Source organism: Chenopodium quinoa, unplaced genomic scaffold, assembly GCF_001683475.1.
Source record: "Chenopodium quinoa cultivar QQ74 unplaced genomic scaffold, ASM168347v1, whole genome shotgun sequence".
Classification (NCBI taxonomy): domain Eukaryota; kingdom Viridiplantae; phylum Streptophyta; class Magnoliopsida; order Caryophyllales; family Amaranthaceae; genus Chenopodium; species Chenopodium quinoa.
This window is the reverse complement of record NW_018744284.1, coordinates 430413-487160: the sequence shown is the minus strand read 5'-3', so window position 1 is coordinate 487160 and position 56748 is coordinate 430413. Positions and strand designations below refer to the sequence as shown.

At 35.9% G+C, this 56748-nt stretch overlaps 1 protein-coding gene across 1 annotated transcript; it reads left to right on the top strand.

Moving 5' to 3' along the window:
- Positions 1-14522: 14522 nt before the first annotated feature.
- LOC110694944 (piezo-type mechanosensitive ion channel homolog) lies at positions 14523-49195 on the top strand. The gene is made up of 22 exons (XM_021872136.1): positions 14523-14698; positions 14874-14973; positions 16061-16141; positions 16253-16412; positions 16514-16671; positions 20653-20809; positions 20941-21127; positions 23721-23836; positions 26238-26322; positions 26682-26897; positions 26969-27146; positions 27849-27977; positions 28144-28317; positions 28448-28675; positions 29312-30847; positions 32635-35180; positions 36938-37333; positions 39472-39630; positions 45804-46316; positions 46791-46929; positions 47059-47203; positions 48616-49195. The coding sequence occupies exons 2-22, from the start codon at positions 14925-14927 to the stop codon at positions 48749-48751; spliced, it is 7488 nt and encodes a 2495-aa protein (XP_021727828.1). The 5' UTR covers positions 14523-14698; positions 14874-14924; the 3' UTR covers positions 48752-49195.
- The last annotated feature ends 7553 nt before the right edge of the window (positions 49196-56748 follow it).

The following is a 56748-nucleotide window of genomic DNA, read 5'->3' as shown; positions in this document are numbered from 1 at the left end:
TAATAAAAATAGTTCCATAGAGCCAAAAATACTCCTAAACATGACCAAGGGCGGGGGAAAATCACTATATAAAATGGACATATCAAACTCCCTCAAGCCAAACCTTTGCTTGTCCCAAAGCAAAGATCTCATCAATGAAAAAATAAAACATACTTCACCCCAAAAACAACTAAAACCAAACACAATCAATTCAAGGCAAATCCAACAAATATGCATCAAAGTCAACAAAATAAATCCATCCAACTACTAATTCTCCCTAACAATCATCAAACAAAGCGAACCACAAGTGTATATGGAATTCATGACTAGTGCTCACACACTCTTCACTCTTTTATGTGGCGGATATAAAATGTATTCGGTCGCTCTCCATCCAACCCCTTTATTGTGAACAATGCCCTCCCAAAATCACAACACTCGTGTGTTTAAAAAGATAAGCACTCAACCTAGTAGTCGACTCGAAATATGTAAAATAATTATTCGCATTGGTAAACAACTACTTTCACATTCACATAACTCTATGCACAAAGGTTGGAAGGTCTTCAAAGCTTGTAATGTAAGGTGATCCGGAATTAATCCATGATCCGGAACTCATACAAGCCAATCAACCTAACAATCCAAAAGGGCCAAACACACGTTCAAGGGTCCAAAAAGATCAAGTTCCTATTGTCCATGGGTTGTTCGTTCATGGGTCCAAGTTAGACAAAGTGCAACGCTTGGGCTTTGATGTTGCTTCGTCATTATACAAGTCATGCTTGACTTGGATAAATGACTAGGCGTAGAAGGTGTTTACTTGGAGGCCTTGGATTCTTTCTTTGCTTTGGGGAAAGGATCTTCTTGGATACTTGCTGTTTAGGAGGCAGCCAAAGCAAGGGAATAAAGAGGAGGTTACGCTCGGTTTTGATGGGGCATTAAAGAGGGATGTTACACACCCTTTTGGATGTCACTCTTGGAGCTTAAAACTCCTTAGTTTTATTGCTTGTTATTACTAGTTAATTATATGTTTAATTTTCAGTTGCTAGGAGTAATTAGCTAAATTTATAGTTGCTGTAATAAGGCTGTAACAGTCAGCCGTTACAAGGAAGAAGCTGGACGCAGCTGCAGCGAGTTCCTTCAGGAACTCACCTAAAGGAACTTTGGTAGTTACTAGTCTTTATTATGTAACGATTTTCCAAGGGAAACGTTACACAGGAGGGCTGAGTATCCCTGGTGACTTTTGAGTTCTTTGTTGGAGACTTTTAAAGTTTTTTTTAATTATGTTAGTTAATGGTTAATCAATGTAACTAGCTACTTTCTTAGCCTATAAAAGGAAGTTTTATTCTAGGTTGTAATTCATTCAACTATCAAACTTTTAATGAAATACAACAACTCAAGATATTTTTATGTCTTATTTGTTTTAAACTTGTGGATTCAAGTTTAGCTTGAACTCGTGGATTCGAGTTTGTGAGCTTAATCCGGAGTGTTCGGGATTAGCTTGTTTATGGTTAGTAGAGTGAGTGTTCAACTCTAACCATACTTATCCTTGAATAGTATTGCGAGTGTTCCTTGCTAATCAAACCTCGAGTTCCTCGTTGTCAGGAACTTCGTTCTTTCCTGTTCCCACAGGAGCACCTAGCCTAAACACATAACCCATCACTCAAACACCTTAACCCATATCCGTTTCCGCATCAGTTGGTATCAGAGCTACGGTTTCAGCCACGGTCTAGGCCAAGGTGTGACCATGACAGGTTCCAACCAAAACCAGAGTGAGTTCCTACGTGAGATGGAACAACGACTTATGAGTGCAATGCAAACCATGCAGGAGGGGCTGCGTGAGGAGATACGTGATGTACGCACTCAAATAAGTGTGATAATTGACGCCACCAATCAGCACAATCGTAGATTTTCTGTCTTGGAAAAAGAGCCAAAGAAAAGAAGTACGGGAAGAGTGGATCATAATACAAGACATGTAACATTGCCTGAGGTTGGTCCAACGATCCTTACCTTCCCACATAAAGCTTATTCTGAAGTTAGTTTCCAGAAAGAAAAGGAAAAATTTGATGTTTTTCTGGAAATCCCAAATCAATTTTTTGAAGAAACGGAACTTGAAAATGCATCATCTAGTGTTCTTGAGAAGATTAGTGACAACACTTGTAATGGTGAAAGTGAAACCTTCGAGATTGATATTTTGTCTCCATAATTTGATGACAAAAGTTTGAGGACAAACTTTTTTCGAGAAGGGGAGAATGATGTGGAAATTGTTCCTAAAATGTATCATGTGAAGGAACATAGTCCGAACCACATTACGGTGCAATATCAAGGTGTGGTTCCATCTATATCTAATCAAGAAGGGTGAAATTTGTGTTATTCAAGTGCCTTAATGTGTGTTTCATATGAGAGTTCCAAGGTTGTAATATTTATCATGAAATGGCAAGGATTCAAATGTTGGCATATCGCTTGGTCAATGATGTTCATAAGTTCTACAAGTCCAACAGTCCATGTTGATGAAAGCTTGAGGGCAAGCTTTTTTGAGGAAGGAGGGAATGATCCGGAATTAATCCATGATCCGGAACTCATACAAGCCAATCAACCTAACAATCCAAAAGGGCCAAACACACGTTCAAGGGTCCAAAAAGATCAAGTTCCTTTTGTCCATGGGTTGTTCGTTCATGGGTCCAAGTTAGACAAAGTTCAACGCTTGGGCTTTGATGTTGCTTCGTCATTATACAAGTCATGCTTGACTTGGATAAATGACTAGGCGTAGAAGGTGTTTACTTGGAGGCCTTGGATTCTTTCTTTGCTTTGGGGAAAGGATCTTCTTGGATACTTTCTGTTTAGGAGGCAGCCAAAGCAAGGGAATAAAGAGGAGGTTACGCTCGGTTTTGATGGGGCATTAAAGAGGGATGTTACACACCCTTTTGGATGTCACTCTTGGAGCTTAAAACTCCTTAGTTTTATTGCTTGTTATTACTAGTTAATTATATGTTTAATTTTCAGTTGCTAGGAGTAATTAGCTAAATTTATAGTTGCTGTAATAAGGCTGTAACAGTCAGCCGTTACAAGGAAGAAGCTGGACGCAGCTGCAGCGAGTTCCTTCAGGAACTCACCTAAAGGAACTTCGGTAGTTACTAGTATTTATTATGTAACGATTTTCCAAGGGAAACGTTACACAGGAGGGCTGAGTATCCCTGGTGACTTTTGAGTTCTTTGTTGGAGACTTTTAAAGTTTTTTTTAATTATGTTAGCTAATGGTTAATCAATGTAACTAGCTACTTTCTTAGCCTATAAAAGGAAGTTTTATTCTAGGTTGTAATTCATTCAACTATCAAACTTTTAATGAAATACAACAACTCAAGATATTTTTATGTCTTATTTGTTTTAAACTTGTGGATTCAAGTTTAGCTTGAACTCGTGGATTCGAGTTTGTGAGCTTAATCCGGAGTGTTCGGGATTAGCTTGTTTATGGTTAGTAGAGTGAGTGTTCAACTCTAACCATACTTATCCTTGATTAGTATTGCGAGTGTTCCTTGCTAATCAAACCCCGAGTTCCTCGTTGTCAGGAACTTCGTTCTTTCCTGTTCCCACAGGAGCACCTAGTCTAAACACATAACCCATCACTCAAACACCTTAACCCATATCCGTTTCCGCATCATAAGGCTAGGGTAAAAGGTAGGACAAATTTGGGAAAAATTGTGAGAGTAAAACCATGCTTAAGGGAGCCAAATCCTAACAAATGAAACCAAGGACAATAATAAATAATTAATGACCAATCATCTCCAACATAACACAACTCAACTCTATAAAAATTCACCAAACAACCAATCCCATCATATCACAAATTTTCCACACTTACAATAAATCACTCATATAAATATAATAAAGTAGAATTTGAGTGATTAAACAAACTTTGAACTATTTTTCTTTTGAACTTGATTTTTTTTCTTCTTTTTTTCTATCTTTGTTGAAACGATTTTTTTTTTCTTGAGCAACCTTCAATTAGAACACTTGAACATTGGAACAATTTTTTTCTTTGGTTCTTTTTTTTTTCTTTTTATCTCACATTGGAATTTTTTCACTTTTGAACACTTTTCTCAATTTTTTTCCAATCGTAATATCAAAAGAACAAATTAATCTTCTTATTCACCCACATTGTGAAAAATGTGTGCACACTACAACTCCTTCACCTCACTAACTATTAGCTCCCCCAAGCCAAGCTTGGTACTAGTAATCACTGGGGCTTAAATCGGCTTGTAATGTGGCTAAATAAACGATAATAGGGCACAAGCAACAACATGGGTAGCAAGAAGGGAACAAATGTATCTACTTTCATCTGAAGGCCATCTAAAAGAATAAACGCCTTCGTCCTCCTCATTGTGCATAATAGTGAGTCATACAAACATTACTTATAGTTAAAGACCAATACTCACCTTCAATGACATACCAGGAACTAACACACAATTCCTCACCAAATCAACTAGTCAAGCACTATATTCACAAGTAGTTGGGAAAAATTGACGCATGTTAAGATTTCAAGGCAATCAAACATCAAATCGTGACCAACTAATCCACAATGTTCATAATCAATAACCAAGAGTCACAACAATTTTCCAAACAATTTCCATCAAGGAGCACTAGGAAGCATGATTTATCTTTTGCAATTTTTTTGTAAGGCAATAAAATCTAATCCTAAGAAAGCAATAAAAGAGAGAAGAGAGAAAGAATATCATATATATAAAACCATCTTCCCCCAAGCCAAATCAAGCAATGCCCTCATTGACTTGGGAGTGTAGCTATGAGAAGCTACTCATCATCCGCATCCATCCTAGCATAGCCACCACCACCTCCATAGAACCGGCACTCCATGACACCATGGACGGAAGAATAGTCCACATAAGAACCATAAACACTAGGGGCGGTGTATCCTCCGTGGGGAGGTTGAAACCAATTGGGAAGCATAGCTTCGGGGGGAATAGCACCTCGGCGTGCATAATCATCATACATGGGATATAAACCCCTCCATAGGTTTCGCTCAACATACCCAACCCTCATATCAGGTGACCCCATCCTTGTATCAAAGGATCGAACCATTCCCTCTACCCTTCCTTTCCCTCTCTCGATCCTATCAAGTTGGCCCCTAAAAGCCGAAAAGTCATATGGTGCATTAGGATCAATGTTATAGTCATGAGAAGAGGAGGGGATATCTTGCATATAAGGTTGGGGTTGGGGTTCAAATTGAGGTGGAGGTTGAGGTTGGAATTGTGGTGGAGGTTGGGGGGTTTCTTGAGCTTCTCCTTCATTGCCAATAACATAGGTGTAAGATGTCCTACCCCTATCAAACTTAGTCATAGCAGGGTTGGGCAATTTAAAAGCTCGGTCCCTCCTACTCGGGTCTCTATGGACTATCCACCATAACTCATTAGGATGACTCATACCATGGGTAGGTTGAACCTAATTAAGCCCTCCTAAGTAGCTAAGGTCCATCAAGGTGCTTCCATCAACCTTCCTATCGTTATTAGGCTCAAATCACAACAATTTAACTGCAATGTGGGTAACTAACCCACCATAGTAAATAAGGGTTCTCGCCCCTCGAGGTTTCGGATGCCTTAGCACTACGTTGAAAATGTTGGGCCATTTTTAACGGGATGTTAAGCTTCCCACACTCAGAATACAAATAGGAGGCTAGGAGTTCTAGTTCATCCCCCCTAACATTAGCCAGCTCATGCCTCCCAAAAATTGTGAGGCCTATAAATCTTTGCCAAAACTTTGGCACGGGGTGGCCTGGTGGATAATAGTGGCTTTGGCATGTTGGAGGTTTTCTAAAACTTCCCCCGTAAGGGCCATGTAAACCTCACCATTAAAGTCCCTAGGTGGAGTGGGCGGTCTATCGGCTTTTAACTCAAACAACTTACCAAAATCCCTTAAAGACAATCTCACATCATTATTTAGCAAGAGAAATTGAACATGATAAGCATTTGATTTCGATTTTATCAAACTAAAAGTAGAAATAAACTCTACCGTTAGATAATCATAGGTATCATAATGCATATCAAAGAAACTAGTTATGCCAATTCCCTTTAACTATTTCTCTACTTGTTTATCTATTCCTATAGTAGTCAAAGTAGGATGATGCACAAAATGGGTAGCAATTACCTGCCTAGTGATGAGATTGAGCATCTTTTGCTTTTGCTCATAGCTAGTAACCACTACCTTCTCCCATCCTTTGATTTGAAGCTCCGGGTTAACCATGGGTGCCGTTGGTTGCCTTGTTTGCTCTCCTCTTTGTCCTCTTGATCTCTTTGAAGCCATTTAAAAGTCGATTTTTTTATGAACTTGAGATTTTCTCTCTCTCGAGTTTTCTAAGAGATTGAGAAAACAAAGAGATATTAGGGGGGAAATGTCAAGGAAGGTGAGAGGATTCTAAATATGGAAATTTTTTTGAGGTTTGATGAGAAAATTGGAAGAGATCTTGATTGGAAGATGAACTTAAAGGTTTGAAAATGGAGTTTAGAGAGAGAGAGTAAAGGTGAAAGAGATGAAAGAAAGAAGAAAGTGAAAGAAAGAAGGAGAAAAAGAATTAAGTGTAGCCCGGGTAAAAACACGCCCCGGTCGGGCGCATATTCGCCCCTCTCTCCCATCCGTACAGCGCTCCCTCCTTAGTGGCGCGTGGGTTTTCGTGGTGGTTGTTCGTGGTTAGTTCGTTCCTCTCCTCTCCGTAGAAGGTTGATTGAAAGGGTTCGATCACGACTAACTAGCATTAGTAGAGATATAATTTGTGCCCGTGGACTAAGTAGAGGAATCACATTTGGGGTTCTAGTTCTCCTATTGTTCTTGCTCGATCACAAGTGGAATCACGCTTCAAAGGATATAATCATATGCTCTTTATGTGTTGTGCATAGATCTTGGTTATTAGATGCTTATGAATATGATTCATGAAATTCCGCTTAGAGTATCTAAAGTCCTACATTTCATCCACCACTCCAACGGTAGTTCCTTCATGCTACACCTTTAATCGTTGACCATTGACCTTGAATTCCTCACTTTTGTCATTTAATAGCTCAATCGAACCAAATTTATTCACCTTAGTGACAGTACAAGGACCCGACCACCTAGACCTTAGCTTCCCTGGGAAAAGCTTGAGTCTAGAGTTAAAGAGTAGAACCTTATCTCCCGGTGCAAACTCTCTTAGTAGGATCTTCTTATCGTGCCACTTCTTGGTTTTCTCCTTGTAAATTCGCGCACTGTCATAAGTGGACAATCTAAACTCATCCAACTCATTGAGTTGGAGAAGTATTTTCTCACCCGCAACCTTAGAATCCATATTAAGCTCCTTGATTGCCCAAAAAGCTTTGTACTCCAATTCCACGAGAAGATGACATGCTTTACCGTACACTAGTCTATAGGGAGAGGTGCCAATTGGTGATTTGAATGTGGTCCTATACGCCCAAAGTGTGTCATCTAGCTTCATGCTCCAATCCTTCCTTGACTTAGCTACCACTTTTTCTAAAATCGACTTGATTTCTCGATTAGAGACCTCAACTTGACCACTTGTTTGAGGATGGTAACTAAGCCTAATCCTGTGGTAGACTTCATACTTCTTTAGAAGGTTGTCCAATTGTCTTTCATGGAGGTGAGAACCTTAATCACTAATGATAGCTCATGGGACACCAAATCTTGGAAATATGGTCTTCTTGAATAGTTTCATGACCACCTTGGCATCATTTGTTCATGAAGCACTAGCCTTGACTCATTTGGACACACAATCAACGGCAACAAATATGTAACAATTCCCATTGGAAGATGGAAACGATTCCATATAGTCAATACCCCAAACATCAAAAATTTCAACTTCAAGTATCCCAGTTTGGGGCATCTCGTGCCTCCTCAAAATATTGTCGGTCCTCTGGCAAGAATCACAAGCTTGAACAAAAGAGTGAGCATCTTTGAAAATTGTAGGCCAAAAGAAACCCGACTCATTGATATTTGCTACTATCTTAGTGGGGCCATGATGTCCACCATAGGGTTAGTTGTGGCATCTAGTAAGAACACCGTGAACTTCCCATTCGGGAACTGATGAGTGCCATTTATGGCACTAATTTGATGAAATTTTAGGTTGTTTTTACCTTCCTTTTATAGCTTTCTTTCTTAATAAATGCTTAGTTTTATTCATTTTCTCTTTAGTTTCCTTATTCTCTTTTATTTTGTGTTTTTGTGGATTTTCTATTGTTTCTCCTTATTTTGTTCTCTTTTCGTGGTTTTAGCTATTGTATAAGGTTCGGGTCTTGATATGTGGCTTACTAAGTTGGAAGAGGCCTTTGAAGCAAGCTCATAGCATTAGGAAAGCTCAAGAAGTAAGAAAGTGGCATGCTCCAAGTTCTAGCTCTTGCGCTCTCATGAAACCATGGTGTTGAACCCACCGTCAAGTCCATTTGAATATGCCATGCTTAGTGACTATCATAAAGATATTGCATGCGCACACGAGGAACCATTTGCGAGCGCACGAAGCTACGAAGAACTCGAAGAAAGCCGGAAGAGTGCGGGCGCGCATCATAGTCGCGCAGGCGCGCCACCCTGCTCAGCGCGGGTGCATCTCCCTGTTTTTCGGATTTTTTCGACTTCATTTTTCCCGCCTCTTATAAATACTTATTTTAACCGATTTTTGTAAGAGTTTTGGGGAGACATTATTTCTTCATGATTTTAGCTTAGTTGAGAGTTTCTCTCTCTAGTTTTAGGTTTAGTTTTAGGAGTAGATTTAGAAGGAGAAAGTGAGAGATTTCAATGGTAATTTGAGAGATTGATGATGCAAGGGTGACAAATTGTATTGAAGATCTTCTCAATTATCAATGAGCATTTATAACTCTATCTCATCTTATTGCTTTGTTTGATTTCATGTTTGTTTGATATGGTTTTGATGATTGAATCTTGATTAGTGTAGTTGTTCTTCATATTTGTTGATTCTTGATTTCATTTACTTGCTTGTTGACTAGATGATGATTCTTTAGTAGTTGTTTTGCTAGGGTTTGGGTGAAACTTGTATTAGTGATTGTTTGTGATGGATTTGGGAAAAAATGTTGATTGATTGTTGAGTAAAAGTGATTAATGTAAGTTTGTATATGTGTAGTTTGATTAGGCCTTGAGAATTGATTTAGGATTTGCAATTGTTGAATGGTTTGGATTGTGATTCTCTTAGTTTTTTATTCATAGAGGAAACCTAACTTAACGATTAGGAGATAGCTCTTTGATTTCAAGTGATAGCTCTTATCATTAGACTTCACAACCATTGATTGGCATGACCTTCCCAAGTTATCGCAATTATCATGATTACTTGTTGATCCCCATTCCCTAGTGTTTCATTTGTTTGCTTCATTGTTTTGGTAGTTGATTAGTATTGGTTACTCTATTCTTCACCCTTGACTTTGATCTAGCTTAGACGCATATTGGAAACACTTAAGTATAACCGTTCCTAATGGTTCGACCCTTGACTTACCTCTATACTTGTATTTAGGTTTGTTAAGTGATTATAAATTTTGTTTGGCTCTAGGGAGGATTAGTTAACGACCTAGTTCACCCTACGCCAAGAACACACCTGCGAAAAAGTCCATCTGCACACTCACGAAACAAAAAGGGGTCATCCCAAAAATAATGTTTAACATCATAAATGAACCTCTTTTTCTGTTGGTTTGACAAATCAGGAGGTAGAGTGCCGCCTACCAAATAATTGGCATAATCGGCATACCAAGGGTGTTGCTTTACAACTACAAACAAGTGGTCATCAGGGAAAGAATCATCTATAGGAAGAGAATCCTTACCTTCATCATACCTGATCCTTGACAAGTGATCTGCAACTACATTTTCCGCTCCCTTTTTGTCTCTAATTTCAATGTCAAAATCTTGGAGCGAAAGCACCCAACGGAGAAGACTAAGCTTGGTCTCTGCCTTGGCAATGAGATATTTTAACGCTGCATGGTCAGTAAAAACAATAATTTTAGAACCAACCAAGTATGATCTAAATTTCTCTAAGGCATAAATCATAGTAAGAAACTCCTTCTCTGTGGTGGCATAGTTGACTTGAGTTTCATCTAAAGTTTTACTTGCATAATAAATAGCATGCAAAACTTTGTTCTTCCTTTGGCCTACCACGACGCCTACTACATAATCACTAGCGTCACACATGATCTCGTATGGAAGGTTCCAATCCGGAGCACATATGATAGGAGCCGATATCAAAGCCTGCTTAATCCTGTTGAAAGACTTAAGACAGTCGTCAGTAAAATCAAATGGGGAATCCTTGAGTATAAGCTGAGTTAGTGGTTTAGCAATCTTAGAAAACACCTTGATGAAGCGACGACATAACCCTAAATGACCAAGGAAACTCCTTACCCTTTTAACATTCACTGGTGGAGGTAATTTCTCAATCACTTCTACCTTTGCTTTGTCCACTTGTATACCCTAATCAGAAACAACGTGACCTAGGACTACACCTTGTGTCACCATAAAGTGACACTTTTCCCAATTTAAAACCAAATTGCATTCTTCACACCTTTTCAAATTTTAGTGAGGTTAGCTAGACAAACATCAAACGAAGATCCATACACACTAAAATCATCCATTAAAACTTCCATAATAGATTCTATGAATTCTGAAAAGATGCTCATCATACAACGTTGAAAAGTAGCAGGTGCATTACATAATCCAAAGGATATCCTACGATAAGCAAAAGTACCATAGGTCTTCAGGGTGAATTGGGATTTGAAAGAATCCCGAATACATATCCAAATAACAGAAAAATTTACGGTTAGCTAACATTTCCAACATTTAGTCAATAAAGGGAAGGGGGAAATGATCCTTCTTAGTAGCGGTATTTAATCTACGATAATCAATGCACATACGCCACCCTGTTACAGTTCTAGTGGGAATCAATTCATTTTTATCATTTTTAATCACTGTCATCCCACCCTTTTGGGAACTACCTACACAAGACTTACCCACTTTGAGTCAGAGATATGATAGATAATACCTGCATCAAGTAGCTTCATGACCTCCATTTTGACAACTTCTCGTTTTAGGATTCAACCTCCTCTGTGGTTGTATACATGACTTGTGATTGTCTTCTAGGTGTATTATGCACATACAAAATCAGGGCTAATACCCTTCAGATCATTAATATTGTACCCGATTGCCCTTTTATGGGTTCTTAGAACCTTTAGGAGTTGGGAAATCTGGGAATCATCGAGTACATTAATAATGATCACATGGTGTAGTTCCTGCTCATCAAGAACTACATAATTTAAATGCGAAGGAAGGGGTTTAAGTTTAGTTTCTTTACCTCCGCAGAGTACGATTCCTGAATTAAATTTTCTACCTTATCATTCTCATCAGGGCTAAGTTGCTCATTTTGCTACAGCTTGCTTAATTGCATCCACCTCTCTACTCCATATGTCAACATCCCCTGCAGTAAGATCATAACATAGTATTCCTCCAAAAGATCTCGGGTGAAAACCTGTGGTAAGCTATCATGGCATATAATATCAATGACATCAATGCTGCAACATTTTTCCTTTAGCATAGGTCCTTTCATGACTCTCCCTAAATTAAAGGTGATGTTATCATTTTTAACATCAATTATAGCCCCTGCAGTGTGAAGGAAATGTCTACCTAGTATAATAGGAATTTGTGTATCTTCCTCCATGTCAAGAACAACAAAGTCAACAGGAATAAAAAATTTACCAACTCTGACGGGGATATTCTCTAAAACACCTTAGGGGTATTTAACAAAACGATGGCTATTTGTAGAGTTATATTGGTAACTTTTAAATCTCCCATATTAAGCTTGGAGCACACAGATGAGCTGAAGTGTTTCTTGTCAAAGTCATACATGAGCTTATTCAATGTGATACCAATTCCTATACTTTGTTTCTCTATATATGTAATTCTTTCAATGTAGTAAGTTTTGCTAAATAGACAAGCTGTATCTATTTCATAAATCTGTAGAAGTGCTTGCATGGCTGAGTTTTCTGCTTCGTTTACTGTTCGTTATGATATTGAACAACAGGGAAAGCTGGTATGAGAAAATATGTTTCTTGATTTTTTTTTATGGTTGTAAGAAATATTTGTGTTTTAAGTCTTAAATATATGTTATTGTTTTTGTTTTGTTTTGGTATTACTATGCTTAATATCTTTTCTGTTTTTTCTTTTGTGAAATTGTGTATGCATATGCAACACATTCCTGATGTTTTTAGAGAGGTATTAGACGATGGTTTTTTTTAGTGTTGAATTATCAGTGCATGGTAGTTCTAAAATCTGGGAGGTAACTATGGTACATGAAGAGGATGGAGATGGTTGGAAGACTATCTTGGATGCTGGTTGGTTTGAGTTTGTGGATGATAATGGCTTAAGTTCAAGTGATGGTTTAAATTTCACTTATTCAGGGCACAGTTCATTCATAGTTAAGATTTTGAGGTTCACAGGAAGTAAGAAAGCACAGGGATTAGAACATGACAAGGATAATGACAGTTCTAGTAAAAGGCGTGGGCGTAAACCTACTTATGAAGGCTGTTTTGAGAAAATGATTGAGACAAATGCCTGGATTGATGAGCTTGTAGTTGGTTGTTGTGAGACAAATTTTAAATTTATTTTAACTGCAACTTATCTTCAGCAGGGGATTATTGTTTGTATTGATAGTAAGCACTTGTTAAGTTAATATATTGATTGTGGTAGAAGCATTTTGTAGCTAAGTAATGTTGTTTTCTTTGAATCTTTTTTTTTTCTTTTTTTTTTTTTTGCAGAATATCCCTGTCTCTTTTGCTAATGAATTTTTAGTTGGATTTGGTGAGTCCACTGATGTAATCCTTCGGAATTTTGATACACAATTCGAGGTGAAACTGAAGATTGTGAAGAAGAAGAAGGCAATTACTCAGTGCTTCTTAAAAAAAGGTGTTAAGGATATCATTGATCGATATAATGTTCAAGAGGATGAAGGATCCCTTATTAAGTATAGGAAAGGAAATCCTCCAATCTTTGATGTAGAGCTAGTGCTAGTTTAATTTATTGCAGTAATTTTCTTGTTAGGCCATGTATAAGGTCCTAATTACGTCTTTGAGAAGGAGTTAATAGTTGTAGTGCAATATGTGGAAGGATAGTTATGTTGTATGGATTATTAATGTTGATGAAGTTATGAAATTATATTAGACTCATAATTTGCTATTTCAATAACATATTCTAGTAAAATGGTTCTCTTAATAATGGGATCAATACTGAGTAGTTGTTGCCGCTTTATAAAGTATATAATCCCAATAATAGACAATAAAAAAAAGATAGTCCACACTGTAGAACATATTGAACACTATCTTTGGTTCATCTTACATTAACTTCATCAAATGGAAGTAAAAAGCATGTTAAGTTAGATAAACAAGCATTAGGTAATTAAATAAGTTATGTACGAGGAATAACCTTGTAAGCACTCCTGTTTTGTTTAGTGTTTTAGTTGTGCCAAATTAAATGTGCATTGGTTATTTACATTATTTGATAAGCATATGATGTAGATGAATGAGCTGTATGCTATATATGTATGAGCTGTGTTATGCTATGAGTGAAAGTCTAATCACATTTAAATTTATATGGTGCATGCTGTTCTCCATTAGATTCGGTTAAGAATCAACCAATGAAGTGGCACATGGGATAGTTATTTTGTGATAGCTTTACTATTCTACAGGGATTGCATTTAACCTTTAGGTATTACATGGTTAGTCATCTAGGCATATATAAAAGGAGGTTAGGGTGCTTAAATCTTCACAAGTTTTATTTACATCTTCATAGTCATACTACTATCTTTGTTGTCTTAAAAGTAGTTCAATCACTATGGCAAGCAAGGACAAAGATAAGGTGGATAGCAGTGGTCAATGTGGGACACCTAATCAGTCTAGTTTAGAAGGGGTGGAGGAACGTGTTGGTTCTCGTGAGAAAAGGGTGGAGGAGCTAGAGGCAGTTGTGTCTGCTCTTTGCTTTGGTTCACCTGAAGAAAAACAACCTAGCCCAAACACAGGTTGTTGCATGCACTTTACTGGAGCTCAAGCAAAAGAAGAACACCAAGGCTGACGTGGCAAGGTGAAGACGAGCACACATGATCAATTGGCAGCCCAAAAAAGACACGTTGCATGCATGACCTACAACAAAGGACGAATTGGTAAATGGTCTCTTTTGACAGCCAAAATGAAGGGCAAAGCCGGAACACTACTGGTCATAAGCAACTCTCTAAAAGAAAAGAACCAACTTGAGTAATTTGGTTTTCAAGGGTTATAGATAAATGAACATAATAACTTAAAACAACATTAAAATACTACAAGATTAAATTACAATTCTTAATAGGAGAACAATAACTTAATACAACATTAAATTAATAAATCTTAATTAATCGTGGCAAGTGCCACGATTATTAAGCTTTGCAAAGTACACATAATACATAAACTTTGTTTGGCACACTTTTTAATATATATGCTATAATTATAGACCCACTAAGTAAACATCCATTTAATGCTATTAATGTTACGAGTAGATTACGGGATCCGATAATGGAGAAGGGAGTATAATAAAAATTGCGCCTCTTTCCCCGCAAGTGAGATATCAAGTGATTAAAGTCGTTGTATACGACGAGTAGTTGAGCATTGGCGGATTCAATCAAATCTAAAAAATCTCTCCCTCTCTTTTGTCTGCACTCAAATTCAGCAAGGTAATCTTATGATCAGGTGACATCAACTCATATATAATTACCCAATTTTGTAAACTAGACTTGGCAAAACCAACCAAAATTCCATCGTTGTATTTCCCAGATCCCCTAAATCACCCTTAAATGTTGCCAAAAATTCTGGGGATTAACTGGGTTTTCTTCAATTTGATGTTTTCAGTTGTGAAGTGGGCGAATTTGAGGCAATTTCATCGATGATAACAACTGGGAAATGGAGAATTTTTTCTGCCAATTTTTGCTGCCATTGCTTCTTATAGCAGGTACTTAATCTTTTTATTAGGATTTTGGGTTATTAAACTGCTTGTATTGTTGTTTCTTGAACATTATAGAATCTGGGTCATGTGAATTCTTTAGAAATGTATCTTAGTTTTGGAGTATAATTGACAAATTCAAATGTTTCAACTAAGCTGACCTTCAATTTTGGGGCTTATAATGAAGTAGATAAACTTTCTTGATGTGGGTGTATGCTATTTTGCATAGGCAGCATAATGTTGAGTACGGAAAGGATGTACATGCTTCTGAGTGTTGAGCGCGGTGACAATGCTTTTGAATCGAAAAGTTGTGTGTTCGATTTTGAATGCAAAATTGCTATTCAATTTTCCTATATTAGAATCTTTGGGTTAGTATTCTGACCTCTATATAAAGAGGGTTTTGGGGTCATTGATTATGTGCATCATTGAGGGAGTTTACAAACATTGTTAGGAAACTGTTAGTAGTTTAGAGAGAAGAGGTTCTACTGTCAGTAATCCAACCATGTGACTGTTTATATGGGCTGAGAAAGTGGTAGAGTCCCCATTAGAGTGATACGGTTATTCCTGTGAAGCATACATTCTGTGCTTAGGAAGCAAGAGTGTGGTCTTAAAACATATATGTCTCGTGATAATATGATGTGTTGCCAATGGCATGAACTGATTCGATATAATACAATCAACTTGGTAGTTGATTTTCCCTATTTGGTTAAATTAGGGGTGTTTTTCAATAGTATGATGTATTCATTAACTCAATATTGTTTACCTTGTTGTAGCGTTATTCGCTCCATTGGTTGTTGATTAGCGCATCTTGATTTTTATTCCGTTGCGTTTGTGGTTTTTCCCTGATTCTCTTTGTTTCTTGGTAGTTGACTGTCCAACTTTTGAAACAGGCATGATTATTTAGTTTGAGACTTTGAGTAAACATACTGTTTTAGTTGGGCTACACATGTCTGCTTGTCAAATTATATTAGTTCCTTGTTCATTTAGTGGTTGTACTTCCTATCATACATACTGTTTTCTGCTCATTCTTTGATTCTCCTTGCCATCAGGCTTGGCAATTTGCTGGCCTCCTTATGGGCTTATTTTGTTATTGCAGCTGCTTTGGTTAATTGGAGTTTAATATCGCTTGTTGATCTAGTAGCATTTCTTGTCATTCAGTTCAATCTGCCTAGAAGAGGTGAGTTCTATGTTGCTTGGGCTGGTTGCTAATTATTCTCTGTCACATAATATTTAAAAGCAGTAATTCACATGCTTAGTTAACGTGCAAATTCTGACTGGTTTTCTACAGATTTTCATTTTCGTAGGCTGATTCTATTTTTGTGGGGTATTAGTATATATTCCCTACTTGTTGCCTTAGTACAAACAATTTTCACTATAACATGGGAAATCAAGGAGGACAAATGGAGTCTGGAAGATACATCGTGGGTGGAGCTAATCGGGCTCATGAGGTAAGTGAATGACTGCAAATTGCTTGAGCTGTTGAAAACCTTTGTGCCCATGTTCTTTTATTAACTTGGCATCACCTTAATATATTGGCTGCCTGCTGCAGGTTCCACTCCTGGAGATCTCCAACTGCAATATTTTATGTGATTATACAAGTAATAGTGGGTTTTGTTTGTTTAGTTTGGTTATATCAGCACAAACTCGGTATGGTTCCTTGGCGAGGTTCTTGCTGGGGGAACTTCTCATCCATTTTGGAGTCATTAGGTATGATTGGAATCTTTGATTATTTTAATAATTTGCTTTGATCCCATGCATTTTCAGCAACAAAATTCCCTGTCCTTTATAATATGTTTTATTGACTAAATTTTATGCACAAATGCATGTTTTTTAGCTCTCTTGTGGGAGTTAACTATAGATTAATTTCCAATGAAAAGGATAGACATGCTAGTGTGAAAATTTCAAAATGCAGCTGTAGGCAACAGGTGTGTATAACAGTTTTCCTGACCCTGTTCCTAGCTCACAATATTAGGCTCTAAATTGTGAAACCATTGCAAGTTGAAAGGAGATTGGGTTGTGAGAAGAGACACAATAAAATGACAAAACTTGTTCAAATTTTAGGATAAGACACCTGTATTTAACAAGATGGTCAGAATCCCGTGGTTTAAAGGTCATCCTTTTCTTACTATTTCCTATCTTAGACTAGAACACCAATAAAACTTGCACTTTATTACTCTTAACAATAATCTTCATGTAGGCATCTAGATCTGGTTTTATTGTCATTCCTTTCTTATTTTCTTATGTGGCTGCTTTGCGCAGTCGCATACCCACAAAACACACACTTAGATACACTAAAAAAAAAGTGTATGCATGGCTTTAATACTTTGCTGATTTCCTCAAAAAATTAAAAGTTTGCCAATGGTGATAGATACTTAAACTAAGTTGAGAATAACGAAAGAGAGAGCCACTCACTTCTCCCTTGCCTGGTGAAAAAGAATTCATTGGAGAATAAATGCTGGGTTTTGCCCTTCCAAGGCTTCTAAAAGCTTGTTTTCTTCTTATAATCAACTTTTCAATTAGGGAAAGAAAAGCAGTTCTTGGATCTTGTTGGTGTGTTATTGAGGGGGGGGGGGAGGGAGTTTCTTGTAAAGAATCTAAGTGACTTTGCCAAAATCTTTAGATAACCATCGAAGGAAACAACTTTATGCACTTACCTTAGCCCCTTTCTTAGGTCAACAAATCAAGTTTTGACCACTAACATTATACGTGTCTTCTTTTGCAAACCAAAAAAAAACATTCTTCATTTCTTTTTAGTTTATGCACAATACATAGAAACAAAAAAGTAGATGAGGGCTATGTATACCCCACTTACTAAGGAACAATGACCTTTTTTTCAAGGTCTATTTGTTAGAGATTACGAATGTGCTTACAAGTATGAGATAATTAACAATTAACAACAATGAAGAACGAATTACAAGTAAGCAACAGGATCGTGGGAACCCGAGTGCCGGGAGAAAACCCACCAATTCACTATAGAATAATCTTTGATGAAGAGCAATGTATTTTACAACCTTTCGAGGTACCATGAAGGCTCCACCCTCAATAACACCCTTTCCCACACTCAAACCCTAAGTATTGGGGCTTATACATTGGAGGCTTTCTCTCTCTACATCTTTCCCATTTATCTTACCCTAATACATTGCTAACTAGAGTACATATAGTGCAAGGCATAATAACCAATCAAATGGACAAGAAGCTTCCACGTCGCACAACAAATTTCAACACATAAAACAGGGGTAAGAGGTTTGGGCGAATTACTCTTGGGTTTGGCCGAACCTCACCTGTGTTAGGGCAAACCAAATTTGGGTTTGGGCGAAACCTTCTTGGGCAGACCCCAAAACATACTTCGAAAAGTTCAGGTGAACCTTTAACCTTTTTTCGCGCAAACTCCGTTTCTACACCTTAATCTTGCTTTGAACCGGTCTCCACACTTCTCAAACCCCACACTAATCTCTTCGTTTTTTTTCTAAATCATAATAGACAGCTTCTTGGGAGTTAATGCTGTGTATAGTTCAACTTATCTTGGCCTTTTTCATACAGAAATTTCAGATTAGATAAGCTCTTTTTCTTATCAGGTTAAATAAGTTTTGATAAGTTAAGTTTAAGGCCATCTTAAACAATTTAGAGGCTGTGCTACACTGCTACCTATAAAATATAGGCCCCCCAATTATAAAGAAGATTTACAATTTTAGTATTTGTCATTCGCTAGTCAGGTGACATGTAGAGTTTACTATTGTCTGATCTTCATTACTACTTTAGTTATAAAAACCAATAAAAAAAACTGAGATGAGTATGACAACAACCTTTTGTGGCATCCAAAACTTTCAATTGCATAATTTCAGAGGAATATACTACCAAAATGGATTTCACATTATACCATGAATCCATTAACTCAAATTAAAAAAAAAAAAACCAAATCCACTTTGATGCTTTTTCACAATTAGTCTAATGGGACTATGGGAGGTATGAAAGTCGAAGCTATGTGATATTTGTTTAAGATAAGATTTGGCTACTTGAGGGACATAATAGTAGCCATTTGGGACTTGAATTGTTGAAAAATGAAGGTAAAAGATCAAGAACTATGAAGAAGAACTGATGGTTTTATTGGAATTATGATGGTTTGACTAAGAATATATTGGGATTATGTTGTATTTTGGGAATTAATATTGTGCTTTGGATGGAGAGAGGGAAGAAAATGATTGGAACAATGATAAATAGTATTTGATTAAGAGATGGTGAAAAGGCTACACAAAAAAATAAGGAAAAAATGATTGGATAAAGTAGGGTACTTAAGTCACGACTTAGACTTTGCATTTGGAAGGATGTTTACAGGTTAAAAAGAGTTTAAAGATTCTCTGGTCTCATAGCTTTGGCTCAAGTTAGAGTTACTGCAAAAATTACATCCAAAATGGGAGTTTTCCAAACAAGAATCTTGCAGTTGGGGGATTACGTAAACAGCTACTTGATACAAAAGTATCCCTCCTTCCATCCTTGCACTTCTAGCTAGTCGATCTACCACCCTGTTCATCTCCCTTTTTTGGAGTACGACGGCTCCCTTTCTTTGCTCCTAGGGGTCTTTGCATATATGGAATAAAGTGGCCGAAGGGAAGTGTTTGCATGTGTATCGACAATGTCTAATCTGTTGCTATCATAGGAGTTTTATTTAGGCTTGTTGACTCCATGTAATTGCAGCCTATATAGCTAGAAACTCAGTAATAATGGCCCAATTACATTTGAAATAGTTCTTGAATCCTATAGCCCATTGTCCATGCCATTAATGTAACAGGAGAAAAAGAAGCATAGATATTAAATAACAGCTTTCTTAATGGAGGTGGTTGCCAATGGATGTGTTTTTTTTAATTTATCTTAATGTAACTAGCTTGGTTGTTTAAAACTCTATCACAGTTCATTTCATGCATTTGAACCACATTTGTTATGGATTAGAGAATTTATTAAATTGATTCCTTCTTTTCTGAATCTCCTTTTCGATGAAGGCAATGTTAATGTTCTAAGGAAACAAGATTGGTTTTGTTGTGTCATTCGAGTGAAGTAACTAATGAATGGGAGTGTTAAACAATTAATTATGTATGCTGAAAAGAATCCCAGCCTTCTCTTTGCTCTAAGCAATCAGTCAATCCCTATGGACATGAAGGATGGACTCCTCACTGTCAGGGCATAAGGGACAAATTGGGGTGTGTTTGATACCCCTTTGGTGAAGTAACAGATTTTCTGGAAGTCTTATCTCTAGTGGAAGAATGTTATTTTTATATGAACTTTGAGTTTCCACAACCAGTATTTTGCTTGATCATAATTGTTCTAGTAAGGAATCCAATCATAAGGAGCAAAAGGGATAATCATTGACTTGAGGCATATGAAATAGCATAACTTGAATAGATTTCTTAACATGGAGGGGAAGGTTTAGCTTTTAGTTCATAGAAATTTGTGAAGCCATTTGATTGAACATTCACTGTGATTGATTGGTCTTGAAAGGGCTAGGTCGGAGACAACAGAATGTAAATATTATCCTCAACTCCCAATTGCCATTCTTTGAGTACAAATCCCAACTTTGACTTTTCTAGAAATGTGATAATTTTTTTTGCTGGGTCATTTGTTTGTTCTTTTTTGTCATTCTCTAGTCTCAGCTAACTGATTAATGGTTTCCTCGCTTTTATATTGGTCACTGCATAGGTTCTTACTTCAAGGTTGTGTTTTGCTTCCTGTTGCCTGCCATCCAACTGGTTGTGGGCATAAGCCATCCTTCTTGGGTATCTTTGCCCTTTTTCATTTGTAGCTGTGTCGGGCTAGTGGACTGGTCTTTGACAAGCAATTTTTCAGGCCTCTTCAGGTAATGTTCTGACAGTTCCAGTTATCTTTCATTCTATTATTGAGTAGGCTTTCTTTTCTTTTCTTTATTTATTTATTTATTTTTTTACCAAACATCACTGATCATTTCTTTTCTTATTCTACATTGTGAAGATGGTGGAGGTCTCTTCAACTCTATGCTTGCTTCAATATTCTTATACTTTATACTTATCAGCTCCCTGTGCAATTCCCAACGTTGCTTCAACAGATAGCTAATTTTCTCGGTCTTTACAAGATATCTGTGGAATCTGGATGGCTGGAAATATGTTCTGGTCTTTCTCTCATTTGTTTCTATGTAATGGTATGCATGTTTTTTTTTTTTTTTTTTTTTTTTTTTTTTTGGTTTACGTAGAAATATAATGTCATAAAGGTGACTTTTGTCCTCTTGGATCATAACTTCAGCCTCTTCATAGATCAGCTCAATTTGGTATGACCAAGACCATAGTCGCCTATATATATTCCCTCATAGGCAATAATAAATCAAGACTTTGCACCCACTATTGTTTTTTGGTACCTGTTTATAAAGTAGGAACCAGTCATCTTGTTATACAATTTTAGTGTACTCTACCATGGCTTCTCATGATCAAATTGGCTTTTGTCTTTCTGTTTCTAACATGTGATAATACTTAAGGTTACATAAAATATTAGGGCATACCATGCACCATGGCTTGGAATGTCACAAGCCTCCATGTGCCAAGATCTGCAAATATTAAATATTTGTGGAAGCTACGAAACTAGGCTTTGACTATCCATAAATGAGGAGACTTTTGACCACTTGTTATCCCAAAGGAAGGTTCCATCATAATGCAAATAGCCATGGGAAGATTGCTCCCAAGGCTTTATAAGTTGTCTATATTCTCTCTTCTCCAATGTAAGACAACTCACATGTGCACAACATATAGGGTCAACATAACCCCTCACACGTGACTTAAACTTTGATCAATCTTGTAATAATCCTCATTGGGTCTGGAGTCTGGACATCCAATAGAGGCCAAATCCTTATCTTATACAGATGAACTTAAGCAACCCATAAATTTGGAAAGTTTTAACCACTTGGCAGTTACAAGCTTCAGTGAGGTTCCTCCATATCCAATGAGAACTATAGCGTCACAACAACATTACTTTTAAGGTGTTCAATGGCTCTTTAATGTCAAAACATATGAACATGAAAATTTCTGTTATTTCCATTCTTATTCATCTTAAATATTAAGTAGAAAAATGTTATTTATCTTGATATAAAACAGGGAACTGAAGCTTGCTTAATAAGCTCAGTGCTGTTATTGCTATAAGTTTATTAGAAACTCCCTTATGAATCACATTTTTTGTGAGAAACTAGCCTTTAAAAAAATCTGGCAAGAAACTACCTTATAAAAAAAAATCTGGCAAGAAATTTCCTTTAAACAATTTTTTTGCAAGAAGATACCAATTTCCGGATTCTAAATTGGTGTTGGCAAACACATGTTGCCATGTTGGTGAGGGTGGTGGTTTGTGTGAAAGTAGGGTAGGTGGATGGTGTTTTCAAAGAAGGCGGTGAGGGTGGAATGGTGGATGCTGTTTTTGGGAAAGGTGGTGAGGGCGGATGGATGGTGGTTTTGAAGAAGGGGTGAGGGTGGGTGGTGGTTTCGCTAAGAGTTGTGGGGGTGGGTGGTGGTTTCGCAAGGAGTGGTGAGTGTGGTGGTGATGGTAGTGTCCATGTGATTAGTCAACGCCGGATTTTTAAATTAAGTCAATGATGAAAATCTGACAACCGGTATCTTCTTGCATAAAAATTTGCTTAAAAGTTAGTTTCTTGCAAAAAAAGTAACTTATAAAGGAGTTTCTGACAAAATTTTCCTTGCTATAATGAACCTCTATACATAGTTTAGTTAAAGATAATTGATGTTGCAGAATAAAGATATTTTGTCTGTTCTTGGTGAAGATAATGACAGCAAATAATTTAGATTGAATAGATATTGTGTTGGTGTGACAAACTCATTGCATAATCATATATATTTGAATTTATGCAAGATCAACTACAATGCCACACAAGAGTATGTGGACAATTAATTTCACCTGTTTTAACTTTCACTCTACCTATCTGGCCAATACCTACTAAATAGAAAATATACTTGTATTTGGAGAAAAATATTATGCAAATTACAATTATAAAAGTTATACTAAATGTTACACCATTTGAAAGTAGGGTTTGATTAAATAAAAATGGGTCCTAGAAAACTACCAATGGAAATTGGTAGTGAGCTATTAAAATCGGTTCCTCATGCTGTTACTGATAGTCTTTGACTACTACTGGCTAGAGCCTAGAGGAACCAGCAGTACTAAATTATTAGCCCACTACCAATTTACAATGCCAGTAGTCTTGCAAAGAAATGTTCTAGCTACGACTGTATGGCTGATGAGAAATTTTACAAATTTAAACTCACTTCTGCAGCTCACCTCAATAAATCTGAAAATACCAACATAAAGCATAAATTTGCATCTTTCACCAAATTATACGACGATGAATAAATAATTTTTGAGGGAGAAATTCTGATAGTATATAATTGTTAAAGGATTGCTCAGATTTTATATTTATTTATTTATCTGTTTATTTTTATTTGCATTTAAATCTTGTGATATTGATCTGGTGCCCAAGTAACCCAGAGTTGTTCAAAAACAACTAATTTTACTGAGTTAATATAGTTTTATGATTGTTTTTGCCTTCACTTTATTTATTTATTTATTTTTTTCATTTGTATTAATGCTTATTTTGTAACCACTTGGCTTTGGTATTGTCCATATTACCATAAGTATCACTTTATATTATTCTTTTCAAGTCTTGTAGCCTGTTGTTTGAACTGTATCGGCCACATTATTTGTGCTTTTTTTTTATTTTTTATTTTTTTTCTATTAATCAGCTGTCATGCATAAAAAATGACTTGGAGGAAATGGAATTCATGATGTCCAGTTCAGAAAGTGATTTGACTGAGCAACTTCTTCCTGCAAGAAATTCTTTTTTTATTCGTCAATTAAGGTATGTCATTAAGTGTGTATGTTGATTAAGTTATCTCATTTGGTGCATATTTTTGTCCATTATGTGAATAAAAGATTGGTGATACATATGGCCTTCTTTTCCTTTGTGCAGTATATTTTTTATTTTTGTGCTCGTTTTCATTTTCGATTTTTCTGTAGTGTTGCTGAATAAATAGCTCCACTATCCTATTTGCCTTCAGTAAAAGTGGTATTGTGTAGACGATAATCCCTTTTTGTTAAAGATACGCTTTTGTCATTTCCCTTTTTGGGTTGGGGGTGAGACTTTTGACTATTGAGTTTGATTAGTAAGATGCGGTGATGTAGTGTCTGATATGACTGTAGCCTCTAGAGGACAATTTGATGATTACTCTCTTTTCTTGTCCATAATTTAATTTCTATTCACAGAAGAAAATCCTCATCTTTCATTGATATTAAGCATGTGATGTGATGATATCCGAATGAAGTTATATGGTGTGTGCAACTGTAGGGAAGGTGAGAAGAGACATCTTTCAATGCTTGAATAAATGTTATATTGGGTCGCACAAAAAGGTTATGTGAAATTGGATCCATTCTCCCTTCTGCTTTAATTAACCAATTCTATCTCAGCTATAGAGATTTTGGGAGGAAGAAGAAAAATGATATTATGGAATAGGCGTGTACAATGAAAGGTGATACTGTTTATTGTAATTGATTTGAAAGTGCAAAGTACCTTGATATTCTTTCTAGGGAATCATTATGACTATAAGTGAAATTAGAATATAGTGAATAAGATTAATTTTTTGCAATTATGGCAATATGGTCAATCATGAATTTCTTTTACCAAAGAGAGAAAGAGTGTTAGTTGAGAACAAATCAGGGTCTTAGATCTTGATTCATCTAACCGCTTAGTTTTTTTTAAAGGAGGCGAGTAATGGCAATTTTGTAATATTTTGGACTTGTAGTCTGTACTCTTAACCAAATGTCTGTTGGTTCATAATGATAATATTTTAATATTTAAGTAACTTTCTAAAAAGTTTAAAGTTTATGTTCTTTGCTCTAAATTGTAATTCTTATGTCCTTACGTTCTAAATAATGCTTCTTATGTTCTATATTGTGATTCTTATGTCCTATATTCTTGATAGTGCTACTTATGCTCTAATAAGTGTTCCCTAGATTAAAATTTTGCTTCATCACCCAATTTGTACATAAAAAGTAATAAGAACATATTAATCAAAATTTAGAACATCTTGTTATGTAGTTTAGATCAACTGTTAATTATAACTTAGATATAAACTTTTAAGATTTACATTGGGTAAAGTAAAGCAATAGATCAATTAATTAATCAATCAAACAAAGCCTTAATACCATAAGTGGGGTCACCAAATCTGATTATTTCGTGTAGTCATCCACAAAAATCTTCCTCCTCCATCCCTTATGATCCAATGCTTCATCCTCATGCAAATTCATATACTTCATATCCTTCCTAACTCCTTCCAACCAAGTCATTTTCGATCTCCCTCTCCCTCGTTTAACCCCTCCATGGTCCCACTCTTTCACTCTTCGAACCGGTGCACTCTCGGGTCTTAGTTTGTCTGCAATGCCTGCCACACCTACTTTCTTGCGAATAACCTCATTTCTGATTCTATCTCTTAGAGTGTTCCTACACATCCACCTTAATATGCGCAATTTTTTAACCTCCATCTTTTTAACGTGCTCCTTCTTAGAAGCCCAACATTCTGCACCATAAAGCAACACTGGTCTTATGGCAGTCTTGTAGAATTTTCTCTTCAACTGTAAGGGAATGCTTCGGTCACATAACACTCCCGTGGCCACTCTCCATTCAAGCCACCCCGACTTAATTCAGTGAGGCCCGTCTTGATCAATGTCACCATTTACTGGATGATCGACCCAAGATGCTTAAAACATTCACTCATGGTCAATTCCTTTCCATCCAAACTCACCACTTCATCACTTGTCCCCATCTGAGCACCAAAGTAAAGCAATAGATCATACTCTTAAAAAAATACAGCATCACAGTTAACTATTATTGATATTGAAATATTCAAAGAAAAGGAATTGGATTCAGATCAAATAATAGTTATTCTTTATAGTTGTGTCATATTTTCGTTGATCTCATCTGAAAGATTCTTTTGGACAAATAGACTTTGAAAAGGTGTAAATATTGTGGTGTAAGGGAAGAAAGATGGTAATGTGGGTCTGCCAAAAATAGTATTGAATAGAACTATAGAAGTAGAATATTATAAAATGCCCCAAATGGAAAGTGTGTAGACCGTAGAACATTTAGGAACGCAAGGAATAGTTCCTATGTTATTAACTTTGGAGCCGTGTGTTTCATAAAGGTGACTTTGACATTAAACTCTTTTGTGTTTACTGAGCTCATTTTGACTGTACTTCATTTTTAGGTCAGGAGAGAGACATACCAATTTTTTGGTGAAAGGAGCAGTTTTTCGGACATTTACGATCAATTTTTTCACATATGGTTTCCCGGTAACTATCTTAAACTATTGTCTGTGACCAATCAACCACTTACATCTCTTCACATAATAGTCCTATTCTTCTCTATATCATATTCTTGTAGCTTAATTTTACCTACTAGATAGTTTTTGAGCTTAAAAGTCTGTTGACTTAAGAGTAGATGTAAAGAGCAATTGGTGCTCCGTCTTTAGCTCTGAAGATTCTCTTACCTTATTACATTATTCATAAAATTGTTGAAATTCTTTCTTCTGTTAAGAAATATGCTGTTTTAGTTGTTATTCATTGAGAAGCTCCTCAGTGGTGGATAAATGTGCCAATTTTTCTGTCTTATTGTATTCTAGATATTGATTTTCAACTTCTTAACATGGCAGTTATCGTTGGTTGCTCTTTCCTTTTGGACTTTCCATTTTGCAAGTATATGCGCATTTGGATTGCTGGCTTATGTTGGCTATATTGTATATGCGTTCCCATCATTGTTTCATTTGCACCGATTGAATAGTCTGCTGCTTGTTTTCACACTCCTGTGGGCCGTCAGTACTTACATATTCAATGTAGCATTTTCAATTGTGAACTGGGAACTTGGGAAGGTAATCCTCTAGTCTTGTGCTACTCTATAACATCTTTTCTTGTAATTGTGTCTAATTCACAAATTGTGCAGAACATGGAGATTTGGGAGCTTGTTGGTTTGTGGCGTTACACAATTCCTGGATATTTTCTTCTTGCTCAATTTGGTCTTGGAGTCCTAATTGCTGTTGGTAATCTTGTGAACAATTCTGTGTTTACGTACCTATCTAATGAGAATGGTCATCTTCCAAATGGAGACCCTACTATAGAAGGTATTTTTTTTTTGTTTGCACGGAAAGAAATGCAGGATCTTTCAAAAATTAGTAACTAAGTAGTAGGTTTTTCTGGGGGAGAGTGGTGGGTTTAGCTTCTCTCTGGGCTCATGCACATGAGGCTTTCTTTGGCATGTACCTATTAGATACAGTATGCAATTGTAATTCTCCTGTTCCTTTTCACTGATGTTTGTTAAATAGCCTCTCAAATTTCTGAGTAATGTTTTAGTTAATCTATACATGCTGGAGACTCCCTTGTTAGAGATTGTGATCCGGTTTGCAATTTTTTTGTTGATGTAGAAGGAAATGATTATGAGCTCACTTGTTTAAGTCGCATTTTATGGCTCAATTGCTAAAATGAATTTATTAACCCGTACATCAGAGTGTTGTAACATAATCAACTTATGATGAAGCATGAGAGTTTAAATTCAGTTGCATTCCTCTAGAATTTTTTTTTTTTTTTTTTTTTTTTTGTTTTTGTTTTTGTTTTTGTTTTTTTAATATTTACCTCCTTAAAAATTATGCAAGATCTAGGTGGACTCTTAATCTATGTTGGAACGAATCTCAAAGTTATTTTGAAAAGTCAATTTAGGTGTCATATATCCTGCCCAATTCTATTTCTACTGTGTTGCCCTTGTTTTGTTGCCTTTTCATCTCTAATATCTACCTTTTTACCATTACGTTGAACTTGCACTCTTGCAGTTAAGGAGGAGACCAAGGTGCTTATTGTTGCCACAATTGCTTGGGGATTTCGGAAATGCTCCCGGGCTATCATGTTGGCTTTGATATTTCTGATAGCCATGAAGCCTGGATTTATTCATGCTATTTACAGTATGTGAAAGGCCTTTTGTATTTGCTTCTTACTGTTTTTGATGAATTTTCTTTTAACTTTCCTCTATTTTCTGTTTATGTGTTGTTTGTCTGGAGTGGAATCAATATTATCAACATTAGTTGAGGTTTTTGATAAATTTTAACTGAACATTTCAACCTATTGCAGTGATATTCTTTTTGATATATCTTTTGGGACACAATATCAGCAGGAAGATACGGAAGGCATTAATTCTTCTATGCGAAGCTCATTTTGCATTGTTGTACATTCTTCAAATAAACCTGATATCTACAAAACTGGAGCATGGAGGCTCTTTAACTAGCGAAATACTGTCACAACTAGGTATACTTGTGCTGTTGTGCATGTTCTTTTTTTAAAATGTTTTACCATAATTTTGTTTATTCTGTTTACTCTGAGAAGGGCTCATTTGTAAGGAATCATCTTCATCAATTTTGTACTTGCCTTGATGTAGGTCTTCGTGATAGTTCATGGGACTTCTTGGAAACGGCTCTTCTTGCGTGTTTTTGCACCATACATAATCATGGATTTGACATGCTATTTTCATTCTCAGCATTTGTACAACATACACCTTACCCTCCAGTGGGATTCAGTGTGCTTAAAGCTGGTTTAAACAAGTCAGTTTTATTGTCAGTTTATTGCTCTTCAGCTAGTGGTGACAGCAGCAATGGTCCTTCTCATGGTATGTTATATTTAACCTGCTTCTATCAAGATGTTTTGCGACTTATTTTGTATATAGATGACACTCGCCTTTGTGTGTTTTTGTATTGATTGTTAGTTACATTTAAAAAGTGTATTTTGTTCGAATGGTTTGTTACTTGTAAAAAGTGTATTTTGTTCGAAAGGTTAAAGGAAGTAGTGGTGTATTCTTTAAGTGTTATTGCACTGTTCTATTTGAGATTTTGAGCTTCATACTGTTGGCACTGCTTTTCTTTTGTTGGACTAAAATTGTCTTGTATTAATGCATTTTCCACGAGAAGGATTGCTTAGCAGGATGTTTTGATAGCAGGTTTTGGTCAATCCTATGATTCGAATGTTCCAAATGAGAGCTACTTATACTGTGTCGATATGTTGTTATCTGGAGAAAGTTGGTTTTAGTCTTTGCAATAGTTTTGTAAAATTGGGATGCTTCAGTGCTTCCTTCGTGCAAATATAGCTATGTTTACTGTGCACTGAGATTCTTTTTACCTTGAGGAGACAATGTATTTTTCACGTTAAGTTCATTCAAATATGTACTTGTCTGCTCTTTGATGTATGTCTTCGTTTTTGTATCTTATCTCTTTTTAATCTCTGATGTTATTTTCCCTTATTCTTACAGAGAGAAGAATAGCATCATACCTGAGTGCAGTAGGGCAGAAATTTCTTGCAGTATACCGTTCATGGGGGACCTATATTGCTTTTCTGACTATACTTATTGCTGTATACCTGGTTAGACCCAATTATATATCATTTGGGTATATTTTTCTTTTACTTTTTTGGATCATTGGAAGACAACTTGTTGAACAGACAAAAAGACGCCTATGGTTTCCCTTGAAAGCTTATGCTATAATGGTGTTCGTCTTCATGTATAGCCTCAGCATTTTTCCTAGCTTTCAAACATGGCTATCTCATATTATTGATCTTTACCCAAACCTTGGTTATAAACCTGAAGCTTCTCTGTTGGATAACATCTGGGAATCAATGGCAATCTTGATTGTAATGCAACTTTATAGCTATGAAAGGAGACAGAGCAAGTACAATGAACCATGTGACACTAATGTGCTGCAATCAGGAACAGTTGGTTTTATGAGAAGGTTTATGATATGGCACAGCAATAAACTTCTGTTTGCTGCTCTATTTTATGCAGCCATATCACAAATAAACGCTATAGGTTTTGTGTATCTTCTAGGCATGATCATCTGCTCAACTTTCCCTAAAACTTCAAGGGTCCCGTCAAAGTCATTTCTGGTTTATACAGGATTTGTAGTGATGGTGGAATATCTTTTCCAGATGTGGGGTCAGCAGGCAAAGATGTTCCCTGGCCAAATGCATTCAGATGTGTCTCATGTCTTGGGTCTCCAAGTGTTTGAGCCTGGGTTTTGGGGAATAGAATCAAGCTTGAGAGGAAATGTTTTGGTAATTTCTGCTTGTACACTTCAATATAATGTTTTTCATTGGTTGGATAGGATGCCAAATAATAATGTATTGATGGGTGAGTGGGAGGAGCCATGTCCTTTATTTGTCACAGCCGAAGATGATGCAGTTACTATGTCCAGCTATGATGAAGAAAACAGCTCAGTACCACATTCCACACTTTCTGATATGGTAAAGACTACAGCAAGCTATACATGGAAATCAAATACCACTGACCCTTCTGAACCAATTCTTTTGGGAAGAGAATCTGAGAATTCCAGAACTGAAAGATATTCGTCTGGATACTTTTGGGAAACCATCAAGGAGAGTCAAAAGTGGAACAAGAGGAGAATTCTTGCTTTAAGAAATGAGAGATTTGATATGCAAAAGACGACCTTGAAAGTTTACCTGATGTTTTGGATCGAAAATATGTTTAACCTCTTTGGTCTAGAAATTAACATGATTGTCTTGCTTCTTGCTAGTTTTGCCCTCTTGAATGTCATTTCACTGCTCTACATTGGTTTGCTTGCTACTTTTGTTCTTTTGGATCGACGAATTATTAGAAAGCTATGGTCTGTTCTGGTTTTCCTGTTTGCATGTGTCCTGATTCTTGAATATTTTTCCATCTGGGAGAATAAGATGTCTCTGAACCGACAATCCCCACATGAGATTGCTGTTCGTTGCCATGATTGCTGGAAAAGCTCAAAGCTACACTTTCAGTATTGTCAACGCTGTTGGCTAGGTATGGTATTTGTTTTCCCCTTTTTATGCAGTAGTATTGAGCAAATTCTGATCATTACTTAAGTGATTAGTTTGCTGGTAGGATTAAGATGTAAATTATTATGATATCAGAATAAGAAGCCCTTAGGGGGAGGGGGGGGGGGTGTGGGCGGTTGGGCTGCAATGCAAATGGTCGTACCTAGAAGTATTTAAGACTACCATTAGTTTGTAGGCATGTGAAGTTTCTTTTCCTCTTGAGTTGCTTCATTCGTCTAGACCTGGGAAATTGAGAATGGTTCTAATTTTTGCCAACTTTTCATTTGTTTTGAACTGTATAATTCGAGAAGTATCATTTGATTTGTTCTTCACTAACATACCTTTACACTATGAGCACTTACAACCAAACCCCGCTACCCTAGCACAAAGAACCCTTTACTTTGTCATCTATGCAAGGAAAAATGAGTCCACAGATCATCTATTTACATATTGGTGGAAGGAAACAACTTCACAGACTTCTTAATGTCTCTTATATCATTTGATGTTTTATGCCTGGTGTTTGGTCAAATTATAAGTTTGAAGATTGGAGATTTTGTTTTAGGGAATAGTACACAGTTATACACCCTCAAGATCATAGTGCTTAGTCTATACCAAATGATTGGGTGGATGACGTGTCTTTAACAGCAAAGATGTTGTGGAGATTTGTTTAAATATTGAATATTACACAGTAATATACCCTTGTGATCATAGTGCTAAATCTTTACCAAAGGATCAGGTGGATGTTGTTTCTTTAACAGCAAATATATTGTGAAGCATGTAGCACTTGGACTCTCTCTCTCTCTCCCACATCACACTTTGTTGTGACCTATGTGTAACCTTCACAGCCAAGCAAAGAGATAGATGACCTCTTCGAAAAAGGTATACTTGCCATACAAAAATGAAATGTACACTTTGTTGGTATAGGTAGTACAATCAATTCCTTATAGAGGAATATTTTACCTTCATTGGGTGTTACATAGTATGTAGTCTTGTAAGAAGATTGCAACTTTTTGTTGTTCTTTGATGACAGATTGACATACATGTCTCTCTTGAACTGCTGCCTAGTCCGAAATCCCCACTCGTAAGGTATCATTTGTAACACCCCATAGATCACAATGTCACTTTCTTGTCCATTGGGCTCAATATAAGGTCACACATGGTTGTTCTATTATCATTTATAACACTCCATAGATCAAAATGTCACTTTTTATTCTTTCATGCTCTGTCAAATCCTTGTAAAAGCATCTCTTAACCATTTTCCCTGGGACCATTTGAAAATGGAGCTGGTTGCTTTAAGATTTTTTTTTGGCAAGTTTATGGAAAGAGAATTGGAGTAGAGAGTTAGAAAATATGAGATATCATTAACTACTATAGAAAATAATTCTTGATAGGCATTGACTACTCATTATATCCCTTCTTTCTCATTGCTAATAGTGGATATCTTTGTCAAAAAATTATGAAGTAATTTAATGAAATTCTTATGTTAATCATAATTTTACAAACCAAACTATTTCTGTAATGAAAGTAATCTTCTATACTAATTTTATAAGTAATATTAATCTGCATTCTTATGTCAATGTTCTGTAAAATTTGGAAAAGGGATTTATGCAGCCATTTTTTTTGTTGTCGTTTCCTTTCGTGATGGAGAATTCCACTTCTTGATGATTATAATACAATAGTAGGTCTTGTTTTGCTAGATTATTTCTCTTTTAGATTCCTACTACGCAACTAAGCCATAAATCTTAATTTTTAACTTTTCATCATGTTTTGCAGGGCTTGTTGTGGATGATACTCGAATGCTTATCAGCTACTTTATAGTCTTCATCGTTGCTTGTTTCAAGCTGCGTGCTGACAGATCACCCAATTTATCAGGGTCATTTACTTTTAATCAGATGATGTCTCAGCGCAAGAACATATTTGTTTGGAAAGACCTTTCGTTTGAAACAAAAAGTATGTGGACCATTTTTGACTATCTGAGACTTTACTGTTATTGCCACCTGCTGGATCTTGTGCTTACTTTGATTTTGATTACTGGAACTTTGGAGTATGACATTCTGCACCTTGGATATCTTGGTTTTGCTTTGGTGTTCTTTCGGATGAGATTGGAAATTCTTCGGAAAAGAAACAAAATCTTCAAGTTCTTGCGCATGTATAATTTTGTAATTATAGTTCTGTCTCTTGCATATCAATCTCCTTTTATTGGAGTCTTCAATGAAGGAAAGTGTGGCACTGTAGGTTACATTTATGAAGCCATTGGATTTTATAAATATGATTACGGGTTTCGTATTACTTCAAGATCTGCATTGGTTGAGATCGTCATCTTCATGCTGGTTTCACTGCAGTCATATATGTTCTCATCTCCAGAATTTGAACATGTATCACGATATCTTGAGGCAGAGCAAATTGGAGCTATTGTACGTGAGCAAGAGAAAAAGGCTGCATGGAAGACATCACAGTTACAGCATATCCGTGAGACTGAAGAGGAGAAAAGACAACGGAATATGCAAGTGGAGAAGATGAAGTCAGAGATGCTTGACCTGCAAGTTCAGCTTCACAGTATGAACTCTCCGGGTAATCATGGTCAGCTATCTCCTGGAAGTGGAGGTTTAAGGAAAAGGAGAAGTGCCTCTTTTATTGTGGATAAAAATTTTACGGCTGCTGATAAGGAGGAGTTGTTAAGTCCCTCTTTTAACTTTGATAGAGGTTTTAGGGCTGCTCACACATTAAGAGAGGGGCAGAAGACTTCTGGTGACTTCGCTCTACCTTCAGAATTGCTTGGATCTCCAGTTAAAAGAAAATCTGAAAGTCCAATTGCGGAACAATTAACAACTCAAGATTCGAAAGAAATATCTTTTGGTGAAATTACTGAAATTGAGGATTCTGATCACCAGTCAGTAGTTGAAAAAAAAAGAGAAAGCTCTAAAGGCCAGTCAAAGGATCACCCATTGAAATCTGCGGTGCAGCTGATAGGTGATGGTGTTTCTCAAGTACAATCTCTTGGAAATCAAGCTGTTACCAATCTTGCAAGTCTTTTGAATGTATCACAAGAAGATTTGGATTCGACAGGCCATTCTTCTGATGATGATGTAGGATGTGGTGAAATGGAGAGCCAAAATCCTGAAAATGTTCATATAGCTCGTACATCTTCATTGCAGTCTGACAAGAGTAGAACTATGTCCGAATCTGTGAAGCTGAAGCTTTTGAGAATCTTTCGGCACATATGGTCCCAGATGCGATCCAATAATGATATTGTTTGTTACTGTTGCTTTATTCTTGTTTTCCTTTGGAACTTCAGTCTGTTATCTATGGTATACCTTGCAGCCCTTTTTTTCTATGCTCTATGTGTTAACACAGGCCCTAGCTATACCTTCTGGGTTGTCATGCTAATCTATACAGAGTTTTACATCTTAATTGAATACTTGTACCAAATAATCATTCAACACTGTGGATTGATTGACTTGACTTTGCTTCAAGAGTTGGGTTTTCCTCATCATAAAATCAATTCATCATTTGTGATAAGCTCATTGCCTCTCTTTTTGGTCTACCTATTTACGCTTTTACAAAGCTCCATAACTGCACAAGATGGTGATTGGAGTGCATTATCGGAGTTTAATGCTATCAAGAGAAAAATGCATGAACGAAAATATGTTGGCCCATGTTCTAGCTGGAGTGAAAAGCTAAACAAAATTTTCCAACCACTGAAAGATGGAGTGGAGATGATAGCTAGAAGCTGCTTAAGTTACTGGAAATCTCTAACTCAGGGAGCAGAGTCTCCTCCATATTTTGTTCAGCTGTCCATGGACGTTGGGGCATGGCCAGAAGATGGCATTCAACCTGAGAAGATTGAGTCAGGAATGAATCAATTGCTTCAGCTCGTCCACAGTGAACATTGCAAGGGAGAAAATCCAAATGTTTGCCCTTCTGCTTGCAGGGTTAACATTCAGAGTATTGAGAGGAGTGAAGAAAATCCCAATGTAGCTTTGGCTGTGTTTGAAGTTGTACATGCGCTTCCGCTGCGAGATTGTGTGTCTAAGGGTTGGTCAAAATCACTAACACCTGCTTCCGATGTTGCAAGAGAGGTTCTTATTGCAAAATGTTTGGGATATGTTGAAGAAGTTGGATTCCCATATCCTGTACTATCTGTAATTGGTGGTGGAAAAAGAGAAGTTGATCTATATGCCTATGTATTTGGTGCTGATCTTGCAGTTTTCTTTTTGGTTGCTATTTTCTACCAGTCAGTCATTAAGAATAAAAGTGATTTTCTTGGTGTTTATCAACTTGAAGATCAGTTCCCTAAGGAGTATGTGTTCATATTAATGGTAAGCCTCTACATCTGTTACTATTTCATTTATGTGTCGTATTTGGTCAGGTGTCATACTGATGTGTTAAGATTTCGTATATATTTTGGAAATCAATCAGTTGAAAACATTTTGTGTTCACGGTCTATGTACACTAATGTTCATTGACTCACTATCAAAAAGAATTAAAGCAAATTCTATAGTCGCAGAGTTGAAGAAATTAATGTATATGGTTTGTGCACACTTCCCTAGCCTTTCTACGAAGTTGGAAAGTCCGTATTGCAGTAAGATTTACCTGAATAATGCATATCATAACTCTACAAGGGAAGACACTTATAACTGATCAATTTACCTTTTCTTAAGTAGGCATAGAGGAAGAAGAATTAGAGGCACAAATTTTGTTGAAGGTCTGCATAATTTTATTTTATTTTATTTTCTGTAGGTGTCATGGTTAGAAAGGAAAAAAAAAAAAATTTAAATTTGGGAGTTTTTGCAGAATTTGATTATACATCTTTCATGCCTTTGGTGATACTCTATGGAGGTCCGAGGTCTTGAGTTGTTTTTCAGTAATGTAAACTGTAATTTAGCATGCATATCTGTCTTACCATTATTTTTCTACAAAGATTCTAAGTCTTGTTTTTTGTATCTTCATATATTTTCTGTATCTTAATTAATATATTAGATATAAATCAAGTAGAAAGTTACTCCTTCCGTCTATATTTATTTAAATTTTCTTAAGGTTCAAAAGAAGCCAAAGTAAGAAGATGTAGAGATGGAACTGGTCCCTTTCTTTATAATGCTATAAGTAGAAATGTCAATCTCCTTGTTCATACTGTCTATTGATAACTTTTGGGTGCATTTACTATGTAGAGGGATAAGGGAGAAGAAGCAAGAAAGGGAAAAGAAAGAAAAACCCTCAAAGCTTTGATGTTTGTTAATGGAGGGAAAATAAGAAAATAAAACCACAACATATCTCTCTACCATATAATTACCTGCACTGCCCCACTCAACCTTACACCACCTCCACTTAACACAATTGTGCCTCCCCTTTTCACACCAGTAGACTCCACTTGCATCACACAACCCACCGCACAAGATCTGGGATTTATTATGATTAATAGCGCAACCTTATCAGCACTGCACAATCTCATCATCACCAGCATTGTACAATTCCACCACACAGAATAGCCTTTGGTGTGATGAATAAGAAGAGAGAAGTTGAGAGACACAAATTCAGAGATCAGAGGGAAGCTACAATAATTGGAGGACTGTGTCATAGATTAAGAGCAGTCAGCGGTTGATGATTTATCATTGGGGCTTATTTGTTGTTGTTGGAGGGAGAAAGAACCAGGTAGAAAGTGGGGAATGGAGATGAGAAACCTTGGGGAATTGGGGTGGGGAGTTAGTGTAGAGGACTTATAGAGTTATAGGTAAATCAAAATAAGAAGAGGGCGAAGGAAATGACAAAATTATCCCAACTAGGAACATCTAAGGTAATCAGTCTGCTCTTTCCCTTACCCTTTAATGAAGATCCCAATCCAACCCACCCCCACCTTTAGTCCTTTGATTCAGTGACCATCAAATGTAAGTATCAAACAGTAGGAATAACTTTAGAATGTTATGTTTTTTATTTCAATTACTAAATCTGTTATTTTAAATTTTGTAATCGCATCATTACTTTTATTGCTACTTTTATCTGGTAGTGTGCATTTTGTTAAAAATCCAAGCTTATGTGTGTGTGTGATGGTATAGTAACTTTGCTAATTGTTTGTATGCAGGTTATCTTTTTCTTAATAGTGGTTGATCGAATTATTTACCTATGTTCATTTGCCACGGGGAAAGTTTTGTTCTACCTTTTCAACCTTGTACTCTTTACGTATTCAGTTACAGAATATGCTTGGAACATGCAACCATTTCAACAGTACGCTGGAATTTTAGCACTTCGTGCTATCTTTCTGACAAAAGCAGTGTCCCTAGCACTTCAGGCAATACAAATTCGCTATGGAATGCCACATAAAAGTACACTGTATCGCCAATTTTTGACCAGCACAGTTTCGAGGATTAACTACCTTGGGTATCGGCTTTATCGAGCTCTTCCTTTCCTTTATGAATTACGTTGTGTGCTTGACTGGTCATGTACTACAACATCATTGACGATGTATGACTGGCTGAAGGTAATAGTAGCTTGCAGTGTATTCATTCCGTTTTCTCCTTATAATCATTGACAAGTGTGCTTGCTGTTTTTTTTTTTATTTATGCCTCTGTTCTTTTTCTTTTTATAATTTGTTACCCAATAAAGTATGATTGTATGTAATGCCCATCCACAATTAAACTTCATTATCCATTATTATGGTCTCTGAGGACAATCATTGACTCTTTTTTTTACTCAGGATGATGGTTAAACTATTGAAGATGGTTTATACTGAAATTACTTTTTGATAGGAATATTTACTGCTTCATTTGTGATATGAATTGGTGTATATTCTAATATTTTGATGTTCACAGTTCACATACTTCAAGTTCAATTTAGGAACACCAGTTCTTGACTGAGGTAGTATTAACTGAAATTATTAATTTAGGGATTTTTTTTTTTTTTGGGTGGTGGGGGGGGGGGTCAATTTTTTTATTTTTTTTTTAAACTATGGAACATTTATATTAGCGGGTGTGCCATACTTTTATTATGAGAGGTCAATAACAGGCGACATTAAGCCTTTTGAAACCTGATGAATGTGCAAGAGAATGTTCTTTTGAAAGATGTTGGCAAGGATGCAAATTGAAGGAAAGGTAAACACTTTATTTAATACCCAACCTGTAGGAAGATCTAGATTCCTGAAGTTTTACACTACAGCCAAATGCTCCAATGGAATGGTATGGAGAAAACCCTTTACTTTTTCTTTTTTAGGGTAATTCTTCATGCTAGCCCTTTTGCTACCTTTTTATTTTTATTTAATTTTGAAATTCAAAAATGGCCCTAAATAAAATTTATTCCAACTTATGACCGTAGTGAGCGTTTTATCATTAATCTTTGGTCAAAAACTATGGTTCACATTAAAATAAAAAAATAAAAAAATATCCCTTCTTTCTCCTCTTCCCCCACCCTACTCCTTACAACCATCACGTCCATGTACTTTTTTCCTTCCCCTGTTTCTCTCTCCTCTGGTGGTGCACTGCCACCACCAACAACCTAATCTTTCACCACCTATTCCCAAGCCCAACGCAACACACACAACTGACCCAACCACAAAGCCCAGCTGCACCACCAAGACAACAATGAATAACTCAACACCAATTCATCAATTTCTACAGAAAATAGAAAATCAATGCACAGTTCATTTTAACAAATAACACAAACCCACTTTGTCAATTAGCTTAGAAACCAAATCACATTTCATTAAATAGAATAACTAAATCCAATTCATCAATTTTTAGCAGAATATTTACCAATTAGCATAACCCATCTTAGTGAAAAATCACAAACACAAAATAAGTCAAATTGAGTGAAAAACTAACCAGGGAATTGCTGCAGTAAATGGGTTTTGGGGACTGAGAGCGAGAGGAGAGAGAGGTGCTGCAATTAGGAAGATGAATACGTCAGTCATTAGGTATCAAAAGAGAAGGAAATTGGGAATTTGAGCAAATTTTACAATTTTGAACAAGGGAGTAGAATGATGAACAAGAAGATTGCGAGGAAACTGAAGAATAAATTGAAGGTTTTGTTTTTCTTTTTTCTCTCTTCTTTAGAGTTTGGGGTTTTTGGATGAGAGAGAAAAAGGAGGGTCATTGGTGTCGGAGGAGAGAAGAGAACTATTGAATGAGGTGGCTGTACGAGTGCCAATGGTGGTTGGTGTTTGTTGTGGTGATGGTGGGGGTTGTAAGGTGTTGTGAGGAGAGAGAGAGAGAGTTGATGATTGTAGGGGCATTTAAGTCATATTAAATAAACTTGGTGAGCGCTTTAGCTGATAAAAAATGAATAAAGGTTGTCATAAAGGAATCAAAGTAAAAGTGTGTCGAACTTAGAAAAATGGATGAAAAAAGAGAGTAGAACTTAGAAAAACGGATGAAAATGAAAAGTGAGTAGAACTTAGGAAAGCAGAGGGAGTATTATCTACTGTTATATCGTGTTCTTTGTGATTTTTTGACTTAATTTTTCCCGTTGGTAATTTTTTAAATTGTCAATTTCACATTTTCAATTGATTTACATTGATCATAATTGTGGCCTTGCATTTTTGTTTCTTCCCTTTGTTTAGCCATTTTTATCGATGTAGTAAAGACCTATTCAATGTTTAATAATGTTGCCATGTATCTTGAACAGTTGGAGGACATAAATGCAAGCTTATATCTCGTCAAATGTGATGCCATTTTAAATAGAGCAAGTCATAAACAAGGAGAGAAACAGCCAAAAATGACTAAGTTCTGCAGTGGCATATGTCTATTCCTCATTTTGATATGTGTCATTTGGGCTCCTATGCTGGTAAGAATCTTGTTAAAATATGAATTTTGAATAATTTGCATTAATTGATTATTGAATTGAAGTCATTTAACCTATACAACTGGATGTTCTGTTTTCATCTTTTGTTACTTGACTCAATTAAAACATATAACTAATTACTACCCCTTTGTTAGAATTGTTTGTTCCTGTCCATAATGACAAATATTTTATCTTCATTATAGGGTCTAGAATTTATAACATTGGAAATACCTTTTTCCTTTCCCTTGGTCAACTGTGATGGTAAAAGGAAAACTGCGGATTGTTATTGGAGTGACCACCTTTGAATACTGCCCCTCTCTATGTTGTCAGCTTTTTTTTTTTTTTTTCTTGTATACATGTATACCCCCTTTTCCTCCCATGCAAGATTACATGGAAATATATTCATAAATCCTTTTATGGGACATCCATACCAGGGAAGTAACTATGTTGGCAGGTACCATATTATTGAGTTTGACACGGCAAGTCAGCAGTTCTAGAGTGGGTGGGTACTATTTCTCTTCTGTAGTTGTGGCTAACTTTGAAATAAAAATAAAAATAGAAATAGAGCTGTCTTGCTTGGTGATAATCTTTACAAAGATGGGGAAAAACACTTGAGTTTGTATTGTAAGATGGCCTATTTTAATATCGAAATTGAGGTAGACAATGTTTCTGTTATGATTTAGATATTCTCTAAGTATGTTTTGGATGAAGAAGCAATATGTTCTTACTCCTTACACAATGTTTGTTTTTGTAAACTTTTTCAATATCGCTGTTGCAAAAAAGTAAGTGTTTCCCAGGATAGGGCTCCTGACGATGTTGCTTTTTTCAGAGGTCCATTGAGTTTCTAACTCTTCTGAAACATGTTCCTTGACATTTTCCAGAGCCCTTTTTTAGCTTAACTATAAAACAATTCACATACTTTTTAATCTTCTTTTTTGTTGGGTTGTATGATCAGTTCTTTTTCAGTTTTTCCATTAGTAGTGTATACCTTTTTGAAACATTCTGAGGGAGGAATGTTGAGGTTTACTGTAATTTCACCACTGTAGGTAGAAGTTTTAATCAATTACACTGACGTTTGCTATACTTTGAGGGAAATAATATTTCCTATAAATAAAAAATAGTGAAGAATTGATTTAATATGATGATAAAGAATACAATATTTCCTCAAACTATTCCTTTCTGGGGAAAAGCAATTTCTCATCATATTATATGTTCAAATGTACTCTTAATTCATTTGTGTTGCATCCCATACAAACTTATATGTAGAACAATCAATTAAAAAAAAAAATTCCCTATGTAAACTTTATCATTTTTCAGGTAAATCAATAGCCCCCACCCAAAAAAATAAAATAACGAACAAGGAAAATAGACTAAAAATAAGTATGCTGAAAAAGTTTCATCCAATAGTGACCAATTTGCAAAAGCATATCTGGTTTTTACTTATGGTTGATTTATAAATTGTTGTTGAATCATCTAAAATGTATTTAAAATTGGATCCTTTACTATGGAAGGTAACTTTGTCTTTTTTCATACTTATGTAAACATAAATGTTTGTTTTGTATTTTGGGCACATGTGTCCTTGAGATAAGATATACTTCCTCCATTCTTTTATTATTGCACCATAAGGGTTTGGCACAAATTTTTGGGAAGTGGAAAAAAGGATGAGAGAGAAAGGTAAAAATACAGAGTTGTTGGTGTGTTGTCGAAGTGCACACAAAGTTAAACCTTATTCACCTTAACAAATAGCTAGGGCAATTAAGAGTCGATCCCACGAGGAAAGTAAGTCTAAAGTAACAAGTCTCCATATCCAAGTTCCACAAAAGTAACACGATTTGGGGGGGTTTTGATATGAAAAATCTAATCTAAAATAACTAAAGGAACAATAGATAAAAGGAATTATAACTAAAGAACAAGCAATCAATGGAGAAAACACTCAGTAGATAATCAGATTCCAGCCATGGAACTTCGTAAAATCATTTACACATTAATTAACCCTCTAGGAACAGCTTGACTTATGGAACAAGTTCCTTTGTTTTCCCTTATTAATGGTTAGATCCGGTACGACTTTCACTAACCCTAACAAACAAATAACCCCTATACTACGAGCAAGGAATTAACGTGTTGACATCATTAGGAACTAGGAAAACATCAAGCCTAGACAACCATGACATTATTGGAACATGGTTTCACCTACATCAAGAATTACTTTACAATTTATAGTGTGGAACGTCCTCCTCTACAATTGGTTGCTACTTCATTAACATTCCCAAGTAATTACGGACTTAGTAGTATTAATTAGCAATAGAAATCAGACCTAAACAAATAGTTCCGCACCTACTTATAAGAAATCATCATTCATAGAAATAAACAGTAATTCAAGAATATTCCCAAAACATTAACTAATAATCATTATAACCCAAAGTAACTTGTCTCAAATACTAATTACATGGCCTCCTCTAACTATTACCGAGCATAAAGAATTACTCACTCATGTTACAGAGCAAAGAAGAAAGGTTTTTGAAGAAAAACATTTCGAGTTCCTCTAGGCAGTTTCTTCTAAACGTGAGCACAAGTGCAATGAATCTGGACAGATCTCGGACTGCTAGTAAGTTCCTTTGCGTCAGTAAGGAACTCAGCATATATTTATTTGCATTTGACATTGGCTCCTATATTCAGTTCATCTTTTTATCATCCAAAATGACTCAATAACCTATAAAAACACGCAATAAGGAAATAAATCACAAAATACCAAAAACATCGATAAAAGCACTAAAATGCTAAAGGAACTAACCTAAAATCTAGGTAACATGACTATAAAATAGTGTCATAAATGACACTCATCTGTTGAAAAGTAAGGGCATATTAGGTATTTGTAGTGTGAACACAAATATTTTTTTTCCTAAAATGGATATGGTGCAATATTTGTAAAACTTCCTTAAAAGGCAAGTGGTGCAATATTAAAAAAACGGAGGAAGTATAATTTAAGTACCCGAGTAATTCATGGCACATAATATCTTCATTAGAAAATATACTTGAATGTTTGATAATAGGTCATCTTAATGAACTTATTAATTCATGAGGCCATCATAGACTAGGTTCATATTCCTGTTAATGTGTACTTTCCAATTATGAAAGTTTCAAAATTTTTAAATTGTGGAAAAATTGTTTATATATCGATATGCAAACACAGACATAATAATATGATGTGGTCTGATCTGATAATTTTTTGATTAAGCAAATATTTGCTTCTCAACATACCCTTAGTGTAATTAGGCTTAACACATGGATATTACAATGAATTTCCCTCTTATATGATAGAAAAGTTATAATTCAATATTGATGCTTAATTTCTCAATTATAAACTCACATGTTTAATTCCTTGTTCTATTTAATTGTTTAGTCTTTCATTCTTCTTTTTGTTTCCCAAATCAATATAGTTATACATAGATGAAGTTAATAATAAAAAAAAAATATAACTTAAATGCTAAATTTTGTTCTGGTGGCTATGTATGTGAGATTCGGGAGTAATAGAGAGAGTAAGTCTTTTTGGAGCATTGTGTGCCTAGCTAATGGTTTGGATATTTTGCTAGATTATAGAAGTTTCCAAGTTCGATATTTGGGGTGTCAGTAATTGTGAAACACAGTAGTTCACATTTCTCTTTGGAGCTTCACTGTTTCTCTTGTCTCTGGATTGTCATTCGTTAACATAATAACATACTTAGTATGTCAAGTGCTTATTTTGGCACTACAAAAGTTTATAATGGCACTATTAAATAATTTTGTACTAAGAAAGATGTGAGAGAAAGTGGGTGTGCCATTATGAATAGGAGGGTTAGCATCATTCTTTTCTTTTGTATTAATTTTATTTACTTGTACAAGGTTTTTTCTCTACTTTTCAATCGAGTGAACGACAACTTATGTATAACAATTTTAAAGAAAAATGATTTTAAAAGCTTATTATCAATGTTGCTATATGATGATAATTAATGTGTTTCCTTTTGATCAAAATATAAGAAATTAGAGCTTAAAGTGTTCCATTAGTGGATACTAGTGCATAAAAAGAATATGTTCGAAATTTACTATATGTTGATATTTATTTTAGAATGCATTATATACATATAATGATAATATAAACATTGATTTATTGTGTAATATATATATATATATATATATATATATATATATATATATATATATATATATATATATATATATATATGAACATTAATTTACAGGATTGAACTAAGGCCATGTTATTTATACCTTATTTCCACTTATTTAGTAACATAATAACACAATATACTTACTCTGCCTCGTTGAAAATTACAACCATTTGAATATCATGTGTCAACACACGACATGCCAATGCATAACTATAACTATTAATATCTTTTATTTATTATTAGTAAAATTATCAATTTTTGATATAATAGAAATATTTATTTAGACTCCACAACAAGTTACATAATATTTGATACATTGAAAGTATACATTTAGGCAATTCAATGGACTTAGTATTTATCATGTGAGTTGGTAGTGGAGTTATTATTTATTATTATAGCTTGTGGGTAGTAGTAGCCCTAATAGGGTTTGTCTTTGTTTTCTTTTGTTTATATCATTATTATTATAACTAGTGTGTAATGGGTCTGTTTTTAGTAATAATAGTAAGTGGGTAGTGAGCCCAAAGTGAAGAGGGAGGAATAGTAATTTTTTTCTTTTCCAAAAAAAGCAGGTCCTCTTTATTCATGGAAGTTTGTCAAGTAAATAAGGACGACTTTTGAAGGAGTATGTCAAGTTATTAAGGACGGTGGGAGTACTAGGAAAAATATTTGGTTAAGTTAATATTTGAATAGTGTAAAAAATCAATTTTTTTTCATTTCTATGAAAACAAAGTATGTTATTGAATTACTCCATGCTTTATATATACAAACATATTTCTTCTATTTTGCCTTCTTGCCTTTCTTAATGTTGATCTTTCCCTAGTTTTAATATCTTGTATCCATAGTGTATATTTCTAGTCTTGATTATTATCTATCTTGTATAGATTAGTATTAATTATAGGAAGGTCTTTTTAAATGTTTTATGCTGACTTATATATTTATTTATTTTAATAATTAAACTAAATATTTCTGAAGGGTAAATATGAATTTCCTAAAAATTGATACCAGCTTGGGACTTTCCATATATATAATGTTTTTTGGGTTACCTTTGACGCGTGTAATTGCTTCATAGTTTTCATCATGAATCACCATTGAAAACCTATTTGGGCCATTCAATCACAATAACTAGATGATGTAGATGTCACCCTTGTCCTCATAATATTGCAGCAGCCCAAATTCGTTTTAGTTGTCTTTGCTTTTGCATCGATTTGATTTACTATAACATATTGTTTCTCTACATTTAAAGTATAAGAGACGGTATAAAAAGGTGGGTGGGTGTAAGTAAAAGTAAGAGATATGAGAATGGAAAATATTGTGGGGTAAGAGAGATAAGATGGTAAATGTGTTATGCCAAAAATGAAATAAAGTGAGTTGGACCAAAAAACATAAGTGAGTAGAGCAAACATAAAAACTAATGGAGGTAGTATACCAATGTTAGAGTAAAGAAATTGAGGATTTTGTTGTCAATACTGCTATTTGCTGATGGGCATGCTTGGATTGACATGTATTACTAGTGTAATAAATGTCAAACTTAACAAAATGAAAGCGAAAATAGGGAAGGAGGAGATAGTAGTGGTGTATTTGGTAGGGGGATGCGTAGTGATGGTGTGGTGAGAGGTGAAAGCAGAGGAATTATTACCCTCATTTTGGGGTAGTAGTTATACTAGGGGGAGGGTGGGTAACTATTACCCTCTCCATATGAGGGTAATGATTTCTCTATCTTTCTCTTTTCCTCATGTCACAATTACCTCATTTCATTTGTAAAAACCCTATCTCCTATAACAACACCTCTAATCACTTATGTTTTTTCTGGTTTGACTTTTATTACACCTTAATCACATCCCCAATCCATGCATGGCCTAGTATGTTTTCTTTGTTAAAATGACTTGTTTAAAGAATTATGTCATTGGATATATACTTTGGAATCAATAAATTTACTTTTATGATTTATGGCTGTACTTTTGACAGATGGAATTATGTCATTATTGAGACTCTGATACTCTATCTTCCTTGCAGATGTACAGCAGTGGCAATCCAACAAACATCGCAAATCCTGTTAGAGATGTCAGTGTTCAGGTTGATATTAAGACAAATGGTGGTAGGCTGACCCTGTATCAAACCACCCTTTGTGAAAAGCTGGAGTGGGAAAATGTCAAGAATAAGGATGATCTTGATCCTCAAGGTTTATTGACTACTTATGATATGAATGACATTCAATTAATATGTTGCCAAGCTGATGCTAGTACCCTTTGGCTGGTCCCAGAAGTAGTTCAAAAGAGATTCACTGAGTCTCTTAATGTAGGCAGGGATATGCATATAATTTTCTCTTGGGTACTGACTAGGGACAGACCTAAAGGAAAAGAGGTTGTGAAGTATGAAAGAGATGTTGACAATGCGTCTGATCTTCCAAAAAGGTCTGAGTTACAGTCTGTTTTCAATGGTTCTATGAATAGTTTCCGAGTGAAGAACATCTTTCCAAGATTCTTCCGAGTTACTGGTTCTGGTGATGTGAGACCATTTGAACCAGAGGTATGTTATGCTGAACTTTATATATTTCGCATTTTGCTTAGCTTCTTTCTTTTTTAATCTTTGAAAATGACATCCAAGGTCATTAGAAATTTGTTTATAACGCTACTTAGTGGTTTGTTTATTCATCCTTATTCATTTACTAGTTCATTCTGTATGTTTCCTTATAATTAAAAAAAAAAAAAAAAAACCCTGTTCTTAGCATGGTGTTATGTGATATGAAGAGGTCTAATCTGATTTTAGTGCAATAGCGAGGAAATATATATATTAATTAAGATTTTTTTGCTAAAATTTTATGGAAGTTATGCAAATCATTTGTTGTTATTTAAGAATTCTGAAAAAACTCTTATCTATGTTATTAGGTCACCTTATTGGAAAGATTAAATTCAAATTGCAACAGTGGAAATTTGTTCTTCCTTGAGGGATAAAAACAAGTAGATTTCTTATCATTATGTTGTCTAATATCCTTTGTTTCAGTTAAAAGTCGATGCCGATCTTGTCATCAATCATCAGAATCCTGAGTGGTGGTCATTTTATGATGTCAATCCACTAAACGTTTCTAGATGTGAAGGTCTGACTGGACCTACAGCAATCGTGGTCTCAGAAGAAACACCACGTAAGTATGAGCAGCGCTGGCATACCATAAAGAACTTGAGAAATGAATTTTTGTCTTTTTTTTTTGGCTGTTTTTTTTTAGTGCTTCAGTAATTGTGATGTCTTCTAATGCTTGATTCTTATTAATTAGAGGGACTTCTTGGAGATACTTTAAGCAAATTCAGCATCTGGGGTCTTTATATTACATTTGTGCTTGCTGTTGGTCGGTTCATCAGGCTGCAATGCTCTGACCTTAGAATGAGAATCCCATATGAGAACCTTCCTTCCTGCGATAGGTATTCCTACCTCAGCTTTCCTTTACTTTACATTTGCTAGTTTGTATTGTTGCTGGTTCAATATGATATACCTTAAAGAAGACAAAAAGTTCATGTATCAATAGTTTGAGAATTTGGAGATTGGAGTTGGGTTGAGCACATGTACAGGTACCAGAGTTCCAATTGTTAATGGGTCAAGTTTTAAAGCTTTAATAACCAATTTATTCAGATATAGTTCCACTTTCTAAATGATGAATTCTCATATTGGTTCAAGTTTTTAAATGCATTGTGAAAAAATGAAACTGGACAATCAATGTGAATGGTTCTAATTTTAATACCTGCAAGCGGTCCAAGAAACAGCTGAATATTTAACGTCAGATAACTAGGTAAGTCAAATAGCAAAGGAATTTGAACACCAAGCCAGTCACTTGACTCACTTCTTAAGGAAAATTGAAACTGAACCCTTCTAGACCCTACGTTCAAGGTATATAAAGTTGGAGCACATTGGCAATATATACATATACAAGTATATAATTTCAGCATGAGAATTGTAATTTGTGTCATATATTGTTTGTGATATAAAAGTGAATTGTTGGTCTAGCACTTAGTTGAAATAGTATTTGGAATAAGAGAATTTTAATTTTCGTCTAAGGATTACATATATTGGCGCGTATCGCATTAGAATGGAGAGTATTCTTAAGAATATGACTTTAGTTGATTGAATTGAAGGGCACGTTCAGTCTCTGGGCCAGTCTCCAATTCTAGGGCTAGGAACTTAATCTTTTTTTAGTCATCTACAGTTGCTCTGGCACCAAGATTTATACCAGGGATTGGGCTAGGCTGATTAACCAATGCTATGGCATCACTTCCTTTTTTTTTTTTTTTTTTTTTTTTTTTTTTTTTTTTTTGACGGGATCACTTTGTTTAGGCTTCCTAGCAGAAGAAAGCCCATGAAAATCAATAAGTCTTACTCTTGGGTCCACACTTTGTATCCAAGTTTCCTGGTAAAGCCTAGATTGATTCCACATTCCCTTAGGAGATGGGTTTTTATAAATTTTCTTTGCATTGATTTTTTTAATTTTCTTCGTTGATTCCCCTCCCCCCCCCCCCCCCATCCTAGCTTGATTGATGAGATGTCATATGCTCCCTCAATTCAGAAGAAATAATACAGAGTATCATATTTGTATAATTAGGTTGTCGAGAAGAATGTTGTTTCCTAATTTAGAGATTGTTTATGATTATATCATTGACTATGACACTTCTTAGCTTAAGTGAAGGGGAGAACATTGCTGCTTAAGGTCAATTTTTAAACTCATATTGTATCCTTACTAGGTTTTAGGACAATGTGATGACTATTTCTGCATGGTGAGAGTAACATTCTGCATACACAATATACTGAAATCAAAATTAACATATTATTCTGGTTGGTACAGGTTGATTGCTATTTGTGAGGATATATATGCTGCAAGAGCAGAAGGTGAACTGGGAGTGGAGGAAGTCCTTTACTGGACCTTGGTGAAAATCTATAGATCACCACACATGTTGCTCGAATACACCAAACCCGATTAGATGTTGGGGAATTTGTTATGATTCTTTTGGACATAGATCAGACTCTGATGAGTGATCTTTTACAGCTGGATTTTTACTCGGCTCTAAACTGTCATTTGTGTTGTATCAGCAACATCCATGGTCTGTTTTTGGAAGAATGCTCATAGAGTCTTATACGTGTACACTATATCGCTCAGCAATTAGGCTAACAGCAGCTGCTCACTTGCTCTTGATAAGGATTTCACAGTAGTGACAACTTGTTCTGATTGTGGGGTCTTGTGGAGGGGAGGGGGGATGCACTCGAGCTGTACTATAGAGTAAGAATTAGATATTGTTCTGTAAATACTTGTTACAGTAGTTGTAGAATTATTAAAGTATAATTGTATATATACACAAGGTATTTGAATCATGTAAATGATTGTATTTTCACCATCATATTTGCCTTTGAATTTTTTGGTAATTTTACAGGTACAAATCTAAAATACTCCGTATTTCAACCTTTTTGTAATACTTGCACAGTTGCACTAGTCAAGGGTGCATGCCATGCACGTGAGGCAAATATATTTAATACAATACTCTGTACTGTTTTCCCCATGAAATGAACGGGTATCCAATATAAGGCCCTGTTTTCTTTCCCTTAAATTAATAATCTAATATCATATCACATCACTAATAAATAAAGTTGGTCTTGCAGTCAGGTCATGAGACAACGATACTTGGCATTTTAGTATATAAATAAAGGGGAGTTTTTGTCCAAGATTTTAGAAAGCCATTTAGGATTTTAATTTTTAAAAATTATTAAAGCGTCGCATAGGATTAGCATTTTTAGAGCGTTACGTGTAAGATTATGCCACGTAGGATTATTATTTTAAAGCGCCACGTAGGATTTTAAAACTAAAGGTTTAATAGCAACTTTTGTGTGTGGCTGGCCACATCGTGTGACTAGCTGACACACACCAAGTAACCCTTGATCGATGAGTAATTTCTGGCCGAGTAACCCCTAACCGACCAAGTAACCCCTGACTGACCAAGTAACCCCCAACTGAGTAACCCTTGACTGAGTAGCCCCTGACCGATTTGGTAACCCCTGACCGATTGGGTATCCCCTGACCAATCGAGTAACCCCTAACTGACCAAGTAACCCCTGACTGAGTGAGTAACCCCTATAGCACTAACAAACTAACACCCATAATGGTTGGACACACGGTGTGGCCAACCACATATATAAAAATTTGTGAGGTTTAAATTTATCATAAAAATAAAATATTATTTTTTAAAATTGAAAATTTTACCTAAAGTAAAAAAACAATTTATTTTATTTCATATATATACAAAAATAAGATTTTAGAGAGCTACGTAGGATTTTAATTTTTAAAATATTATTAGAGCGCCATGTAAGATTTGCCTTTTTAGAGCGTTACGTGTAAGATTATGCCACGTAGGATTATTATTTTAAAGCGTCACGTAGGATTGTAAAACTAAAGGTTTAAATTTATTATAAAAATAAAATATTATCTTTTAAATTGAAAATTTAGTCTAAGAGAAAAGAAACAATTTCGTATATATACAAAAATACTATTAAACTTAAAAAATTAAATTCACGTTCAATTGATTTTTTTTAAAAAAAATTGGATTAGAAAAAAAAATAATGAAAATATAAGAAGTGATTATAATAAAATATTTTTTTAAAAAATACTAATAAAAAATATGAAATCATGTTCAATTATAAAAAATATCAGTTTTAGATTAGATACAAAAATAAGAAAAAAAAATCATTTAAACTAAAAATATAACCTTTTTCTTTTTCCAGCAAAAAAAAAAATAAAAAAAAAATTGTTCATCATTTATCATTTATTTGGCTAAAATATTAAGATCTACGTTAATAAAATTTATTATATCTAATAAACATTATCACCACTTTAAATCCAATACTTTTTTTAATCCTATATCAACTCATCTAATGTTCCACACAAATAAACGTAAAACTTTTACAGGCAAAGAAGCATAATTTAGAATTTGAACACCATGAAATTCTTGAATGCGGTAGATGAATTGTGATCATAATTAAGAAGTCAGTCATAACTCGTAAGTGTTAATTTTACAAGGATGTTAATTTTGCAATTCAAGGGGGCGAGTTTAATTACGCAACTTATCAACTGGCACGATCAACGATTGATTTACAAAGAATGATGGAAGTTTGGAAGATTTAAAATTTGTTTGTATATGTGTGAACCTTAATTGTATAAGATTAAAAAAATAGTAATATTATGTATTAATATTTTGTTATTTCGATTTAATATTAAATGTTATGTTTAACTATGAATAAAACCCGTGCATCGGGTTTAAATTTAGTTCTTATTAAAAACAAGCTTAGTTGGGTTTCAGCAAAAATAAGTTTATTTCAGTAAAATTAAGTTTTAATTAATAAAATTTTGTAACATTAAAAACAAACATAATGGCAAATTAGTAAGAATGATTTTTAATACTAAAAAACTAAAGATAATTTAAGTTTAGCAAAAATTATTTAATTTCAGTTAAAATAATTTAATTTTAACAACAAAACAATAATATTTCAGTAAAAATTATCAAAGATTTTTTGTTGTTAAACTACTTACTTCCTCCGTTCGAATAATATTGCAATAAGGATGAAATTACGCATCCCAAAGCACATTTCATATGTTAAATATCTATAATTGTATAATAGTTAAAATTATAAAAATTGATATTGTGAAACTATTATAAGAGACGAATCTAACAACATGACTATATTTTGCTTAACGTATAAATCATATTATACCGTCAAACAAGAGTGAAGAATAGTGCTAAAAGTTCATTGTTGCAATATTATAGGAGCAGAGGAAGTATTAAATACACACTTTTGAAAAATTGCCTTTTAAAACATTATTTCAAAATACTACTTTGAAAACCAAAAAAAAAACTTAGGGTAGCATCACCCGCAAACGGATTTCGTTAGATAACTTTGTTTGTGAAACTCACTATTTTTTTTTCCCTTAATTTTTGCATTTCATTAGCGTATTACAACTGATAGGGTGGTTAATACACGTGTCATAGCTAGCCATGTTCGGGAGCTCTTTTGGTTTGTCCTTATATCACAAGATTCACAAATTTAGTTGTTGATAACATTAATGAGGGAAATTATGTAAACAAATTTTTTTAAGGGTATAAATATCTGCATGCTATTTTAAGTTTTAAAAAGGCAATTAACAGTATAAAGGCAAGTAAATAAATATTTTAGGGAATATAATTGTCTAAACACTATTTATAAGAGTTATCTCAAACTTGTTAAAACTGCAAGATAAGTATAATCCTTGTCCTTGGTGATTCAAAATAATATTATCTCAAAAAGCTCCAACTATCATTGATTTGCTATTGTGGATCTTGGAATTATAAATTCTTGAAATAAATTAGAGATTATAAATTTGGAGGATTCGGGTTTAACGAAATTAGTGATTTAACGAATAAAAATTTGGGAAATTGGTATTCTTAATTTGGTTGATGATGTTTGTTATATTAATTTTTGGGTTTAAGGTTCATAAATTTATGAAATTAGAGGATAAAGTAGGTACTATCAATTTGGGAAAGTTGGGCTTATTACGTTTATAAATTTGGGCTTATATAATTACGTTAATAAATTTGGGAATTATGGTTATTTGAAAATTAATGTGAACTGATATTTTTTCTTAGGGCAACGATTTAACGTGATACCAATATTTTTTTTGTTAGGCAAAGATACATTTATCATTTTTTACCGTTTTATTATATACATTGAACTATAATTCTTAAATGGACATGTTTCACACTATTTATTGTGAACCACTAATATTAGAGACATTATAATTGTTTTATTAATAAAAAAAAAGGTCATTATATTGAAAATAAAGGAAATTATGTTGAAACAAAAGTCATTGTGACATTATAAAAGCTATAAGTGGTTAATTTTTTTTAATGAAATTTTAATATAATGGTCAATATGAATAATAAAGAGCACTATGTTAAAATTAGGTCACTATTTAACATAACGCCGTAGTTTTAAGTTCACAATAACATTGTAGGTCACACAAGTTTTAAGAGAGGTTAATGATTAGGGGATTTTTCCCCACCAATCACCATCTGACAAGTGGACCAATCAGGTTCCGCCATGTGTCCGTCACATGGGCCAATAGGAGCCTGCCACGTGTCAAGCAATGATCCGTCCACTATGGACCAATTACGACACGACACGTGTCCTTCCCATGACACCTGGGATAACCGGTCACCTAGGCCCAACTTCCGAGGGAAGCCAATCAGCCTAAGGTTAACCTAAACCTAGATTGACACGTTTCCCGAGGTTATAAATACCTCCCTTAATCCTCATTAAGGGAGATTACGCTAAAAACGCAGATTACACACATTAAACACTCTCACCTAGAGAGACCCAATCACTTTAATTTCCGCATTAATTACTCCTTAATCAAGTACTAACTTGACCGTCGGAGGCGGATCTCCAATCATCCGGAGCATCCGTTTGTTTTGCAGGTACAGGCGTCCGGTTCCAGTCTTGGAATTGTAACTCTCCTGCAGGACATCAGAAAACCCCGAAACATTTGGCGCCGTCTGTGGGGAGAGTACTTCTGAGATGGCATCCACGTTTGTACCGGCTCCTGAAGAGAGACGTCCCCTGGACGACCCTCTAGTTCAGTCGGACCACGATACTGAGAATGAATTTGAAGTTGAAGCTCACACAGCTTCAGACGGGACCCTAAGGGCCCGACGTACCCGTCATACCGAAAGGAGGGAACGGGAACATCTTCAAACTGGAAGCGAGCCAACAGGCGCACCGCCTGTTCGGCAGCAGCCGACTTATGGGTCTGCTCCCATCACAAGGAACGAACTCATGACCTTCATGAGGGACTTCAAGGGAGAAATTCAAGAGTTGATCAACAAGAAGCCGCCTGCTCTGGACAAGGAGCAGTCGACTAAGAAACCCTCCACTTCACGAAAGAGGAAACCAGTTCAAGGGCGAGAGGCGACCCCTCATCCTAAATCTAGGAAGTGGGAGCCACCTGCCCTTGATTTCACAAAATACCGTTTTCCTACTCCAGGAAATAGGAAACCTGTTCGTCATATTCAGGCGGACGGTTCGAGGAAAACATACACAGACGCTCGGCTACTGCTAGAGCAGAAGAAGAGTGACCGATTGTCAGAGTCGGCCTCTACTTCAAACTTCCAAGACAGTCTGCGAAATACCTCGATGAGGCATACTCAGTCGTATCATGAGAGTCAGTCAGGCGGCACCTCCTGTCAGTCCGGCTTTCATAGCGACCAGGCGGTACCAAACTTACCGTTTGTACCGCAACAACAATATTTTTTACAGCCACCTCCGTTTGGTGGACATGCAGCAAAAAATGTCCAACCTGTGGATTGGCAGCTACGGTTGCTTAGACTTGGTGAACAGCCGTCGGCCTTCTCCAAGGAAATTACTGAAGCCGCTCAGCCGGCCAAAGTGAAAAATGTATTAGTAGGCGCCTATGACGGCACTACTAACCCAGAAGACCATCTGATGGCATTCACCAACCTGATGTACCTTCAAGGGTTGGATGATCCCACTTGGTGCAAGTGTTTCCCAGCGACTCTCAAAGGAATCGTACAACAATGGTTCGGCAACCTGCCGACTGGTTGTGTAAATAACTTTAAGACGCTTGCTAACTTATTCACCTCCAACTTCGCCATGAACATCCCTGCGAAGAAGATGACCCTTGATTTAGGAACAATTCAGCAGGGCGAGAAGGAGGGTCTTCGTTCTTACATCAGGCGGTTTAACCTGATGAGAATACAGATACAAGGGTTACCGGATGAAGTAGCCTATACTGACTTTTTCAGAGGTCTCAAAGACGGGTCGACCTTCAAATTTGATTTGGTCCGAAAGAGGGTGGCGACTCTTCAAGAGGCCTTGATTGAAGCGGAAGCCTATATACAGGCGACTGATCTTTGTAGTACGGTAAAACAGTCAGACGGGAAAAGGTCCGACAAAAGAGAAGGACGACAGAAGCAGTCGTCAAACAAAGACGAGAAGAGAAAAGAGGTCTGGGCAACTGTTTCCTCTAAACAACCGTCCCAGAAGAAGAAAAAAGAATTCAAACCATACTCCCCAAAGTATGTGTTTAACAAGGATAGCCAATTTATCCTAAAGGAAATCAAGGGACGGATCTCAATTGAGAAGCCGGTCCCCATGAAGGGTTCTGCAAACAATCGGAACCAAGAAAAATTCTGTGATTATCATGAAGATGTTGGTCATCACACCAATGAATGCATCAGTCTCATGCGGTATCTGGACCGCCTGGCTTAGCAAGGTGATCTTGACACTTATGTCAAGAAATCTACGGGGAACACTTCCTCAAAAAAGCAGTTGACCAAAAAGAATCAAAAGGCCGACAGCTCCGATACAGATGATGCAGTCGTCTACACCATTGCAGGCGGCTTCTCAGGAGGCGGCCCCACTATTAGGGGCAACAAAGACAATATCAGACGGTTAGATGTAAATTCCGTTCACCAAGAACGGCCCTCCATATATTCATTTCCTGAGATTGTCATCACTGAAGAAGATCTAGGAGGGGTAAGAGGGCCGCATGACGACCCTATCGTTATTGAATGTAAAGTGGCCAACCAGAGAGTTGGCCGAATCCTCATAGATACCGAAAGCTCCTCAGATCTCATCAGTAGCAAATGTCTGTCGAAACTAAAATATCAGATTGATTGCATACATCCGGCATCCCACCCTTTAGTAGGGTTTGGAGGAGGAGTCGTCCACCCAGTGGGACGAGTGGATTTACCCATCCGCCTAGGCGAAAAAGGGGAAGGACGACACATGGTAGTCCGGTTCCTGGTAGTAGAAGAAATCTCGGCCTACAACATGATTCTGGGACGACCAACCCTAAATAATTCCAAGGCTGTTATAATCCCATCTCTTATGTTGCTCAAGTTTGAGAGGGATAATGGAACAGTCGGGTCCCTAAGGGGAGATCAGAGGATGGCCCGAGAGTGCTATCTCTCGGATGTCAAGCCCACTGTTATGGCCACTGGGTCGAGTGGTGGAAAAATAGACCTTGACAATGTCAAGGAGAGTGCGCCTGTTCAAGAAGCAGGCGGCAAGAAGAGAAAGGCAGCCCAGACGGGGGCCGCAAGAAAAGACAGAAAATAGCAATCATTGGCAGAGGAGCGGTCGGATGAATTCCGCCCTCAGCCGGCTGGTGAGCATACGGACTTGATCTTAGATGACTCACGTCCTGAGCGAACAGTCAAAGTTGGGACGACTGCTCTGAGAGTCCTGGGTGACGACTTTCACAAACTATTGAAAGAATACAAGGACATCTTTGCATTCGAAGTCCATGAAATGCCAGGCATTAGTCCTGATCTGGCGGTACATAAACTGGTCGTGGATCCGAAAAAGAAGCCGGTACGGCAGAAGAAGCGGAACCATGGCGAAGAAAGAAGTCAGGCGGCAGCCGCCGAAGTTAAAAAATTACTTGATGCAGGGTTCATTCGGCAATGTTACTTCCCAGACTGGGTTGCAAATGTGGTGCTTGTTAAAAAGCCGAATGGCACCTGGCGAATGTGTGTAGACTACACAGACTTAAACAAGGCGTGCCCCAAAGACAGTTACCCTCTGCCTAAAATTGATAACCTGGTCGACTCAACAGCCGGCCATGCTTTGATGAGCTTTATGGACGCCTACTCTGGTTTCCATCAAATTCCTTTATGGAAGAAAGATCAGGAGAAGACAGCCTTCGTCACTGATCAGGGGTTATACTGTTACACGGTCATGCCATTTGGTCTTAAGAATGCCCCGGCCACTTTCCAGCGAATGATAAACACTGTGTTCTTTGATCAAATTGGGAGAAATGTCGAGGCATATATTGATGATATGATTGTCAAGTCAAAACTTCAGAAAGATCATCTGTCGGACCTCCGAGAAACTTTCGCCACACTCAGGCGGCACCATGTCATGCTCAATCCCAAGA

What these genes read in the sequence shown, in the direction of transcription:
- LOC110694944 (XM_021872136.1), top strand. Translation starts at nt 14,925, where the DNA reads ATGGAGAATTTTTTCTGCCAATTTTTGCTGCCATTGCTTCTTATAGCA. An exon ending in AGTATGTGTTCATATTAATG is followed by an intron (nt 35,181 to 36,937) that starts GTAAGCCTCTAC and finishes GTTTGTATGCAG; the next exon opens with GTTATCTTTTTCTTAATAGT. An exon ending in AACCTTCCTTCCTGCGATAG is followed by an intron (nt 47,204 to 48,615) that starts GTATTCCTACCT and finishes TGGTTGGTACAG; the next exon opens with GTTGATTGCTATTTGTGAGG.